We start from the raw sequence: 71,807 nt of genomic DNA, 5'->3' as shown, positions 1-71,807 counted from the left end.
TTTCTATTTAAGACCTCCTAATTAATATTTCAAAACAATTTCATACTAGAAACTTCTAGAATACAAGTTTTACAAATTATTCGATTTAGTCCCTAATTTCAATTTAAGCACTTTATGCATAAAATTTCTTCACGAAATTTTCACACAATCATGAAATCATATCATAGACCTCAAAATAATCAGAAAATAATTATTTCTATCTCAAATTTTGTGGTCACGAAACCACTATTCCAACTAGGCCCAAAATCAGGATATTACAATAACATTTCCCCTGTATAATATAATGCTAATAGTTAGCCTACACCATTGATTATGATGTAATTAAATGTTGTAATTGGTTAGTAATGCCTGTGACCCTAATCCGACAACAGAGATGGGTTATGGGTGTTACGCTAACATTCCCCAACATATAATGTCAGTGTAGATTTTACGACTTTGTAGTCTACTGTCATCTTCATGTTATACCATTTTATGGCAAATACACAATCCTCCTTGTTCGCAAATTGTTTCCCTACGAACAACTCTTCCAATTTGGAATCTACCATCAATCGGTGAACAGGTATTATGTCTAGGTACATAGAGAACTCGAATGCAATTGCCGCATTAAGGTCTACACGTGGGCTCCAAGGTCATTTCGTATAACCAAGCCACGATTTGGGTCCCTGATAGAAAGGGGTATACAGCTTTAACCTCCTTCATATCTTCATTATCGATATCTTTCAGGATTTCATCCAGATCGAGGTCACTAAAATCTTCACAATCGTGATGAGAATGATCATTATTGGGCTTTTTTTACCATCTTCATCGATGCCCATCAACTTTGGATGTATCTCTAGATAAGGGCTCGAAATAAGGTTGCTATCTGCAGTTTTACCATAGTGAGGATTTTCAACCCATGTCGATGTCCCTCCCTAACCTAATTTTTCTACCCATCTGATATTAAGATCAAAGTCAAACGCGTATTGTTGACTTATTGGAGTGAGTGATTTTTCAACAGGCTCCACATCAGTTAACTCTGCAAACTACTCAATTGGTTCGGTGTTGACATTCCCAATCTAGTAATAAATTGCGATCATAGTGCCCAAGTCATCATCGTCTACAACTTCTATCTCCTCATATTTGCACAGATTTGAGGAAACTAGAAATTTGTGGAATAGTCTAGACATTCACCTTCCACAATAAAGAGCTATTTTGGCACTAATATATTGTTTCATTTCTTCAACCTTTACATTCTTAATAAATATCATCCCAACTTTTTGACGAGCTCCAAATGCAGCACCAACTACTATTTGTAAAATTTCTCCCTCGAATTTAACATATACTAAGAATTGGTTATTCATCTTCGATACAGTCTCTCTTCTCCTACTAAACACAAATCTTTCCTTTTCTTTCACTATTTAACATATTAAGGAAACTTAAACAAAAACCAAAATTAATACAGATTTGACTGGACTGGTGGGGGTATGTATATTGTGTCTAGAACTGGTGCCTTCAGACAGCACAATGACACCAAAAAAAATTTTAACTTTTTTAACTACCTAACATCGATGCCACCAGACACTATGGCGAGACAAAAAAATAACTTTTTTAACTAATCGATACCAGTGCTGCCAGACAACAAGGTGGCATAAAAAATACTTTTTTACCTGCAGACACCAAAAAAGATTCTTGACAAATTTTTTTCAATCTAACAAAATAAATTTTTTTTTAATTTATATGGTGCTGTCTAATAAGAGATCGATGTCACATATAAAAAAAATCCCTCCCTAAATACTCGTAAAGAAATACGGGCATTTTAAAATATATATTTAATTTAAGAAATTTTTCTTAAAATTGGATTAACTACCTATTTAGTTTTTGAAAGGTTAAAATTACATTATTGCTAACAATTTTGCAATTGCACTCCTTGAACCAAAAATGTCCAAGAATAATTGTTTTATTATTATTTTACAATCTATAGTTATAATTTTCAAATTTATGATAGACATTTTAATAGTCGAACAATATGATTTTTTTGTGGGTGGTATGGAGAATGCGGGTGGTTAGCCATTATGTAACCATCCAAAAAGTATAAGGCAGAAGGTCATCTGTGGGTGTTCACGAATGTCTTTCCAATAGCTTTTCAAGTTGTCATGTGCCCAAGTCGAGGTAGAGGTATACAGTTACAAAATCAATAAAACACTTTGGCTTTGCTTAGTTTGGTGGAAAGAAAATTAAAAAGATAGATAATTAAAGGGATAGAAAAATAGAAAGATAAAAATTATTTTTTTTCCGTATACAGGTATGTTTGGTTGGGAAGATAATTTTTTTTTTAAAAAAAAAGTAATTTTCTTTCATTCCATTCCTTGGTAAAGTTGAAAATTGAAATGAAATGAAAAAATTAAAGCATTTGAAAAATGCATAATTTTAAATTAACATACATATTTTTTTTTCTCTCCTCTCATTATTTCAATTTGGTATAATTTATTTTTATGCATTAAGATGGATAAATATTGTATTTTAAAAATATTTTTTATTAAAATTTATATTACTTTTTAATAATTTTCATTCTTTAAAATAAAAATGACCCCTTATCATGGGTTATAAATTATAATCTCTTTCTCTTTTGGGCTTTAAGGGTTTGTTATCCAATTGAAAGTGGTTATTTGGAAATCAAATTCTAAACCCAAACATTAATTGATAGGCCCTAATGGGCTTGTCCATGGGTCGGGCCACTCAGCCTAGCTTGAAGGTCCACTCGAAAAGTAAAAAGGTTTAGGTAAAAATATAGGTTCGAAAAGTGGGCTTGGGTAAAAAAAAATAAGGCTGTTTAGAAAATGGGTCAGGCCTCGAATAACTTTTTTTTGCTCGAGGCCCAATCTGGCCCAAATATACAATGTAAACACCCAAATTTGACCGGGCCCAAGCCCAAACCAACAAAAACAGTCCATATTACTAATTTAAACCCAAAACCCCTAAAACAGACCAAATTATGGTGGCCCAGTAACGAAAATAAACCCAATGGCCCAACATTTTTCAGAAAACAGAAACCCTAGGGTTTCTCTTCCTGCTAGGTGCCGCAGCTACCACCCATGTGCCCCCCTGCTGCCACCAGTGCGCATGCCACTTGTACCTGCAAACAGAGAAGAAAAGACAGCACGCAACAGAGCAGACAAAGTAGAGAACAGTAACGAAAACAGAAGAGAACAGTAACAAATCACATGTAATCGGCTATAAAACCGAAAGAGAATCAATGTAATGTGGGGGTTTTTTGTTTTCGAATAAAAAAAAGGGATTGTATTACAGAGATTTTTCAGAAATAAAAAAAAAGGTTGATTTTTCCATTTCTCGTGTTCCTTTTGTTCTTTTTTTTTACCCTTTTATTATTATTATTTTTTAAAATCTATTTCAAACCAAAAAAAAAAAGAGAAGAAGAACTTACCTGGATCCTTGGAGCCCCGTCGTCGGAGACCTCTTTTCCGTCGTCAGAATCGACCCAAAGAGAGGGTAGGGCTCCTTTTCTTCTTGATGTTTTTCGGTCTAGGAAGCCCCCATCGTCGAACTCGTTTTAGAAAGGGTTAAAAACCCGACTTCGTGTGGCTCCAACCACCGCCCATGGTGGATGCCACGGTGCCTTCAAGGCCGACGACGACGGGCCAAAGTTGGGTTTAAAAAACCCTAACAGAGAAAGGGGGAAGGAGGTCCCCAGTTTTTTTTTAGAAAACAAAGCAGAATATTTTTTTCTTAAAAAAAATTACTCTTATAATGTAATTAAAACGTCACTGTTTAAGGCGTTGTTCCCATGTGCCAAAATGGCACCGTTCAGGTACCAGACCCGTGTGACTCGACCCGCGTAGGCCAAGACCCACGTGTTTTTGCCCTAATGGCTTATTTGTAGATCTAGTCCCTCCGATTTTGTGGTCTATCGCAATTCGGCCCTATTCCCTTTTTCTTTTCTTTTGATTTTTGCCCTGTAATTTTTTCAGTATTCAGATTCGGTCCCTATTGAAGTTATGCGTTTTAGGGGACAGGGATATTGCTCCATTTGGTCTCCCATCTTATTTGTGTTTCATAATTTGGGCCTGATATTTTATTTTATTCCGTTTTTTTTTAATTTTGTTTTGATTTCGATTAAATCGTGATTTGTTTAACTTCACTATTTATTCATTATTTTACATACTTAAATTTAATGATAGTGATATTTATTTATTTATTTGCTTATTTTTCGTTTACTTTTAAAATATTTAGATTCAATGTTATTTATATTTGATTTATCAATTTATTATTCTTCTACTTTAAATTATTTAAATTTAATATTATTTTAACTATTTGTTGATTATCTTTACTTTTAAATTCAATATTATATGTATATCTATTTATTCTTCAAATTTTATATTATTTCAAGTTATTCATTTGTACGGTTCCAATCTTTAATCAATTTTTATTAATAATTTTTTTATCTACTTACGTTCTCATCATTTCCTTGTATTTTGTTCCTTAGTATTTCAAATTGGATTGTTCCTTTTTATGTATTCTCTTTTTATATTTTTATAGACATACTTTTTATTATTCCGTTTTACCTATCTTTCATTCATTTATTTGTTATTATTATTATTTTTTATATATTATTATTTACATAGTTATGTTAAAATTGTTTTTTTATTATATATATTGTTTTCATGTTGTCTTAAATATATATTTTCTTTTAAATCAATATATATATATATATTTCCTTTCAAATCTATTATGTATATGATTTACTTCTTAAAAATTTTTACTCTATACTTTTGTTATTTAAAACTCCTTCATATATTATTATCCCTTTTATTTATTATTTATATTAAGTTTTATTTTTTATTTTTTTATTTTTATATATATTATCAACTTTAAATAGACATAATTTGTTTTTACAATATTTTGTACATTATTTGATCCAAACTCCTGCTTTCATAACATCTATTTTAATAATCATTCATGTATTATTAGTTTTTACTTTATATATGTATATTATTTCAAGTTCAAGCATGTGTTATTCATTTTTATTTTCTCGTATAATTTTTAAATTGTTTTGTATCATATTGGTTCCTAGTTCCATATTGTTTTGTATGTTACATGTTTTTTTGTTTTCATATTATTTCATATATTTTTGTTTCATAGTGTCTATTAGTCTTTTGTGTTGCTATCTTAATTTTATTTATCTATGTTTGACAACTTGTCATAGTTCTATTCTGATTAGCTATGTTTTTAGTTTCCATTATTTTGATTATTATTGTTTGGATGTGAGCTCATTGCCATTGTATGCATGTTAATTAGTTTTTTTTTATTTTTATACTATTTCCATTCATAAATAGAGTTCGTTATCAATGTATATTTTTCCATGTTTATTCGCCTTTCATTCGCAATTATCGCATTGTAGTTTTCAATTTATTGATCCAAAATTCATGATTCTATTTCATTCCGAGTCAAATTAATGTATTTTGGGTCGACTTTATAGAACAAAGGCGAAATTTGGTGTTTAGCAATTCGATAGATCATGCCCTAATATGTTGGGTTTCGATCTTTCGTTTGTTTAAATAGTCGAATTTCTCTTTAAAATTCCGTCCGCGCTTTCTAAACCTTAAAACAAAAGCGATGTTTGATGTTTAGAAATTCGAGGAATCGTGCCCTATTGTGCTGAGTTGCAATTTCTCGTTTGTTCAAAATAATCGAATATTTCTTTGGAATTTCACTCATGTTTTAAAAATTCTTTAAAACGAAGGCAACGTTCGAAGTTTAGAAATTCGGGGAATCGTGCCCTATCGTGCTGGTTTGCAATTTCCCGTTTGTTCAAATAATCGAATATTCCTTTAGAATTTCACTCATGTTTTTTTCTAAATTCTAAAATAAGGTAATATTTCGTGTTTGGAAATTTCGAGAAATTGTGCCCTACGTGCTGGGTTTCGATTTATCGTTTGACCGAACGACCAAATGTCCTTTTTATAATTTCAATGCATAAGTTTTTGGAAATTATGAGAAGATTTTGGAATCGAAGATTTGAAATGTCATGTCCTACGTGCTGGATGTGATATTTTATTTCTTCGAAACAAGAGAATCTTAATATCCACTTCAAGTTATCCAAATATTCATAAAAAGGGATCGCATTTTAAAGTTTATTTTAAAATCTTTTTAAATTTTGACATTAAGACATTAATTAATTAATTAGGTACCAATTTTGGGCTTTACGAGGGTGCTAATCCTTCCTCGTACGTAACCGACTCCCGAACTCGTTTTCTCAAATTTCGTAGACTAAAATCGTTGTTTTAGTAAATCAAAATGTTTTATTAAAATGACCAAATTACTAGGTGATCCGATCACACCTAAATAAAAAAGATTGGTGGCGACTCCCAATTTTCGTTTCCATTTTCAAAACCAAAGTCGATCCCCCTTTTTTTAAGAAAATGATTTCGACATACAAAATAAAAAAAAAATCAAATTTTTCTCTTGCTTTTTTTGTTGTTTTTTTTTTATTATTTTGTTGCTATTTGCTTATTGTTTTTTTTTCACTATTTTGTTACAATTTCACAATTATGTTGCAATTATTTTGTTATTATTATTTGGATATTGTATAACTCTTGTTTTTATTGCTGATTTTATTACTATTTTAGAGGCTTTTACTAGTTAAGTTGCACATATCTTAGTATTATTTAAGTATACACATATTTTTTAAAAATTTATTTTCAATTTGTTAGGAAACATTTATCTTAATGTTTTTAGTATTTTTGACGTATTATATTTTTTGTAAAAAAATTAATACGGGCGAGCTGGACCCGGATTTTAATATTTTTATCTAGACTGGACTTGGGCAAAATTCTAGGCCCATTTTTCGAGTTGAGCTCAGACTTAGCAAATGGGCCTAAAATTTTAGTTGGACTCGACTATAAACACCTCTAGGCCCTAATTAGAAATTAAGAAAAAAGGTTAATTCGTATAAATTTTAGTCATGTTTGTATTTTGAAACGATAAATGTATTTATTCATATTTTTAAAAAATAAATTAATTATAATTAGTTCGTGATTAGGAATAAACCAATGTTTTTAGTATATGAAATCAGACAACATTATTTTATGAATAAATATTTATTAAAGCAAAATTAGATAAATTATGAGCAGCTATTGGGGAGCTTTGATTTGTCGAATTTTAGATCATAGTTTATAATAAGAATACAAAAATGTAAGGTTGCAGATGAAATGTAAGATCATCTTGTTTGATTCATTTGTTTAAAATGTAAGATTAGGAATGTAAAGTTATCTAACAACAAGTTTTACTATATTATTCTTGTTATAAAATATTAACTTATTAATCAAATAATTAAGTCCTGGGAGGATGCTATTACTTTAATAAAATATTGTGGATGTTTATATTTAAATCATAAAATTAAAAGAAACATATAAAATAATTAAATAGAAAGCATTAATTTTTATTTAAAAAAATCATAATAAGAGTGTCTTTTAAATTTTATTTTCTAGTTAATTTATTTTTTAATTTAGTTTTATAAAATTGAAAGTTTACATCTAAGTCAATGACTAAATTGAATGTCATTTAAATTTTAGAGGGTTAAAAAAGAATTTCAAACTTTTAATTAAGGGTTAAATTGAATTTTTATTTTAAATTTTTGGGTCAAAATTGAGTTCTTAAAATTTATAGTGGATTAAACTAAATTATTTTATTTTGATTTAAATTAATTTTGATGAAAAAAGATTATATTGTTTTGGGTCTAATTGAGATTTCCTTTTTAACTAATGGTCGTTTTTAGCCTGTCATATTTCCAAGTTCAGTTGCAGTTCAGGCCTAAAGCCAAATCCAGTCAGGAAAGAGTCAAAGGTCATGGTCCAGTGGGCCAAAAATGCACGGCTTAAAGCCTAGTTCCTATTTAAGCCGAATTTCAAAAATAATTCAGTATAGTCCAAGTTCAATTTGTAGCCCAACACTGGAGACCCATTTTTGTTTACGATTTTTTAATCTCACTAATATAAATACCACACATTTCTAGGTGTAATCCAAGTATAAACAACCAATTATAATATCAAATCAACCGGATAAAACTCATATGAAATGCATATAAAGTGAGACTAAAGATTCACACAAGCACAATTGTATATAGTGAAACTCGAAATATCTAGATCTCAACCTATAATTTATATTTTGAAAAAGTACCATTTTTTTTTAAATGTTAAAGAATTTGGGTTCTAGCCACCAAACAAATTTAAACTAACAAAGGGTTTAAAAAATATATTTTTTTATACATGTTGGATGCTGGTAAGACACATTACATTTTTAAGTAGAGAATAATAGTTCAAACTTTAAAAATGAAAAAAAAAAGATTCTTTATTCCAGCTATCATTTACGGGTTTCAATCGTCGAAGATTGAAAAGCTTTGAGTTATTTAGAGTCCTAAAATATGGATTCAAAATTAGAAAGAGAGAAAAGGAAAACGATTTTGAATTTTTTTTTTTGAAAAAATGGAGGAATAATAGAATAAACGAAGAAAATGGTGAATTTGCAAAAGGGTCTATCTGTGTTTTAGACTTTCTTTTATAAGGGATTCCACTTTTTGAAATAATAATATTACTCCCTCATAGTTTTAATTTTATTCATATTTCGAAATTTTGATTTTTAAATTTGCAACTTAGGACCTCTGTGTTTTTACTTTATTTTTAAAGGGTTTTCGCTTTTTTTTCAATTGTCCACTCAATCCCTCTGTTTCTGTATTCATTAAAAATTTTGAAATTTTATTTTTTAAATAATTTAATTAACCCTTTAATTTTTATTTTGATTCGTTAAAGTTCTTTTTCCCTCTTAAGAGTGTTATTATTATTTATTTGACTTTTGTGTAGTGTATGTATAGTGGTAATTGATTAATTTACATGAAATGGGTTAGATAGATACAACATGCTTAAAGGTTTACTTTTGTGCATGAGTTGGTAATTAATGACTAAGTTAAATGAGTTTAACTTTTTTCTATGTTAATCCATGTTACTTTAATTAATTGGCATGTAAAGTGATTTCTTTTTCTTATATGATAGAAGGCAACATACGACCTTTAGATCAAATAACTCTTACATGTGATGTTCAAGTTTATCTTATAACAATAATTTTCTAACAAGAAAATTAGGAAACTAAAAAATAATAAGTTTAATATCATCAATCGAGCCTGAATTAGCAAACCAAATTGTTACCATATTACTCTCTCTCAGAACAAATTGGAATTTAACTTCTTATAACTGTATACTAACCTCGTTAATCCTTCATACAACGGCCATCGAAGGAGTATCTACCGAACTTTCTAGTATCATCTCAACAATATCCATGCAATCACTTTTAACAATAATTTTACTATAATTCCTTAATCGAGTCACTTTTAGTTCACTTAAAATAACCCATAACTCGGATGAAAATGACCTAATTGTAAATGGGCTTACCTTGTTAAAATTTAATGATTAACTTTAATATGTTAAGTTAATTTTAAGGTGCGAATTAATTTAAGTAATCTATTTGAGATTGTAAATTTTGATTTCTCAAGCTTTTAATATAATAATATTTAAAGTGAATTTTATTATCAAATCTTTTAGTATTTAAATATTTTTTCAAAAACTTATAAATTACTTAAAACATGTTTTAAATGAGTTCCGTACTCAACTAAATGTTTTTGAATTGTTTCTATAGTGTTTTTAAGTATTTTAAAGGTTTTAAAAGTAATTTAGGAATCAATTAATGATGCTAGGGATCTAACTATTGAGATATTGCAAGTCAATAGCCTCATAACACGTTTAGAAGTCAAGTATTGAGACTTGACCTACAAGTATCGATACTTGACTGGAAAGTATTGGGACTTAGTTTTGTAATAGCTATAAATGGATACTTTTATGAGAGGCATTAATACACTATTGGTGAGTATCGAGACCCGAATACTAGAAACACTTACTCAGCTTAAAATTAATACATACAATGGCTCTAATTCATCCAACAACCCCAAACAACTAGATTTCGTTCCATTGATATAAATACAAGTTAAAGACGTATCGAGACACAATAAAAACACATTTGAGCCTCAAAAGCAAGAGAATCAAAACTAGTTTTTCATAATCTCCATTCTCTTGTAATTAGTCTTGAAGTTCTTATTTGTAAAATTTGTTATCATTATTATTTTCATTTTTTAGTGAGCCAAAATCTTGTAAAAGCCAATCATTCTATAGGGTTCTAGTCGAGTAACAAAATGCTTTTCTCTCTTTCTCTTTTATTTTAGAAAATTTTGTAAAAGTTTTCAAAATCCTAGTTCACCCCCTCTTAGTAATTTCGGGTATAATAATATTAATATTAATTAAATTATTTATAAACAATGTAAATAAATTGAGAATTTAGTAAATGAAGTCATTAATTTAGTAAAATGTCATAAGTTAAGATTGTACTGTTTTAGAACAGATGTGCTAATCCTTCCCTTCACATAACCATGCTCTTAAACCTAGACTTGTCAAGATTTAGAGTTTATTCTTTTATGCTTTCCTTAGGTTTCGTCTAGGCTAATTGTAAAATGAGTAGATTCATAAGTGACTAATCACATATGGCTAAAAATTGATAAATTGTAAAGATCAAATTTTTAGAAGTTTGATGTTAGACCATATTTTTTAAATTAATTTTTTTAGAGAAATTAAACCGAAAGATTTTTACGAATAATATGATGGTAAATCATAATTTAAATTAGATATTAATCGAATTAAGCGTTTGAACACCCCTAATATACTTTTTATGAAAACAACCCATTTATTTGTAATTAACTTTTTAAGTTAAGATAAATTAGTAAAGTTGGTCTAAACGTTAATATAATTTTAAAAATTTGACCTACATAATCCGTGAAAATTAATATAAATGCTAGAATAGTTTCCATTTAACAGCCATGAATCAACACATTGAAATTAAAAATCAAATGTCAACCACATAAAAGCAAAAAAGAAAAAAAAGAAAAAAAAACCATCAAATGGCTATCATTGCTATGCTTGTCGTGGGTAATGCCATCAATGAAGGATAAAAAGAAAAAGTTCTCTTTTTTTTCCTTCATGCTTATGCAAGAAGCTTAATTATGAGTCATTTTTTTCTAAAGGTTTCAAAGAGCTGCCAAAGTAGCATTATGGGGCATCTCTCTTTTCACCATTCTTTAATTTTTGCTATAAAGTTGACAAAATATTTTGACCTTAGCCCGTAAATCATCTATATACCTTCCTTAACAAAAGTCCAAAACCCATGGGTTTTCTTTTGTTGTTTTTTATAACTGTTATCACCAATCGAATCCCATATTGAAACGGGGTTAAAATGGTTTTAGAAACTTATAATTATGTTTAAGAAAAAAATTTAAAATTTCAATAGAAAAGATTATCGGTTGCATTGTTATAAAAAAAATAAAAAAAATGTTATATCTATTGAATCTTAGTTTGATTGGAATTAATATTATTATTAGTGTAGAAAAAAACAAATTCAAATTTGCACTAAAATGTATTATTCCCTTATTAATGTTAAAATCAATTTCAAATTTGATTTTCAATCAACCCTTAACCTTATTCTTTATAAAAAAAATGATGGCCATAAAACTCTTACTTTTCCTTTGACGAAACTAATCCAAATTCAAGATTAGGTAAAATTGATACAACATGTTTCTTAGTGATATTGTTCCCCTTGGAATTTTGTGCCTTGGAATCTTGTTGTAATTAAACTAATTTACATAATTTAACTGTGTTTGGCAAATAAATAGTTACTATTATTGGTGGGATTTTTGTTGAAATTTAGTTGGTTCTTTTATTAGCTTTATTAAGCAAAAAAAAAATCCAAGCATTTCCTGCTTTAGCTAGGTCTACCTACCATGAGTAAGGTCATATGTTGTCTGGATCGCAACTGGTCACGACAACCTATGAACAAATTTCCACCCATCAATCTTTATGTCTGTTGGGTCAATTATTAGGTTTTTTTTAATTATTTTTGGTAGATTTTCATTATCCATCTTTACAGTGTTCTTTTTTGAATTCTCTTTTTGTTTGTTTTTCGAATTCTAGTGTTTTAGGCATCTCGTGGACCAACGTTATATTATATATATGAATTGAAGCAAAATGTTGCATAATAAAAAAGAAATTTGTTGCTTTGTTGTTCATGATCACTGTTTCAATTCCCTAAAGTGAAAAAAAAAATTTGATTCAGTTGCACATGCAGATAACAGTTATGGAAGAAGAAAAAAACAAGTGGGGATATAAAATTGGTGCATGAAATGAATGAATACAGTATGGTTTGATCATATGTAATAATATGTTTTGATGATAGAGTTGGTAGGTTGGCGATGATAGTGGGTGAAAATAGTTGAGGCCATTGGTTCTCTTGAGTTCCATGATGAAACCACAATGGTAGCACCACCCTCCTAATTACACCTCTTGTCTCCACCTACACCTGCTGCTTTATATTTAACTACATTTTCATCCTTTTTCAACTACGTTATTTATCTATACTCAATGCCTCGTTTTGGTTAGAATAATTAGTATAAATTTAAATTAAAAATTAAAAAATTAGTGATAATTCTTGTAAAGAAAAACATTTATAAAATAAGCAAAAAATTTTACAATAAGTCACGCGAATAGCTAAATATTATCGATTGAATTAATTTATTGTTATTTCATATACTAAAACATGTGTAAAAAATAATATTCCTACAAAATGTGGCATAAATGTTTTATTGAGTTAGTATCACAGGTTAACTGACACCAATTATAAAATTACTAAAATACCTTCTCGTTACAAACTAAATTATATTATTATGAGAGTGTTTTTATCTTTTATATATATAATAATAAATTAATTATAACATGATTTAAACTCAAATTTTATACATGATAAATAACTAACTTTGACAATCAAATTATCAAATAATCTTTATGTGAATTTTTAATAAATATATTTATTAAATAATTTTTTTTAGGTGTGACATAAACCTAACTTGAGTTAAATGTTTGAATATTTGAAATTTGATTTATTCGATAATTTGAATTTGAGCTTAGTATTGCTAGAATCGAATTCGAATTTTTTTTTCAAATCAAATTCAAATATATGTCGCATTTGCACTCTAAAATAATTTTATAAAAATTATTTTTTTCATAGTTTTTCAAATCTTTTGGTTGGGTTGATGGAGTCTTAGCTCGATTGGAATCAACATTGTTTCCAATACAAGAGGATGTAAGCTCGGGTGTGTTGAAGCACATTATCCTACTAATTAAGGGTTAGGTAGAGACTATAGATAGTTTTAAGTATTGTATCAAAAAGAGCTGATATGATAATAATCTATAATAAATTTAATGTTCAAAAAAAATCCTTCGGTTAGATATTAACTTGTAAAATTTTATATGGAAGATTTATTTATATATTAATGTAAAATTAATATGGTTTTATATTATTTTATATTTTTTTATTATTGATATTTTAACAATTAAACCATTATATTCCGTGTTGCATTCATATAGATTATGCATATTAAGTTTAGACGAATTCTTTAAACTATTTTTTATGTAAAAAAATTTAACTATTAAATATATATTGATATAGACAATATTTTAAATTGATATAATAGAGATATTAAATCAATTCAAAATTTTACATGCATAACAAATATAATTATATTAATAAATTTAATGATTATAACGTTAAAATATTAATAATACATAACCATACAAAGTAGTGTAAAACTAATATGAGTTAATAGATACCTCCCATTTAATATTATAGAAAATTAATTAATATGAGTTATAATGCTACATTAAATGCTTTATCTTTTCTTTTTCTTTTTTAGTATTTTAGTCTTAATTTTTAAACTCTATCTAATTCACTTATATTTAGTGTTTATATTCGTTTAAACTCATAATCTTTGTTAATCTTAAACAACATCAATGCAAACTTAGATAATATTAAAAGTATTCATGATCGAGTCAAAACCAAGATAACATATAGTATTAAAAGTAAGGTAATCAGAATTATATTGATGGATGTACTATTTTTTTTTTAAAATTGGTACATATCGATATTAGTATTGATCTATTTTAATGTACTGTTTTAAATTTATTAATATTTTAAAAAATATTTAATATATATAAATGATACTGAACAAATTTCGAATAAACTCTAAAATACCAAAGTGAATAAGAAAGAAGAAATTGAAAAAGATGCTAAAAGGTGAGTAGGGATTTTTTCCTTTAATAATTGGGTGAGTGGGTTTTTATTTATTTATTATATTCTAGTTTTTATATTTTAAATATGAAAGTATGTCTCAAGAAAAAATTAAAAAATTAAAAATTATTTTGTATTGATCAGTACATTCTAATTAAATCTTTAGCATAATAGAAAATAGTCAAAATTTTTATACTTTTAATATTATTCAAGCACTGCTTGGTGCACCATGTTTCGATCGATGTAATTGAATTGGCTGAAACGAGACAAACGGATCTGGACGGATTGAAACTTTCACCAGTACAAAAAAAGGTGTTTCTTGTTAATGCTAAAACAAAGCGCACCGGTCAGTACAACTGAAATTGATGTGGAACCAACTATCGTGATTAATAGCATACATAATTGTTAAATGTCGACCTAACCCAAAATATATGGCTTAAAATTTTTCAAGCTTGTCCGTGTTTTGTAAATTTTTCAAGCTTCTTTAGGACCACTTACTTTTTAATTTATTTAAAAAATATATATTACTTTATTTGATATTCAATAATTTTTTATATATATTGAAAATTTTATTACATGCATATGCATGTAGAAAAAAACGTATTTAGCACACAATAAAAAATAGAACATATAGTTCAAAACTAATTAATGATAAGAAAATTAAATTATAAGTAAAACAAAATTTAAACACACAAAAAAAATCAATTAAAAATACTAAATGAATACAATTATTTATCATGATGTTGTCATCAATTTTATGTTGGTTTCATACAGTTAATGGAGTAATAAAATGTGCGTAATAAAATTAAAATGTATTAAAAAAACAACATAAATATTCTATCAGAACATCAATTAAAATGTTGTCATCGAGCCTAGACTACACCTAGGGCGGTGAACATCCTTAACTATCAAAACATCGTATTGGGTTTGAGCTTAAATAAATATTCTAATATTTAAATAAATCTAACTAATATTTATTATTTTAGATAGAAATATTAAAGTTCTATTTTTAAAAAAGTTGCGTGCTGGTCAAATCAAATACATAAAAGTGAAATACAAAATTTTCCCCAACAAATTAATATATGTTGAAAGAAAAATAAATGAATTCGTTGAAAAAAAAAAAAGGTAGGTTTGGTGAGTTTCACATGAGAAAGTTGACCATACAAAAAGGAAAGGAAAGCTTGAGCAATATCTTCTTCAATTTTCCAGATATATTTTAAATAAAATCTTATTAATTGAATAGATTCACTTAACTTATTTACTTAGATCACGGCATCTGCTCTGCCAGCCACCCCGTGACGTCCGCCTTCCGCCGCTCTTTTTTTTCACCGGCTATACCCGGTCAACATTTTTCTCTTTCTTTCCCTCTTTTGCTTCCTTCTCGTCTTTATTATACCACACTCCTCCTCACCCACGTGCTTATCACTCTCCTAGTTATTTCATTTTTAGTAGAAAATAAATAAATAAAACTTGATGATTAATTAATTTATTATTTGATAATCACCTTTCGATTTTCAAATAAAGATTACTAATTTATTTTAAAATTATGCTAACCAATAAAAATATTATAGTAATTAGAAAATATAATATGACAACTTATAAAGAAAAAATTATATTTTTAAAAAATAATCGATTCAACTATTAAAATTTTAACGTCACAAACGTGACAACTTATATGACAAATACTTCATTTTTCACATGGGTAAATTTTTTAAAACTTTAATGAATTTTTTAAAATTTTTTATGAAGTAAATGTGAACCGCAATTTTAGCTACCACATCAATACTATTAAAATTTTAATAGTTTAGTCAAATTTTCTATAAAAAAAAACATTGAAATGTTGAAAGACGTAAAAGTGACAAAAAAATCATTATATTGTATGGAAGGTTCTATATTATTATTTTTAGATTTAGTCATTATGTTATATTTAATTATTTCGAGTCATTTATTTTTTGAAATGTATATCTCGATATATTATTTTTCCTTTTTTAAAATACAAAAAACTTATCTAATAAGTTATGTTAAATTATTTTAAAAATAGTCTTAAGATTAAAAATAAAAATTTCGATAAAAATTTTAAAAATACAAAATTATAATAAAAAAATCTAGAAAAGAACCCATAATAACCAACTGTATATAGAATTTGACCAAAAGAATAAAGCTTCGGCACCTTATTAATTTTTCATTTTATCTACATCTTCAACGTGAATACAGTTATACAAGTTTCTGAAATGAAAAATATGATGAAAAAGTTTCTGTAAAATTACAATAAATAATAACAATTTAATATCTATGTGGTCCAGATAAAGATAAAAATGTACTGTAATAGTTGATTGTGTCTTAATTTAATTCACATTAATATTATTATTAATGTAAGAAAATATAGATTCGAGTATATCGAAATACATTATACTGTTATTTAGATAGCATATTTATATAAATTTATAAAAAATAATTTAAATTTAAAATATATATGGGACTATAAGCAGTGGAGTTACGCGCTGGAAACAAAAAGTGGGGGTAGGATCTAGGTTGAAGGTCCAAGTTAGACCGTACCCACAAAAACTGTCCAACCTCATCATCATTATTATTTTTATTATTAATAATATTTTCGAGACAAGCGAAAAGATTAAGAAACAGACAAATGTAGGTATTGACAATCAGGGAAAAAAAACATTTTTAAAAATAAAAATAAAAATTCACATTTATTAATTTTTTTGGGGTTTCAAAAGTCAGCCCTGATGTCTTCACATTTCAAATCACTCTCCCAAGTGTACCTTTGTTGCTTCTTTGTTTTTGTTTGTCCAATAAAATACAGATTCTCTCTCTCTAAGCAAACAAATTAAAGAACTTTCCTTTTTCTTTTTTTTTCATGTTTTTTTGATTTGAAATGTCTTCTCTCTTAAGATTCTGTCCTATTCTTTTGCTTTGAAAATCAAAGGGGGGTTTTTGAAATTAGAGTTTGTAAGTATGACCCCTTTTGTAGAAAAAATGAAGTTGGATTGGTCAGTGTTGAATTATTAATTTCTTCTTTTTTGAGTGTTGGGTTCTTGGGAAACTATTGCTTCAACAACAAGTGAAGCTATACAAAAGAGTCATAGCATAGATATTAGATTCGTAGCAAGTTTTAGAGTACTTTTTCTTTATTGCTGTTTTTTTTTTTTGGAGTGTTGGGATCTGATTTTTTCCTCTTCTTTTCAGTTTAAAAGATTCAATCTTGGGTACTATTTAAGTTACTGATTTACTTGGAAGTTGATTCTCAGAAGTGGGTTTTCACATCTCTCTCATTTATCCCCTAAAAAAGTGTTGCCTTTGTTCAACAATTTAAGCTTCTGGTAAGTGTTTATTGCTTTGTTTACAAGTTATTTGTTTTCTGTAGTAAACAGTGTATTTCGAGATGTGAGTAAGTTGCTTCATTTAGGAGTTTTCCTTTTCCTTTTTTTATTTTCCCCTTTCTGTAAGAAGGTAGTGTTTTAATGGATACTATTTCATATGTGAACTTAAATTCAGGATTTCTTGATCTATGGTCTTGGGGTTTGATTTTTTTTTGCAGGTGGGGATTGTTAATTGTAGATTCCAATATATATTTTTCACTGTTAGCTTCATTTCCCAGTTGCCAAGTTGAAACTTTTCTTTTGGAATGTGAGCAAGTAAGTTACTCTATCTGGGTTATATGAAAAAAGCGATGAACATTGTAAATTATGCTTGAATGACTTTGTTAATTTAGGATTTTTTTCCCTTTTTTTTTTACAGAAATGGTGGTGATGGGGTTTATTCCAATGGCTTTCCTTAATTGGGTATTCTTGGCTCTTTCTATTTGTTCTTCACTGAGCCTTAAAACCGTAGGCCAACCCTGTGATCCAAATGATTTGTTGGCATTGGAAGAATTTGCTGGGAACCTCACTGAAGGGTCCATTATCACTTCATGGTCTAATGTATCTAATTGCTGCCAATGGGATGGTGTTTTTTGTGGGAGTAAGAGCAATAATCTCTCAGTTTCTAATAAAGTTACCAGCTTGATTCTACCTAAAAGGGGCCTCAAAGGGAAATTTTCAATCTCTTTGACCAAATTAGATCAGCTGAAAAAGCTTGATCTTTCTTGTAATTACCTGATGGGTGTTTTGCCTTTAGAGCTTTCAAATTTGAAGCAGCTTGTGTTTCTTGATTTGAGCTACAACTTGCTGTCAGGACCTGTTTCTAAACCAGTTTCCGGTTTGACATCGATTCAATGGCTGAATATTTCAAGCAATTTGTTCAAGGGGGAGCTTTCCGAGTTTGGAAGGTTTCCGGATGTTGCTGTGTTCAACTTGAGCAACAATTCGTTTACCGGTCAAGTCAGTTCTCAAATCTGTAGCTACTCGAAACGGATTCAGGTTCTTGATTTGTCAATGAATCGCTTGGTAGGGAGTCTTGAAGGCCTAAGCAATTGCAGTGTATCTCTACACCAGTTGCATTTGGACTATAATTCGCTATCAGGTGATCTACCTGACTCTTTGTACTCGATGTTGTCGTTGGAGCGGTTCTCAATCTTGGGGAACAATTTCTCTGGACAATTGAGCAAGAAATTGAGTAAGCTCTCAAGCCTTAAATACTTGGTTATTTCTGGAAACCACTTTTCTGGTAGAATTCCTGATGTTTTTGGGAATCTTGCACAATTGGAGCTGTTTTGTGCACACTCAAATTTCTTTTCGGGTCCATTGCCATCGTCCTTGTCACTCTGCTCAAAGCTTCGTGTTCTTGATCTCCGGAACAATTCATTAAGTGGTCCTCTTGATCTCAATTTCACTGGAATGCCTAATCTTTCTGTACTTGATCTTGCTACTAACCAGTTATCTGGTTTCCTTCCTGCTTCACTGTCCGATTGTAAAGAGATGCAAGTTTTGAGCCTGGCGAAGAATGAATTTGGTGGCCAAATCCCCGAGAGCTTTGCCAATCTCAGATCACTTGTGTTTCTCTCACTGTCAAATAATAGTTTTGTTGATTTATCCGGGGCTCTATCTGTGCTTCAGCAATGCAAAAACCTTACAAGTCTTATCCTCACCAAGAATTTGTATGGAGATGAAATTCCCAGAAATGTGAGTGGGTTCGAGAGCTTAACAGTCTTAGCACTCGGAAATTGTGCTCTGAAAGGCCAAATACCTGATTGGTTGTCTGGTTGCAAGAAGCTCGAAGTTTTAGATCTGTCGTGGAATCACTTAAATGGCAGTATCCCGACTTGGATCGGTCAGATGGAGAGTTTGTTTTACTTGGACTTCTCAAATAACTCTCTCACCGGAGAAATCCCAAAAAGCTTGACACAGCTAAAGGGCTTCATTTCTTCAAATTCCAGCTTAGCCACGTTCTCGTCTTCTGCCGGGATCCCCCTGTATGTAAAGAGAAATCAAAGTTCTAGTGGACTTCAATACAACCAGCTTTCAAGCTTGCCCCCTTCATTATACTTGAGCAATAATCGATTGAATGGGACAATTTTTCCTGAAATTGGGCTATTAAAGCAGCTCCATGTCTTGGATTTAAGCCGGAATAACATCACTGGTATCATCCCTGCTTCCATTTCCGACATGAAGAACTTGGAAATTTTGGATTTGTCGTACAATGACTTGCATGGGTCAATTCCGCTGTCATTTGCCGAGCTTACATTTTTGTCAAAATTTAGCGTGGCATATAATCACTTGCAGGGTGTGATTCCAACTGGCGGACAATTTTATAGCTTTTCCAGCTCAAGCTTTGAGGGGAACCCTGGACTTTGTGGGAAAATCGTATCTCCTTGTCATGTTATGGATGGTATGCTCAAACCAGCTATTCCGTCCGGCTCAAACAACAAATTCGGTCGAAGCAGCATTCTTGGAATAACGATCAGTATAGGAGTCGGGATAGTTTTGCTTCTTGCCATTGTTCTTCTTCGCATGTCAAGGAGGGATGTGGGCAGTACAGTTGACAATTTGGATGAGGAACTCAGCAGGTCACACCGGTTATCTGAAGCTCTCGGTTCATCGAAATTGGTTCTCTTCCAAAGTTCAAACTGCAAGGAGCTCACGGTTACGGACTTGTTAAAATCTACCAACAATTTTAACCAAGCAAACATAATTGGTTGTGGTGGCTTCGGACTGGTTTACAAAGCCTACCTTCCAGATGGTACAAACGCCGCGGTCAAGAGACTTTCCGGTGATTGCGGTCAGATGGAACGTGAATTCCGTGCTGAAGTTGAAGCTCTTTCGAGAGCTCAGCACAAGAACCTTGTTTCTCTTCAAGGTTATTGTAAGCACGGTAATGACAGATTATTGATTTACTCTTATATGGAGAATGGAAGCTTGGATTATTGGTTGCATGAGAGTGTTGATGGGTCGTCGGTTCTCAAATGGGACGTGAGACTCAAGATAGCTCAAGGAGCAGCTCGTGGGTTGGCATATTTGCACAAGGTTTGCGAACCACACATAGTTCATAGAGACGTAAAATCTAGCAACATACTTTTGGATGAAAAATTCGAAGCACATTTAGCAGATTTTGGTCTCTCGAGGCTACTTCGCCCGTACGATACCCATGTCACAACAGACTTGGTCGGAACATTGGGTTATATTCCTCCAGAGTACAGCCAGACACTAACCGCAACCTGCAGAGGTGATGTTTACAGTTTTGGGGTTGTTCTTCTCGAGCTTCTTACTGGTAGAAGACCCGTGGAAGTATGCAAAGGAAAAAATTGCCGGGATTTGGTGTCGTGGGTTTTCCAAATGAAATTCGAGAAACGAGAGTCCGAGATTATAGATTCATCACTATGGGACAAGGAGCTAGAAAAGCAGCTGTTGGACATGCTCGAAATCGCCTGCAGATGTTTAGACCAGGATCCAAGGCGAAGACCCTTAATCGATGAAGTTGTTTCATGGCTGAATAGTATCGGAAACGAGGTTGTTTGTCAATGAACATCCATCGATTTGAAAAATCTTAGCTGGGAGGGTATACCTGTAAAGCAGACACCGTCAAAGTTTCGATAAGTTCCGAAGGATTACTGACCGAATCACTTAGAACAAAGCATTGCCCATGGTGTACTAACGTTTGAGAGTTTGTATGCTTAGGCTCTTTAAGCCATTTTCTTCTGTCTGAAATAAGCAAATTATAGAATATCTAATTACCGGTGTTAGAAAAAAAAATTGCTGTCTAGTTTTGATTCTCCTGTCTGAAATTCAGGTTTAATAATAGAAAAATTTATAATTAAGGACAAATAGGGTGAAACATTTTCAAACACGTCTTTTAAGATGATGTTGATATTTCAAGACACCCTTAAAAACAGCTATGCAAACCTTTTATTTTTGGGGTTCAAAACAGGTAAGCTATAGAGACATGTTCAGTGGCATTAAGTCAAAAGAGTGGTTGCCAAGGTTAACTGTAACTCAACATTTATTACATTCCAACATTTTGATTCAACATTTATTTCAATTTATTTAATGACATGGTTTGTAAGACTACATGGTTTCCCTATAGCTGTTTTTTTTTAATATTAATTTTATTCTATGTTATTATTATATCTATTTTTTTATATAATGCCTAAAATTATTTATAACTCTTCTTCAACCTTTAAATAGAAAGATAATATGATTTAACTTACTCAAATCTAAATCCTCCTATACTAATCGAGTTAAGATTTAAGACTTTTAATAACATTCAAAGTGTTTTTTAGACTATTGTATGATAACTTTTGTTGTGTCCTAAACCAATCAATTAATAGCTGTAATTGTACTCATTTCAACACTTGCTTTGGCGGGGTTTTATAGTGGGAAATCTTTTTCCATTTTTAATTGAAAATTGACATTAGCTTTGGACCCCTCCTGTTTTTTTTTTTGTTTTGTTTTTTTAGTGTTAATGATTGTTTAAGAGACAATGGAGATGTCTTATTCACAAAAAAATGTAAATGTTCCAATGATCCCTATGACATTAAACAATAGGAAATTGAATGTCTATATGGTATAGATGGTGGTAGGTCAATTTGGTCCTATCTTTGGTCATTTCTTGGCAAAGTCTAGTTTTTGGAAAATATTTCCATTTATCTTGCTTTTAGTCTACAAATTAGGTCAACTTCCATATAAATTTCAAATGCCAACAGTCATGTTTTTAATATGGAAATTTATTTTATTTTAAGTAATTAAAAAGTTCAAAGCAAATGTGAATTAACTTTTTTTATTTTGGATTTTTTTTAAAAAGTTATGTTATTAGTTTTTGTATTATGTATAAGTTGTGACTTTAGTACCTTCCAAGAGTGTAGCTAAGGGTGGTAGGGACCCTAGCCCCCTTAAAATAGAAATTTTGTTATTTAGGCCTTTAAAATTTTAAATTAGTAAAAGTAAATTTATACTTTGGCCTCTCTTAAAAATGATAAAAAAAATTAATTTAATCTTTTAAAAATTATAAATATATAGGTTATTAAGATGGTGAAATTGTATTTTTACTATTGTAAAAATCACAATTTAATTTCGACCCTCTAAAAAAATTTTTACCTTCACCCCTGGTACCTGCAGTTAATGATTATCATTATAAGTTCTTATCATACATGTTTTTTGTAATAAAATTCTTAGAACTATCTATAGCCCCTCCTAACCATTAAATAAGAGGATAATGCACTTCAACGTACTCAAACTCACGTATTCTTGTATTAGCAACAATATTAATACCAATCAAGTTGAAATTCATTCGGATCACCTATTTGTAAGTACATAATTAATCAATTTAAAATATTAGTACAAAAGAGGTATAGAAATTAAGTTGAATTGATTGAATGTAGTTTCAATGCTTATCCATACAGATACATCCCAGTTCTTTGTAGGATTGGTGTAAAGAGAATAAGCGAAATATATATATATATATTAAGCTTTATTTTATGGTAAACGAGAGAGACCGGCGTTTTTTGTTTTTTTTTTTGTGAATTATGTAAATTTAAATGTTTCATAGTCAAATTTCAACGAGGAAACTAAGATTATGCTCGTGAAAGAAAAGAAAAAAGGGGAAACACTTTGTTTCTTTCACGTTTTTCCTTTCTCTTTGCCTTTTCCTTTTTCCTACACATAACTCTTTTTGAATCTTATTACATCCTTTCATATCCCGATTAAGGTTGTTCATGGGCTGAACAAAATTTTAGGCCCGATTGATAGGTTTGAGCGTGACCCGACCTGAAAAGTAAACTTGAATTTTTGTCCAAATTTAGTCTAGATAAAATGCTAAAACTTAAACTCAGTTCGGCCTGCCCGTATTAATTTTTAATTTTTTTATTTTTTTATATAAAAAATTTAAAATAACATAATATGTAATAGCCTGAATTTTTAGTGGTGTCGGAATGGTGATTCGAGATCACTAAATCTGACAAACGAGTAGAAAATATTATAAATTTAGTAAGTATAAGTTAAATGTGAAGTTAGGAAAATTTTTGAAATAGTGAATAGTGTACTAGGAATAAATATTAAAATAATTAAAAAAAAAAACGAGGTATCGAGACCTCGAAGATTTTAAACCGAGCCATAAATATTTTTAGAAATATTTATAGAGTGTCATTGAGTTGGTATTAAAGTTTCGTTAGAAAATTTTAACGTTTGGATAGTTAATTAACTAAAAAGGACTAAATTGGGAATAGTGTAAAATTTGTTAAATTGTGATTAAATAGCTTAAGTGACTAAAGTGGAGGGATTTAAAAGGCTATTAGACCCAAATTATATGGGCTGGACGGTTGGGTAAGAAAAATCAGCAGAATGTAAGGAGAAACAGGGGCAAAATTGGAAACTTAACAAATTAAACATTTAAAACAAAGACAAAAGTGAAAAATCTAGAGATCTCTTCACAATTTATCAGCAAAAACGCCATAGGAGGTCTGGAATAAGCTGGTTTTTCATATTTTTGAATCATGTAAGTTTAATTCTTGATTATTTCTTCTAATTTTTGTGATTTTGATACTTTTACAATTAGGTCCAACTAATTATTTCATTAGTTTTTGATTCCATGGCTGATTTTGAAAGTTACCATTGATTAGTGTTGGATTTTTATGATGAATAAACATGAAATTGAAGCTTTAATTTTGTTATATGATGATTTTATTAAGTAATTTTGATAGAAATTGATTTTAGGGACCTAATTGTGAAAAAGTTGGGAATTAAGGTTTGGTGTTGCGGTTTTGAGTATGAAAGGCTATGTAGTAGTCTAAAATAGTTGGAAAAAGGTGTTAATTGAGAAAAATTAGATCAATTGAGGGGTTAATTGAGTAGGGATCAAATTGTAAAAACTGTAAAGTTTGGGGTAAAAGTGTAACTTCGAAAATTAAAGGGCATAAATTGTGAAATGAATTAGAATTGAATTAAATGCTGATGAATGAATAAATTTGCATTTTAGATCGAGAACCTGAAACAAGTCGAGGAAAAGAAAAAGTAGCCGATTAGTCCCTGAACTTTTACAAATTCTGCAAATCGATCCAGGTAAGTTCATATGGCTGAAATTTAATGATTAAATGTTAATTTCATGAATTATACAATGTATGATGAAATGTATTTATTGTTGAAATGAGAATAAAATACAAATGTGAAAATCGAATAAATGATCAAATTAAGTGGAACACCGGATTTGAGTACTTCTGATCAAGAAACAAAGTGATAAGTGGCTACACTTATCTGATCAAGAAACAAAGTGATAAGTGGTTACACTTATCTGATCAAGAAACAAAGTGATAAGTGGTTACACTTATCTGATCAAGAGACAAAGTGATAAGTGGCTACACTTATCTGATCAAGTGATAAAGTGATAAGTGGTAGCTTCAGCTACACTTATCTGATCAAGTGGCAAAGTGATAAGTGGTAGCCTAGCTACACTTATCTGATCAAGGACAAGTGATAAGAGGTCATATGTCAAAGTGAAAGTGAAGTACTCAATTTTCCGTAACCGTTCCTTAATTTTGATCAAGGATGGTAAGTGACAAATGGGCCCAAAGGAATTATGGTAAAAGAATAAGTAGTAGTGAGTTTATACCAAGGAACTCACCAAAGATTGTGGTTGACAGGTAAATTTAGTAATGGTGTATATTGTATAAGTGTACAAGTGTTTGGTAAGATTTATGTTTTATGCCTATGAACTTACTAAGCTTTTCTATAAGCTTACATGTGTGTGTTTATTGTTTTTGTAGATTAACGTATTTATACATTCGGAGGATCGGATCTACATCAAGAATCACACTATCCAGATATACTCCGGTAGTTTATGTTAAGCAACTTTTTGGATTTATATGGCATGTATAGGGAATTGAAGTGAAAAGTAAATTTGAATGTTATGGTTGCGTTAGATATCGAAATATGTACATGTTTTTAGTTTGAAATGGTTGATTGGTTGAACTTCATTAGTATTTAAATGAAGTAGATGAAATACTGGAATTGGTTGTGATTTGAAATTTGCAGGGAAGGTTAGACAATTATAAAGGGGTTATATTGAATTTTTTTTAAAAAATTGCAATGGAGCAGTTATTGGACAGCAGCATTGATGTAACTTTTAAAAATCACCAAAAATAGTGGAAATAGAATTCCATGTCACAACAGACTTGGTCGGAACATTGGGTTATATTCCTCCAGAGTACAGCCAGACACTAACCGCAACCTGCAGAGGTGATGTTTACAGTTTTGGGGTTGTTCTTCTCGAGCTTCTTACTGGTAGAAGACCCGTGGAAGTATGCAAAGGAAAAAATTGCCGGGATTTGGTGTCGTGGGTTTTCCAAATGAAATTCGAGAAACGAGAGTCCGAGATTATAGATTCATCACTATGGGACAAGGAGCTAGAAAAGCAGCTGTTGGACATGCTCGAAATCGCCTGCAGATGTTTAGACCAGGATCCAAGGCGAAGACCCTTAATCGATGAAGTTGTTTCATGGCTGAATAGTATCGGAAACGAGGTTGTTTGTCAATGAACATCCATCGATTTGAAAAATCTTAGCTGGGAGGGTATACCTGTAAAGCAGACACCGTCAAAGTTTCGATAAGTTCCGAAGGATTACTGACCGAATCACTTAGAACAAAGCATTGCCCATGGTGTACTAACGTTTGAGAGTTTGTATGCTTAGGCTCTTTAAGCCATTTTCTTCTGTCTGAAATAAGCAAATTATAGAATATCTAATTACCGGTGTTAGAAAAAAAAATTGCTGTCTAGTTTTGATTCTCCTGTCTGAAATTCAGGTTTAATAATAGAAAAATTTATAATTAAGGACAAATAGGGTGAAACATTTTCAAACACGTCTTTTAAGATGATGTTGATATTTCAAGACACCCTTAAAAACAGCTATGCAAACCTTTTATTTTTGGGGTTCAAAACAGGTAAGCTATAGAGACATGTTCAGTGGCATTAAGTCAAAAGAGTGGTTGCCAAGGTTAACTGTAACTCAACATTTATTACATTCCAACATTTTGATTCAACATTTATTTCAATTTATTTAATGACATGGTTTGTAAGACTACATGGTTTCCCTATAGCTGTTTTTTTTTAATATTAATTTTATTCTATGTTATTATTATATCTATTTTTTTATATAATGCCTAAAATTATTTATAACTCTTCTTCAACCTTTAAATAGAAAGATAATATGATTTAACTTACTCAAATCTAAATCCTCCTATACTAATCGAGTTAAGATTTAAGACTTTTAATAACATTCAAAGTGTTTTTTAGACTATTGTATGATAACTTTTGTTGTGTCCTAAACCAATCAATTAATAGCTGTAATTGTACTCATTTCAACACTTGCTTTGGCGGGGTTTTATAGTGGGAAATCTTTTTCCATTTTTAATTGAAAATTGACATTAGCTTTGGACCCCTCCTGTTTTTTTTTTTGTTTTGTTTTTTTAGTGTTAATGATTGTTTAAGAGACAATGGAGATGTCTTATTCACAAAAAAATGTAAATGTTCCAATGATCCCTATGACATTAAACAATAGGAAATTGAATGTCTATATGGTATAGATGGTGGTAGGTCAATTTGGTCCTATCTTTGGTCATTTCTTGGCAAAGTCTAGTTTTTGGAAAATATTTCCATTTATCTTGCTTTTAGTCTACAAATTAGGTCAACTTCCATATAAATTTCAAATGCCAACAGTCATGTTTTTAATATGGAAATTTATTTTATTTTAAGTAATTAAAAAGTTCAAAGCAAATGTGAATTAACTTTTTTTATTTTGGATTTTTTTTAAAAAGTTATGTTATTAGTTTTTGTATTATGTATAAGTTGTGACTTTAGTACCTTCCAAGAGTGTAGCTAAGGGTGGTAGGGACCCTAGCCCCCTTAAAATAGAAATTTTGTTATTTAGGCCTTTAAAATTTTAAATTAGTAAAAGTAAATTTATACTTTGGCCTCTCTTAAAAATGATAAAAAAAATTAATTTAATCTTTTAAAAATTATAAATATATAGGTTATTAAGATGGTGAAATTGTATTTTTACTATTGTAAAAATCACAATTTAATTTCGACCCTCTAAAAAAATTTTTACCTTCACCCCTGGTACCTGCAGTTAATGATTATCATTATAAGTTCTTATCATACATGTTTTTTGTAATAAAATTCTTAGAACTATCTATAGCCCCTCCTAACCATTAAATAAGAGGATAATGCACTTCAACGTACTCAAACTCACGTATTCTTGTATTAGCAACAATATTAATACCAATCAAGTTGAAATTCATTCGGATCACCTATTTGTAAGTACATAATTAATCAATTTAAAATATTAGTACAAAAGAGGTATAGAAATTAAGTTGAATTGATTGAATGTAGTTTCAATGCTTATCCATACAGATACATCCCAGTTCTTTGTAGGATTGGTGTAAAGAGAATAAGCGAAATATATATATATATATTAAGCTTTATTTTATGGTAAACGAGAGAGACCGGCGTTTTTTGTTTTTTTTTTTGTGAATTATGTAAATTTAAATGTTTCATAGTCAAATTTCAACGAGGAAACTAAGATTATGCTCGTGAAAGAAAAGAAAAAAGGGGAAACACTTTGTTTCTTTCACGTTTTTCCTTTCTCTTTGCCTTTTCCTTTTTCCTACACATAACTCTTTTTGAATCTTATTACATCCTTTCATATCCCGATTAAGGTTGTTCATGGGCTGAACAAAATTTTAGGCCCGATTGATAGGTTTGAGCGTGACCCGACCTGAAAAGTAAACTTGAATTTTTGTCCAAATTTAGTCTAGATAAAATGCTAAAACTTAAACTCAGTTCGGCCTGCCCGTATTAATTTTTAATTTTTTTATTTTTTTATATAAAAAATTTAAAATAACATAATATGTAATAGCCTGAATTTTTAGTGGTGTCGGAATGGTGATTCGAGATCACTAAATCTGACAAACGAGTAGAAAATATTATAAATTTAGTAAGTATAAGTTAAATGTGAAGTTAGGAAAATTTTTGAAATAGTGAATAGTGTACTAGGAATAAATATTAAAATAATTAAAAAAAAAAACGAGGTATCGAGACCTCGAAGATTTTAAACCGAGCCATAAATATTTTTAGAAATATTTATAGAGTGTCATTGAGTTGGTATTAAAGTTTCGTTAGAAAATTTTAACGTTTGGATAGTTAATTAACTAAAAAGGACTAAATTGGGAATAGTGTAAAATTTGTTAAATTGTGATTAAATAGCTTAAGTGACTAAAGTGGAGGGATTTAAAAGGCTATTAGACCCAAATTATATGGGCTGGACGGTTGGGTAAGAAAAATCAGCAGAATGTAAGGAGAAACAGGGGCAAAATTGGAAACTTAACAAATTAAACATTTAAAACAAAGACAAAAGTGAAAAATCTAGAGATCTCTTCACAATTTATCAGCAAAAACGCCATAGGAGGTCTGGAATAAGCTGGTTTTTCATATTTTTGAATCATGTAAGTTTAATTCTTGATTATTTCTTCTAATTTTTGTGATTTTGATACTTTTACAATTAGGTCCAACTAATTATTTCATTAGTTTTTGATTCCATGGCTGATTTTGAAAGTTACCATTGATTAGTGTTGGATTTTTATGATGAATAAACATGAAATTGAAGCTTTAATTTTGTTATATGATGATTTTATTAAGTAATTTTGATAGAAATTGATTTTAGGGACCTAATTGTGAAAAAGTTGGGAATTAAGGTTTGGTGTTGCGGTTTTGAGTATGAAAGGCTATGTAGTAGTCTAAAATAGTTGGAAAAAGGTGTTAATTGAGAAAAATTAGATCAATTGAGGGGTTAATTGAGTAGGGATCAAATTGTAAAAACTGTAAAGTTTGGGGTAAAAGTGTAACTTCGAAAATTAAAGGGCATAAATTGTGAAATGAATTAGAATTGAATTAAATGCTGATGAATGAATAAATTTGCATTTTAGATCGAGAACCTGAAACAAGTCGAGGAAAAGAAAAAGTAGCCGATTAGTCCCTGAACTTTTACAAATTCTGCAAATCGATCCAGGTAAGTTCATATGGCTGAAATTTAATGATTAAATGTTAATTTCATGAATTATACAATGTATGATGAAATGTATTTATTGTTGAAATGAGAATAAAATACAAATGTGAAAATCGAATAAATGATCAAATTAAGTGGAACACCGGATTTGAGTACTTCTGATCAAGAAACAAAGTGATAAGTGGCTACACTTATCTGATCAAGAAACAAAGTGATAAGTGGTTACACTTATCTGATCAAGAAACAAAGTGATAAGTGGTTACACTTATCTGATCAAGAGACAAAGTGATAAGTGGCTACACTTATCTGATCAAGTGATAAAGTGATAAGTGGTAGCTTCAGCTACACTTATCTGATCAAGTGGCAAAGTGATAAGTGGTAGCCTAGCTACACTTATCTGATCAAGGACAAGTGATAAGAGGTCATATGTCAAAGTGAAAGTGAAGTACTCAATTTTCCGTAACCGTTCCTTAATTTTGATCAAGGATGGTAAGTGACAAATGGGCCCAAAGGAATTATGGTAAAAGAATAAGTAGTAGTGAGTTTATACCAAGGAACTCACCAAAGATTGTGGTTGACAGGTAAATTTAGTAATGGTGTATATTGTATAAGTGTACAAGTGTTTGGTAAGATTTATGTTTTATGCCTATGAACTTACTAAGCTTTTCTATAAGCTTACATGTGTGTGTTTATTGTTTTTGTAGATTAACGTATTTATACATTCGGAGGATCGGATCTACATCAAGAATCACACTATCCAGATATACTCCGGTAGTTTATGTTAAGCAACTTTTTGGATTTATATGGCATGTATAGGGAATTGAAGTGAAAAGTAAATTTGAATGTTATGGTTGCGTTAGATATCGAAATATGTACATGTTTTTAGTTTGAAATGGTTGATTGGTTGAACTTCATTAGTATTTAAATGAAGTAGATGAAATACTGGAATTGGTTGTGATTTGAAATTTGCAGGGAAGGTTAGACAATTATAAAGGGGTTATATTGAATTTTTTTTAAAAAAATTGCAATGGAGCAGTTATTGGACAGCAGCATTGATGTAACTTTTAAAAATCACCAAAAATAGTGGAAATAGAATTAGAAGTTGAGTGAGATATGAAATTAAAGCTGAAAGAGTCTACTTTCATATAAAAGAAGTGGAGTAAGCAAAAGAATTATATACTTTTAGATATTTGAATTTTAGTGAAACAGGGCAAGAATGTTTTTGAAGTCCCCCGTTCTGACTTTAGAAATTCATTAAAAATTGTACAGAAGGAATTTTGAGTTATAATTTATATGTATAGACTCCTTAATGAGTCTATTTTCAGTAGAAATAAGTTTAATCACCATATGAAGCCTTTAATAAGAGATAATTAAATTTTAGTGATGAGTGGTTAGGATAGTCGATTAGTGAAACAGGGGAGACTTCAACTAATAAACTGTACTAATTGGCTAAAGAAAAAATTCTGAAAAATTTATGATGAATAGATATATGAGTCTAGTTTTATGGAAAATTTACGGATCTAAATTTCGAGTTTTGTAGCTTGAATTATAATTATTTTAGTGACTGCTGTACAGGAGGACAGCTTTATTATGAATGATGAAATTAAATTTGAAAGTAAATTTTTACGCCCCGAACTTTTAAGTTAAGTCAAGTAACGCCTCATGCTCGACTCCGGCCATGGTCTCGGGTAAGGGGTGTTACATTTTAGTGGTATCAGAGCCCGGTTTAGCCGGTCCTCGGAATATGTGTGAAGTGTAAAGTGTTTAGAAATACATGCCATATAAATCTGTGATAGTGTGATGTGTATGATCCGATCTAATCTTTGTTATTTTTATAGATACTCTCCGATTATAAAGATGTCAAATTTACCTGAACGTACTGATCAAGAAGAAGTTAACAGTAGAGCACAGAATTCTGAACAAAGAGCAAGCAGTGATGTTCCGATTTCCCAAATGCGAGAGCATGAATTAAAGAATATGATTTATGGGATTATGAATCAGTGGTATACTGAAATGAGGCAAGAAAGAAATCAGGCTGAACCACCTCCTCCCCCTACTGCTCCATCGATGGTACCCCCGGTTGCTCCTCCACCTTCTACAACGACTGAATCTAGTAAGCGTTCTCCATTGGAAAGGCTTAGAAAACTTGGAGCCGAAGAATTTCGGGGAAGGACTGATGATGATCCCGTCAAAGCTGAATATTGGTTACAGAGTTTGATAAGAATTTTTAAAGAAATGGCTTGCTCACCAGATGACTATTTGAGATGTGCTGTGTCTCTGTTGAAAGAAGAAGCTTATAGTTGGTGGGAGACGATCGAGGCTGTGGTTCCGGCAGAGAAAATTTCTTGGGAATTTTTCCAAAATGAATTTAAGAAGAAATATGTGGGCAGACGATATTTGGATAAAAAGAAAAGGGAATTCCTCGACCTACGACAGGGAAATAAATCAGTAGTTGAATATGAAAGAGAATTTGTCTACCTCAGCAAATATGCCCGAGACATTGTATCTACTGAAGAAGAAATGTGTATCCGGTTTGAAGAAGGGTTAAATGATGAAATTAGAATGATGATTGGGGGTAATGAAATACGAGAGTTCGTTGTTCTGTCAGACCGTGCTCAAAAGCTTGAAGAAGTATACAATAGAAAAATGCAGCGGGATCGAAAAAGTAAAGAGCCATTCAAAAGAGGTGCTTCTAAGTCATTTTCAGATTTTCCAGTGAAGAAATCTAGAGAAGAAATTAATCGAACTACATCAGTGTCGGGGAGATCGGGCAGAGATAGACCAAGACAATCTGATTTCAGGGTATTCGATAGACCTGTAGCAAGTGTGAGCAGTGTTCAGAATGCTTCACGACCTAAGTGTCAATATTGTGGAAGATATCATTTCGGAGAATGCAGGACTAAGATGGGGGCTTGTTATAAATGTGGGGCTACTGATCATCTTATTCGAGATTGTCCCCGGCTGCAAAAAGATGAAGTGGAACAGAAAGAGATACAGAGAACCATTCCTCAAAGAAGTAGACGTTCGGGCCAGAGCAGTGCTACAGGGACTACCCGTTCGGGTACGAGGGAATCAGTTGGTCGATCAGAGAATAGAGCACCAGCACGTACCTACGCCATTCGAGCAAGGGAAGAAGCTACGGCTCCTGATGTAATTGCTGGTACTTTCTATCTTTATGATGTTATTGTTTATGCATTGATAGACCCTGGATCTACTCATTCATATATTTGCACTATGTTAGCATCTGAAAAGAATTTATTTGTTGAGTCCACTGAATTTGATATACAAGTTACAAATCCATTAGGTCATAGTGTGATGGTTAATTTGATATGTCGTAATTGTCCACTGAAAGTGAAAGGCTATGAATTCCCCGCTGATTTGATGTTGTTACCCTTTCGGGAATTTGACATTATTCTGGGGATGGACTGGTTAATGAGACATGATGCGGTGGTGAATTGTCGTGATAAGCAAATCAGTTTGAAATGTCAAACAGGAGATGTAATCTCAGTTTGGTCAGAAAACATGGGCGATACAGTCAGAATTATTTCAGCTCTCTCTGCTCAGAGATTATTACGCAAAGACAATGAAGCATTCTTGGCATATATCCTTGATACTCGGGGTTCTGATTTAAAGCTCGAACAAGTGCCAGTGGTGAATGAATTTCCTGATGTGTTCCCTGAAGAGTTACCCGGTCTACCACCTGATAGAGAAGTTGAATTTGTAATTGATGTGATCCCCGGAACAACTCCTATATCAATGACACCGTACAGAATGGCTCCAGCGGAATTAAAAGAGTTGAAGGCGCAGTTGCAGGAGTTATTAGATAAAGGGTTCATCAGACCGAGTATGTCGCCCTGGGGTGCACCTGTCTTGTTTGTGAAAAAGAAGGACGGTTCTTTAAGACTGTGTATAGATTACAGGCAGTTGAATAAGGTAACGGTAAAGAATAAATATCCTTTGCCTCGTATTGATGATCTGTTTGATCAGTTGAAAGGTGCTGCAGTATTTTCCAAGATAGACCTTCGATCTGGGTATTATCAGTTGAAAGTTAAAGAGTGTGATGTGCCGAAAACTGCCTTCCGAACTCGATATGGTCATTATGAATTTTTGGTGATGCCATTTGGTTTAACCAATGCTCCTGCTGCTTTTATGGATTTGATGAATAGAATTTTTCAGTCATATTTGGATAGATTTGTGGTTGTGTTCATTGACGATATATTGATTTATTCAAAGACAGAGTCCGAACATGCACAACATCTAAGGATTGTATTACAGACTTTGCGGGAGAAACAGTTATATGCGAAATTCAGCAAATGTGAATTTTGGCTTCAGGAAGTTGCGTTTTTGGGTCATATTGTATCAGCTGATGGAATAAGAGTGGATCCAAGTAAGATAGCGGCAGTGGTAAATTGGAAAGTTCCAAAGAATGTTACTAAAGTACGGAGCTTTCTAGGATTGGCAGGTTATTATCGCCGATTTGTCAAAGATTTCTCAATGATTACCTTACCGTTGACTCGATTACTACAAAAGAATGTTGAATTTATATGGTCAGACGAATGTCAGCAGAGTTTCGATCAGTTGAAAAAGATGTTGACAGAGGCTCCAGTGTTGACTCAACCAGAATCGGGCGTACCGTTTGTAGTATATAGTGATGCGTCTCTGAGTGGTTTGGGTTGTGTACTTATGCAGTCAGGAAAAGTGGTGGCATATGCTTCTCGACAACTGAAACCGCACGAGAAGAATTATCCTACACATGATTTGGAATTGGCAGCGATCGTGTTTGCTTTGAAGATATGAAGACACTACTTATATGGTGAGAAATGTTATGTGTATACTGATCATAAAAGCTTGAAGTATTTAATGACTCAGAAAGAGTTAAATTTGAGACAGAGACGATGGTTAGAGTTGCTGAAAGATTATGATCTTATCATTGACTATCACCCAGGGAAAGCAAATGTCGTAGCAGATGCACTTAGTCGGAAATCATCATTATTTGCATTACGGGCATTGAGTGCTCATTTATCTATTAATGAGGATGGTTTTGTACTAGCGGAATTAAAAGCTAAACCTGTGTTCTTTCAACGGATTCGGGAATTACAAGATGAAGACCCAAAATTCATGCTAAAACGACAGATGGTTCAAAATGAGTTAAGCTTAGAATACTTCATTGATGAAAATGGTATGTTATATTATCGTAATAGAATATGTGTTCCAAATAATTTAGACTTGAAAAATGATATTTTATCAGAGGCTCACAGTAGTATGTGTTCTATTCACCCGGGGAGTACAAAAATGTATTGTGATTTGAAGAAAATGTATTGGTGGCCTGGAATGAAACGAGAAATCTGTGAATATGTAGCAAGATGTTTGATTTGTCAACAGGTGAAAGCTGAGCATCAAGTGCCGACAGGGTTGTTACAGCCCATTATGATTCCAGAGTGGAAATGGGAACATGTCACGATGGATTTTGTATCTGGATTACCAGTAACTCCGAAGAAGAAAGATTCGATATGGGTGATTGTTGATCGGTTAACTAAGTCGGCACATTTTATTCCAGTCAGAACAGATTATCAGCTTGAAAAGTTAGCGGAGTTATATGTGTCTGAGATAGTGAGGTTACATGGGGTACCGATATCTATTATTTCGGATCGAGATCCGAGATTTACCTCGAGATTTTGGAGTAAATTACAGGAGGCTCTGGGCACCAAATTAAATTTCAGCACAGCTTTTCATCCCCAGACAGATGGGCAGTCAGAGCGAGTGATTCAGATTTTAGAAGATATGTTAAGGTGTTGTATACTTGAGTTCGGCGGCAGCTGGGAAAGGTATTTACCTTTAGCCGAATTTGCTTATAATAATAGTTATCAAACTAGTATTAAAATGGCACCGTTTGAAGCTCTGTATGGAAGAAAGTGTAGAACTCCATTATATTGGACTGAATTAAGTGAATCGAAACTGGTGGGAGTGGACTTGATTCGGGAAACTGAAGAAAAAGTTCGTATTATTCGAGATTGTTTAAAAGCTGCCTCCGATCGGCAAAAATCATATGCAGATTTGAAGAGAAGGGATATAGAGTTTAGTGTGGGTGATCGTGTATTTTTGAAAGTGTCACCGTGGAAGAAAGTTTTGCGGTTCGGCAGAAAGGGAAAACTCAGCCCACGATTTATCGGGCCGTATGAAATCATTGAAAGAATCGGTCCGGTAGCTTATAGATTGGCTTTGCCCCGGGAACTTGAAAATATTCATAATGTGTTTCATGTGTCTATGTTGAGACGGTATAGATCAGATCCATCACATGTAATTCCTCATACGGAAATAGAGCTCCAACCTGACATGACTTATTCAGAGGAACCGGTGAAAATTTTAGCTCGGGAGGTTAAAGAGTTGAGGAATAAACGTGTACCACTAGTTAAGGTGTTATGGAATCGACATGGATCTGAGGAGGCAACCTGGGAAACGGAGGAATTGATGAGATTTCAGTATCCGAATTTATTTCCAGGTACGAAATTTCGGGGACGAAATTTCCTAAAATGGGGGGGAGAGTTGTAATAGCCTGAATTTTTAGTGGTGTCGGAATGGTGATTCGAGATCACTAAATCTGACAAACGAGTAGAAAATATTATAAATTTAGTAAGTATAAGTTAAATGTGAAGTTAGGAAAATTTTTGAAATAGTGAATAGTGTACTAGGAATAAATATTAAAATAATTATAAAAAAAACGAGGTATCGAGACCTCGAAGATTTTAAACCGAGCCATAAATATTTTTAGAAATATTTATAGAGTGTCATTGAGTTGGTATTAAAGTTTCGTTAGAAAATTTTAACGTTTGGATAGTTAATTAACTAAAAAGGACTAAATTGGGAATAGTGTAAAATTTGTTAAATTGTGATTAAATAGCTTAAGTGACTAAAGTGGAGGGATTTAAAAGGCTATTAGACCCAAATTATATGGGCTGGACGGTTGGGTAAGAAAAATCAGCAGAATGTAAGGAGAAACAGGGGCAAAATTGGAAACTTAACAAATTAAACATTTAAAACAAAGACAAAAGTGAAAAATCTAGAGATCTCTTCACAATTTATCAGCAAAAACGCCATAGGAGGTCTGGAATAAGCTGGTTTTTCATATTTTTGAATCATGTAAGTTTAATTCTTGATTATTTCTTCTAATTTTTGTGATTTTGATACTTTTACAATTAGGTCCAACTAATTATTTCATTAGTTTTTGATTCCATGGCTGATTTTGAAAGTTACCATTGATTAGTGTTGGATTTTTATGATGAATAAACATGAAATTGAAGCTTTAATTTTGTTATATGATGATTTTATTAAGTAATTTTGATAGAAATTGATTTTAGGGACCTAATTGTGAAAAAGTTGGGAATTAAGGTTTGGTGTTGCGGTTTTGAGTATGAAAGGCTATGTAGTAGTCTAAAATAGTTGGAAAAAGGTGTTAATTGAGAAAAATTAGATCAATTGAGGGGTTAATTGAGTAGGGATCAAATTGTAAAAACTGTAAAGTTTGGGGTAAAAGTGTAACTTCGAAAATTAAAGGGCATAAATTGTGAAATGAATTAGAATTGAATTAAATGCTGATGAATGAATAAATTTGCATTTTAGATCGAGAACCTGAAACAAGTCGAGGAAAAGAAAAAGTAGCCGATTAGTCCCTGAACTTTTACAAATTCTGCAAATCGATCCAGGTAAGTTCATATGGCTGAAATTTAATGATTAAATGTTAATTTCATGAATTATACAATGTATGATGAAATGTATTTATTGTTGAAATGAGAATAAAATACAAATGTGAAAATCGAATAAATGATCAAATTAAGTGGAACACCGGATTTGAGTACTTCTGATCAAGAAACAAAGTGATAAGTGGCTACACTTATCTGATCAAGAAACAAAGTGATAAGTGGTTACACTTATCTGATCAAGAAACAAAGTGATAAGTGGTTACACTTATCTGATCAAGAGACAAAGTGATAAGTGGCTACACTTATCTGATCAAGTGATAAAGTGATAAGTGGTAGCTTCAGCTACACTTATCTGATCAAGTGGCAAAGTGATAAGTGGTAGCCTAGCTACACTTATCTGATCAAGGACAAGTGATAAGAGGTCATATGTCAAAGTGAAAGTGAAGTACTCAATTTTCCGTAACCGTTCCTTAATTTTGATCAAGGATGGTAAGTGACAAATGGGCCCAAAGGAATTATGGTAAAAGAATAAGTAGTAGTGAGTTTATACCAAGGAACTCACCAAAGATTGTGGTTGACAGGTAAATTTAGTAATGGTGTATATTGTATAAGTGTACAAGTGTTTGGTAAGATTTATGTTTTATGCCTATGAACTTACTAAGCTTTTCTATAAGCTTACATGTGTGTGTTTATTGTTTTTGTAGATTAACGTATTTATACATTCGGAGGATCGGATCTACATCAAGAATCACACTATCCAGATATACTCCGGTAGTTTATGTTAAGCAACTTTTTGGATTTATATGGCATGTATAGGGAATTGAAGTGAAAAGTAAATTTGAATGTTATGGTTGCGTTAGATATCGAAATATGTACATGTTTTTAGTTTGAAATGGTTGATTGGTTGAACTTCATTAGTATTTAAATGAAGTAGATGAAATACTGGAATTGGTTGTGATTTGAAATTTGCAGGGAAGGTTAGACAATTATAAAGGGGTTATATTGAATTTTTTTTAAAAAAATTGCAATGGAGCAGTTATTGGACAGCAGCATTGATGTAACTTTTAAAAATCACCAAAAATAGTGGAAATAGAATTAGAAGTTGAGTGAGATATGAAATTAAAGCTGAAAGAGTCTACTTTCATATAAAAGAAGTGGAGTAAGCAAAAGAATTATATACTTTTAGATATTTGAATTTTAGTGAAACAGGGCAAGAATGTTTTTGAAGTCCCCCGTTCTGACTTTAGAAATTCATTAAAAATTGTACAGAAGGAATTTTGAGTTATAATTTATATGTATAGACTCCTTAATGAGTCTATTTTCAGTAGAAATAAGTTTAATCACCATATGAAGCCTTTAATAAGAGATAATTAAATTTTAGTGATGAGTGGTTAGGATAGTCGATTAGTGAAACAGGGGAGACTTCAACTAATAAACTGTACTAATTGGCTAAAGAAAAAATTCTGAAAAATTTATGATGAATAGATATATGAGTCTAGTTTTATGGAAAATTTACGGATCTAAATTTCGAGTTTTGTAGCTTGAATTATAATTATTTTAGTGACTGCTGTACAGGAGGACAGCTTTATTATGAATGATGAAATTAAATTTGAAAGTAAATTTTTACGCCCCGAACTTTTAAGTTAAGTCAAGTAACGCCTCATGCTCGACTCCGGCCATGGTCTCGGGTAAGGGGTGTTACATAATACATCAAATACACGAAAAATATTAAAATAAATACTTCTCAATAAATTGAAAATAAATTTAAAAAAGTTTTTATACTTAAATAATACTAAGATAAGTGCAACTTAACAACCAAATAACTCTAAAATAGTAATAAAATTAACAATAAAACAAGTGTTATACAATATCCAAACATTAACAACAAAATAGTAGTATAACATAATAGTGAAATGGTAGCAAAACAAAGACAAAAAGTGGGAAAACAACAACAAAACAACAGCAAAACAATAGTTTTTTATTGCAAATTCGGGGCGGGGCGGGGCAAAAAAGACCTTATTTGAGGCTCGATTCATTTTCTAAATGGGCCTTATTTTTGCTTAAACCCATTTTTTGAACTTATATTTTTACCCAAACCCTCTTATTTTTAAAGCGGGCCTTCGAGCTAGATCAAGTGACCCAGCTCATGAACAACTCTAATTCCAATAATCATATTAGGTTTGATTAATTTCAAAATCCAATCAAGTGGAACCTTGAAATGAAGGATAAATCTTTCTCAATGCTATTTTCTTTATCTACAAATTTAAACTTTGTAATACCCTGTAACAACCTAATTTTCAGTGGTGTCGGAACAGTGATTCGAGATCACTAAATCCGACAAATGAGTAGGAAATATTATTAATTTAGTGAGTATAAGTTAAATGTGAAGTTAGGAAAAAATTTGAAATAGTGAAATGTACAAAAAATATATATATTAAAATAATTAGAATTGAAAACGAGGTATCGAGACCTTGGGAATTTTAAATCGAGCCATAAATATTTTTATAAATATTTATGGAGTGTTAATAAGTTAGTATTAAAGTTTCGTCAAGAAATTTTAAAGTACTGATAGCTAATTGAACAAAAAGGACTAAATTGTATCAAATGTAAAATTGTGAAAAATGATTAAATAGCTTAAATGATAAAAGAAAGAGGGTTTAAAAGGTAAATAGACCCAAGGTCTATTTGGGCTGGACGGCAAGAGCATGAAATCGTCATTAATTAAAAGTTTAGGGGTAAAATGATAATTTTGTTTAGAGCATTAGTTGAATGTATTATAACATGAAATAAATGAAAACGACGATCAAATTTCTTTATAAAGATCCGGATGACTTGAATACGAGACTTGAACGTGGAAAAGAAAAGATATCGGATTAATGAAATATCTGATAAATGAATCGGTAACTCCGGTAATGCTCCGTAACTCTATTCCAGTGAAGGATTCGGGTTAGGGGCGTTACATTTATTGGTATCAGAGCTAAGGTTTAGTCGGTTCTCGGACCGAACGTAGCATATGTGAAGTCTAGAAATACATGCCATTATATAACTTGTGATAAGATAATTTAATATCTTCCAGCTCTGATGAGATTTATTTTACTTAAAGATAGAGATACTTTCCCAGTCGAGCTAATTATGATAATGTTGAAAGCGATACTCAAATATATAAGCAAAAGTAGATTATGATGAGTCGAAACTCATAAAGGTATGAATAAATGTTATATTTAAATTTATGTGTATAGTAAGTAAAATTTAAGGTAAGTATCAATATTGAATTAAATTTGTATGGATATATGTGATTGATGTGGAAATAGAATTTTGGATATATGTTATATTTGAAAATTTTATTGATTGGGAATGTGATGAAATTGATATGAATATGTGATTAATTGAAATGTGTATTGATTGGAAACTGGAAAGTGAATTGAATACCCTATTGTAACAGCCTAATTTTCAGTGGAATCGGAATAGTGATTCGAGATCACTAAATCCGACAAATGAGTAGGAAATATTATTAATTTAGTGAGTATAAGTTAAATGTGAAGTTAGGAAAAAATTTGAAATAGTGAAATGTACAAAATATATATATATTAAAATAATTAGAATTAAAAACGAGGTTTCGAGACCTCGAGAATTTTAAATCGAGCCATAAATATTTTTATAAATATTTATGGAGTGTTAATAGTTAGTATTAAAGTTTCGTCAAGAAATTTTAAAATACTGATAGCTAATTGAACAAAAAAGACTAAATTGTATCAAATGCAAAATTGTGGGAAATGATTAAATAGCTTAAATGATAAAAGAAAGAGGGTTTAAAAGGCAAATAGACCCAAGGTCTATTTGGGCTGGACGGCAAGAGCATGAAATCGTCATTAATTAAAAGTTTAGGGGTAAAATGATAATTTTGTTTAGAGCATTAGTTGAATGTATTATAACATGAAATAAATGAAAACGACGATCAAATTTCTTTATAAAGATCCGGATGACTTGAATACGAGACTTGAACGTGGAAAAGAAAAGATATCGGATTAATAAAATATCTGATAAATGAATCGGTAACTCCGGTAATGCTCCGTAACTCTATTCCAGTGACAAATTCGGGTTAGGGGTGTTACATACCCCCTACCCGTATTCATTGCCGGAATAGGGTACGAGGTATTACCAGAGTTTACGAATTAAATTTTTTAATTTTTTTTTTAGGAAAACTCAATATAATCCCTTTACAGATATCTAACCTTCCTTGAAATTTTAAACCAAAAACAATCCACATCAACCAATCCAATTCAACATATTTTCAAGATAATTTCATGCATATTTATAAAATAACGTCATCACATACTCAAAACCAGGCTTGTTAACCATACCAATGGCTAACTCTACATTCATTTCACAGAATCATTTACTTTATTAGCTTATACATGCCATTGATTTCCACAATAAAGTTTCTTTATATACCGAAGTCCTGAGGTTGATAGTGTGATGTGTCTCCGACCAAATCCGGCCTCCGAGCTCTTAACACTACAAAACAGGGAAAAAAGAAATGGGGTAAGCACTTTGTGCTTAGTAAGCTCATGTAACAAGAATTATACTTACCTAATATTTTCAATACAATACAATAAACATTCATATATCCATTCACTACATTATTACCCTAATATGCACAAACTCAACATTCAAGTTAGTACAATAACTTCCATGTACCAATAATATATACTATGATTGATGAGCTCATCAATATCATAATTTCCATTTCTTTGTTATTTTTTCATATTTATCCCGTTGAATTTCTTGGAAATTTCGATGGATTTTCAGAGGTACACTTTTAGTGTACAATTCCGGGTCTGTCAATTCATATTCATGTGCGCACATTTCCATTTCAGAGAGCACACTCCTGCGAACCTCAACCTTGCAGCGGGATTACCAGTCCAGGCTAAATCCCCTGCAATATAAACTCATAGAGTATTGCCGGGATTACCAGTCCAGGCTAAATCCCCTGCAACGACAATTACTCTAATGACCTTGGATCTGAATTACCAGTCCAGGCTAAATTCAGACCCTAATTCGGATTACCCGTCCGGGCTAAATCCATTTTACACATATTCTTCGGGAGGGCTATATCAGGATAGGATCACCCGTCCGGGCTAGATCCTTTTTACTGTCAATTCCTTTTCAGAGATCCATCGAATTTTCCTTTCATTCAAATGGAATTTCTTCCCATTTTATCAAATATATCAATGTTTCATAAATTTCCATATAATGAACATTCAAATCATATTCATATCAAAAACATGCATTTTAAGCATTTAAGAATATAATTCAAGTTACACGAACTTACCTTGATACTTGTTTGTAAACAAAAAAATCTACTAATCCCGAACTTTTTCCTTTCCTCGATCTAGCTTCGTATTTGAATCTTCTGGATCTAAATAAATAAATTTAATTATCAATTTAATACATTTCATGTTCATATGCAACATTCTCTATAATTCAACTATTATTTATAGTTCATTCAAAGTTGTCTACTTGAGTCATAGTCACTAAATTATTTTTATCTTGAGCTACAGAACTTTAAATTAGGATCCGATAATTTTCCCTGAAACTAGACTCACATATCTTCTTACCATAAAATTTTCAAAATTTTTGGTTTAGCCAATCAGTACAGTTTATTCTTTAAAGTCACCCCTGTTCTGCTATCGACAGTTCTGACCCTTCTTCACTAAAAATTAATTATCTCTTCATACAGAATTCAAATGATGTTCTCGTTTTTTCTATTAAAAATAGACTCATTAAGGATTCTAGACATAAATTTAAGCCCCTAATTGTTTTTCTTCAATTTTTTTATGATTTTTCAAAGTTAGAACAGGGGAACCCGAATTCATTCTGACATTGTCTCACAAAATTCATTATATCTCAAAATTTACAAATGCTTACTCTATTTCTTCTATGAGAAACTAGACTCAATAAGCTTTAATTCAATATTTTGTTCATCTTCTAATTCGATTTCTACAATTTATGGTGATTTTTTCAAAGTTAGTCTACTGCTGCTGTCCAAACTGTTTTTGTGCAAGCTGTTTATTACCATTTTTCCCCTAAGTTTTTAATAAATGATAATTTCGTCCCTACTCAATTAGCCTCTCAATTGAGCTTATTTTTCTTAATTAATATTTTATTCTATCACCTTAAACTAGTTTACAACCTTTAGGAATCATAATTTCAGCAATAGACTTTAATTCCAAGCATTTTCACAATTAGGTCCTAAAAATCAATTTCTATTGAAATTACCTAATAAAATCATCTCATAAACAAATTAAAACTTTAATTTCATTCTATTTCATCATAAACTTACAGCACTAAACCATGGTGACTTTCAATTTCATCCATGAAATCAAAAACTAATGAATTTAATAGTAGGACCTAGTTGTAAAAGTCTTAGAAACATAAAAATTACAAGAAAAAGGCAAGGATTAACTCACTTGGTGCAAAAATTATGAAATACCAGCTTATAGAACCCTCCTATGGCGTTTTTAGCTGCTGGAATTGAAGAGCAATGAAGAGAAATCTAGATATTTCCTATTTAGTCCTAGCTTTATTTAGTTAATTTTGCAATATTTCAATTTTACCCTTAATTTATTAATTTTTCTGCTGATTTCATACCCTTGCCGTCCAGCCCAAATAACGTTTGGGTCTAATTTCCTTTTAAATCCTTTCTCATTAGACTCTTAAGCTATTTAATCATTCTAGCAACTTTTACACCTATTACAATTTAGTCCTTTTCATTTAATTGACTACCCAATCATTAAAATTTCCTAACGAAATTTTAATACGACATTACTAACATTTCATAAATATTTATAAAATTATTTTCGACTTGTTTTTACGAGATAGAGGTCCCGATACCTTGTTTTTATCCAATTTCTTCAATAATTTCTTTTTCTAACTAACCAGTAAATAGGTAAAATTTTTCTATCAATATTTTCATACGATTTTCCTATCATATCAATTTTCATGCAAAAATATTGAAATAAATTTCTCTTTAAATCGGATTTGTGGTTACGAAACCACTGTTTCCGATAACTTTAAATTTAGGCCATTACAACTCAATTTTTTTCTTAAAAAAACATTAAACTTCTTACTACTCGATCTACTTTATTAAACAAAATTATATAATTTAACTAAATTTGAAGTGAAGTTACATTGGACATCAATTTTAAAGCATTGCTTAATAGACGTTAAACTCTTTTTACCATTAAATCCAATGTATGTTAAGTGGGATTCAAATTTATTTTCTTCTAAATTAAAAGTGTATATAGAAAGTTGATTATGAATCTTATGAAGAAATGAATGTTGTTTCTTATGACTTCAAAATGTGATGACCTACAGAGTTCAGTAAATTTGACACATTTTTAAAAAAAAAACCCTAATTAGGAGTTTATTTTTATTTTATTTTATGAAAATTAAATATTAGTTTATCTATATGCTATTGTACAAAATAAAATAGTTAGACAAATTAGGGAACTGTGTTAAAGTTAAATTGTTAGATGTATTATATGTAAAGCAATTGAACAAATTATACCAATAAATTAGTGAAGACCAAGTGTTGAACAATTGAAGGAATTCTGATAAATTCTAAAAGTTGGAAGTAGAGGAATTAAAGTTATAATTAAACCTAAAAGAAGGCAAAGATTATGTTACGGCATGGGCCTCAATAAATCCATAACGAAACTATCAAACCCTAAAGCCTCAATCATGGACCTATAGTTGATGATCTACACTGTCCCCTTAAATAAATACAAGTCACCACCCTAATGGATCAGCATCACCGCTGCTACTAAAACCTTAAAAAAGACGAGTCCCCCTAAAAAATGAGTCATCCCCAGCTTCTCTTCAAAACGACCAAAACGTGTCCTACTCTTCCCACGTGTCACTCTTTTAACACGACAAATTTCCCATTCTTCTTTTTTGACACTTGAGTATAATTAGGAATCCAAAGAGGAGGGTGAAGTGTGTGAAAAATATTAACAATGGAAGCAACGTTTTTGGCCAAGCGAGCTTTGTTCAACATCCCAAAGTTCTTGTCTCAGGGTCCTCCTCCTATCCAATTTGCTAGAAGACTCACCAGGGCTTGCTTATCCTCTGCTTATGAACGTGCTGAAGTATGAATTATGTTTTTTTCTTTTAAACAATAATTTTCATTTTTTTGATGAATTTAAGGAAATGTTTTTTTTTTCTTAGGGAAGTAATGCGGTAGCTGAAGCGGAAGGGTCATCGGCAGATGATGCACCGAGAGACAGTATGTACGAGACAAAACACCCTTCGTTTGTCACCGGAGAAGGGCGGCCTCCAGGTAACGCGACGAGCTTCGCGGCGGATACGGCGAAAGATGGGATAAAGAAGGCAGTGGGGATGGCGGAGAATGTGGGGGATACGGCTAAAAAGACCCTGGATGGAGCTTGGAGAGCAGCTAGAGATGGTGCACAAGGTATTAAAGAACGTGTAGTGAACCAAACCGATGAGGACGACGAGGATGATGATGAGATTGAAGAAGATGTAGCAGTGGATGAAATAAGGAAAGTGGATCAGTTGGTTGATACACAAGAATATAGGAGTATTTAGGAGTCGAAGAAGATGCAAGCTTGAAATTATATGTGGGATGTTTTCGTAGATCATCTCTCACTTTTTAATTCGCTTTGAATGTTTTCGAACGATCATGCAATGCAAAATTAAGTAAAAAAAAAAAAGGTTTTTATTTTTCTTTGGTATTTTGGTATTTGGGTTAGGCCAATTTTGATTTCTGGTTAACTTAAATTAATAATAATTAAATTTGATTTGATAACCATTCAAATTTTCATCAATTCATTAGAATTTACAAAATAAAATGCGAGAATTAATTATTGGATTTATTTTGATTAAAAAGCTAGAATTAGTAATTATGCACAAAATTAATAAAATTGTGAATTCAATTATTTATAACAACAAAATTAATAAAAACGGTTGAAGTGCATGTCTTCATGTAAATAGACTAACTTTTTCAGTTTTTACAAAGTATGATAATTAGCTCTTCAATTATAGATTTTAATTTCATTATTAGAATATATCACTAGCCCCTTGTTGCCCATAAGTTATTGGAGTTGGATAAATATGAAACGATACAATGGTTAAGGTTTTCTTTTTATCATCAATGAGTGAGTTACAACATAATGAGTTACAACATAAGTTAAATCCGTATAGAATTCTTTTTCTTCTAACTATAAAAATAGATGTAGTTGAATCTCCTTTTGTATCATTCCTTTTTTAACATTAAGGAATTTCTCCTCTTCTATCAGTGATTTTTTTCTAAATGTCTCCACATAAAATCTGTGTATTCTTTTTTTTTATTTGCTTTGTGATCGTTCCACAGCTATTATCGACATTTATTATAACAATAGTGGTGGTGGTGGTGAGATTTGTCCATTGAACCCACTTTGAATAATCCTCCTTTTGTTGAATTATTGTTAATGTAATCATAAAAAGTTAATTTTTTTAGGAATTTTAGACCAAGCTTTTGATAAACTTTGATTTTCGACTAACCCAACACTAACCATTCGATATATTTCTTGCTGGAAGTATCCTTGATCCCATTAATAACAAGTAGGACCAAATAATTCGATAGGGTAATTGTTGAATCATACCACATAGTTTCGGCAGCAACAAAAGCTACATAAAGACAATATTTATACTATTGGAAAGGACGGTTTCACTATTTCTTATACGTAATCTTTTGTATAAATGTTGGGGCAGGTGCACACTAAGATAGAATAAAAAATAATTATTAAGGACATTAAACTAGAAATGATATATAATAAAAGTTGTAAGTGAATTATTTTATTTTTTAAAATTATTAAAATATGTGAAATTATAATTTTATTTAATAAAATAATATATATCATAATATTTTTATAAATATTTTAATTAATTATTTTATAGACTTTTTTTAATGCAATTTCATAAATATATTTTTTTCAAATTAATTAATTATTATAATAAATAATAACACCTTCAACGCGTTTTGTCTCTATATCACTGCACAAAGGAAGCAATTCCTTTGCATTGCTGGTGTGCGTTAGAGGGAAAAATGGTGTCAACGTGGTCACCGAAGGCAAACCCTAAATCTAAGCCACAAGATAGATTGGATCTCAAATCAGATCATGCATACTGAAACTGGAAATATATTTGGGTGGACGACGAATCAATCACTACATTTATTCACAAATTAAAACTTGTGATCGGAAACTTAACCATCCTTTTCAGGACAAAACAAAACAACATGAAGGACATTTATCTATTTACTTTTATTATCATTATATAGAAATGGTACTATAACCCATCCTTCTGACAAAATAAAGAAAAATCCTGCAATGTTTGTGGATTTGCATGCATGGGTTGACGAAGCAAACTTGGGAATCTTATACACATATCTATTTTAAAAATAATTTAATTCAGTGCGTTAATATTCACGTGATAAAAAAAATATCAAAGAGAGACTTTGAAAATACATTATTAAAAAAAATAATCACGAATCTGGAAAAAGCATGTTGAGGAAACAGCCAATGAATTGATTTTTATGCCTTTTATGTAATGGACTCCTTGGCTGGGTATTTTTCTAATTAACGTTAGGGTTTATTATTAAGTTGTAAATTTCTTTATGGTAAAATTTTAAGTATAATCATAATTAATCATTATAAAGTACGGTCAGACTAATAATTAGAATATCCAGACAAGATTTAAACCAGAGTAAACTCTAGATTATATAGGGTTTTAATATTCCAATTAAACAAAAACCTCATTATTAACAGTCAAATATTTGTTATTTCAATCTCAATTTTTTATTTTTTAAGTTTCAACCATACAAAATGCTGGGGGATTTTGTTATCTTACTTTTGTTTATATTTTTCAAAAGAAAAAAAAAGTTGTGGAGAAAGAATTACAAAAATTAAGCAAATTATGAAAAACAAAAATCTTGAAATTTCAAAGTAATTGCAAAGCATATGGTTGAGAAAGACCTATAGAGAATAGATGTAGGTGTCTCATCAAACAGCTGTATATCCTTTCTTTACATATTGCTTCTCACATCATAAGTTCCAAACTTTCCTTAAATCCTTATGCATATCTAACTATATTCCTCCATTTGTAGCTTCACTTAAAATTTTTTTTATATAATCGTTATAAATTATGATTATATCTATTTTTTTTTACATAATGTACAGAGAAACAAAGAAGGTAGAGGAAAATGTGAAATTAGGTGGAAGGAAATGGGAAATAGAAACTGAAATTTGATGAGAATAACGTAAATTTCAGTATTTCTTTTTTCTATTCTGAAATTGTGTTTGTGAGTCTAATAATAAGGGGGGAAAAGGGAAAGAATCTAAGAAGATGGAAATGGACCAAAACCTAACTCAAAACTGAGAATGATGGGGCATTTAATGATGTGTGTGTACATATATATACAGTGTTGAAAATTTTGGGGAAAAAATGATGTTGAAATGATAGGGATAGCATTTGAGTTTCATGGAATAAAAGCAATGAAGGAGTGTGTGGGGGAGGTGAAAGGTAGACGATGTAGCTTGGACCATGACCGGAACCAATGATTTAAAAATCGTTTCAAATGTTAAGTCGATTTGTCTTGTGATTACATAATTTCAACTTCTTGTTTATTAGATTGTATAAATATTGAACATGAATATTTTTAAAAAAAAATTACATATAATATAGTAAGTGGGCACATGCATATGTAAACATAAAATGTATGCTTGGTAAAAAAGAAAAATGAGAAAAAAAAAAGAAAAATTATTTTTCTAGTACATAAAAATCGAGAAGAGAAAATATTTTTCCATATTTCTTATTAAGCAAACTTAAAAATTACCAAAGAAAACTAAAGTGTGGAGTTGATAATAATATGCACCAATTCTGCAAGTTTTTGGTTGAACAATTTTATCCTGTACTATATACAGTACAATTGCCATGTGAAAACTTGTGTTATGTCAATGTCACCTATTCAATTTTTTTTTTCATTTTTAGGCATCCATTCCTCCCTCAGATAAAAAAACATACATTTAAGGGTGAGTTTTTTTTTTTTTTTTACATTCATCCAATGTAATGAAATTCAATGATATAAATATTGAAAATAAAAAAGGAACATTGCTTCTTTTTTAAACATCTGGTAAAAGATGACAGAAGTATATATAAAGTTAAGGGATATGGGATAAAGCTTAGGGTACTACTCTGATACACACACCTTGTCCAATTCCAACACCCACAATTGGTTTTTGCTTTACAGTCCATTACAGGATTCATTTCAATGACCCCTTTTGATATGTCTCTCTCAAAGTGTCTGTCATCAACATGGGTTTAAATTTTCTTACATGCTCTACATGTTGTTCTCTTTAACTATATAGATTAAAGCCTTAAACAATTAGAGTGTAACTTTCATCAGTTTTCATTTAAAAATTGACACAATAATGTACCAACACTGAATGACTGAAACCAGTTTGGTCTATAATTGAAAACCACCTTGGGAGAAGCAATAATTGAGTTTTTGTGAGAGATTCATTAATAGCAAAAAATTTATGCCTGAAAAAAAAATTCTACTATTAATTGCATATCTAAAGAATCCAAATTCCCAGCTGCTTCTTTTTTGAACTTCCAATCATTCACCAGAAAACAACTACACTGACACAAGCATACAAAGGAGAAAATGTTGCTTGTGGTCCTCAACCCCCCCCCCCCTTTCTTTTCCTTCTTTCCTCAATATTTTGCTCACAGTATTTCATCAGCACTCCATTATATATATCTCTTTCTTCTGCTGCGGCAACGGAAGCTATAGGTTTCAGAAGAACGAGTGGTTTTGAAAGCAAATATGAATAAGGATTTCATGGCTGAAGATGTTGACAATGACATGGAGGAAGAAGGAGGAGGAGAAGAAGAAGAAGAGGGTGCTGTTTATCATGGTGTTCAAGATGATGAGAAGAAGAAGAAAGCATCTGGAAGGAGAGGGTCTAGTGGTGGTGTTGGTGGGGTGTTGCCACCTTCTTGTCAAGTGGAAAAATGTGGGGTCGATTTATCGGTGGCCAAGAGATACCACCGGCGCCATAAGGTGTGTGAGATTCATGCTAAGGCGCCGATTGTGGTTGTTGCTGGGATCAGGCAACGATTCTGTCAGCAATGCAGCAGGTTTTTGTTCTATCATTTGATTATATTGCCTTAGTTCTAATTACTTGACCTACAAGTCAACCAGTTTGAACAGTTGTTCAGCATGGTATCAGCTTTGATGGTATGGTTTCACAGGTTCCATGAGCTATCAGAGTTTGATGAAGCAAAAAGGAGCTGCCGTAGTCGTTTGGCCGGACACAACGAACGGCGTAGGAAGAGCTCAGCCGAATCATCCGCAGAAGGTTCAAGTCGCAAGGGAACAAGTCCACAGTTAAAAGAGGGTCATTGCAGGCAGGTTGATGATCAAAGAGCCAGAGTTCCAATAACAATCCCTGGAAATTCCTCTTTTAAATGTTCCCATATCAGATAGGGAGCTTAAGCACCAACGCTCCCTCTCTTCTGTCATCCAATGGCTCAAGACTTGCACTATGTAGTAGTTACTTACAATACTATAATGGAGGATTTAATAACAATGGCTTGTACTGGACTCTATGCTTTCTGTACTGATAACCCTTCTATCTATGGAGTTCTCTATTGTATCAATGGTGAACACAACAATCTGTAGGATACATCTGAATCTTCATTTAGTTCATTTAAATAGCTTCAGTACATTTTTGGTTATGTATGAGAAAGCTTCTGATATGACAAAATATGCATAACAAAGTGTGCTTGCACATTATTTGAAAAGCCAATGCCACTATAAAATGTTACAACAATGCAGGAAATGTCATCCGTACTGTTCCTCATAACAGCTTCATCGGTTAGGAGCTTTGCTGCGGACCAAGCATCCTTAACGTTCCTGATAGCATCGACCGCTTCTTGGTTCGTCATGACCTGCAATCAGTTTGAAGGAAATAATGCAAACAGTTCTGCAATATGCAGTTTCAACAAAAGATAAGTAACATTTAGACAAGGCAATTGTCAACCTTCCATAAACCATCACTTGCCAATATTAGTAATTCTGTGTCATCGTCGATTATTTCGACGGTGACATCCGGCTCGGAACTAAGATGTTCCTTTAAGCTCTTGTCACCGAATGCCCTCGCCACCGCCAACTGCCCATCAACGCGTGCAACATCCCCTGCAATGATTAGCAAAACTTGCAGCTTGTTATATTGTGATCGAACTGTTAATGCGGTTTTTTATTAAATGATCGTTGGAACTCATTACCTGGAAAGTTCGACACAAAACCACCTCGATTTTCAATGCTTTCCTTTTCTGTAGTGGGCTCATGATCAACTGAGAGCTGTTTAGCCTCACCATTCTTGCAGATAACAGCCCGAGAATCATCCACGTTCACTATTACTAGCTTCTGGCCGTTGATTAATATTGCTGTGACTGCAGTTGAACCCCCTTGGCCTAAATCAACTGCTTTCTCCAATATGTCCTGATCTGTTATTCGATATCCTTTCCTTATTGCATTCTCCGGTTCGATCCAAAAGTCAGGCTGCTTGTAACACAAGGAACAAAATTTAAGACTATGTGTTAGGATCGTCCCGAATAAGCAACGAACAAGTAAAAATAGTAGAAGAAATTGAGAAGATGAACACACAAATTTAACGTGGAAAAACCCCTCAAAAGAGGATAAAAAACCACGGGCAAAGATAATTTTACTATAATGGCAAAAGAATGAAGAGTACAAAAGATGGAGATAAAAACTAAACCCCGAAAACCCGAAAAACAAAGAACCCTCAAACGTAAACACAAAATTCTCTGAATGTGTTATGAGTTCTAATCTAATGGGTGTCTCTTAATTCTAAGATTGTAAAGGAGCCTATTTATAGGCTAAATTAGTAAGTCAAATAAACTATACTAATAAATGCTAAATATATTATACTAATAAATACTAAATCTTCTAGAAATAAAATATATTTTTGTTTAACTTGACTTGCAAGCAATCTCTTAGAATTTGGGTCACACAATTCTAACAATCTCCACCTTGACACAAATTCTTTCAATGCCATCTTTGCCAAAACCCGCCACGGGCCTATCTTGAACTATGCAAGGAATTAACTGAGTCGAATCTATGCTTAGAAGCTGGAAGATTTCTAGCCTTCGACTTGTGCACTGCCAAATCAAAACTAACCCGGGTCTGATTTTCACGAATACAGTGCCCTAACTTTTCAAAACCTGCATCCAAAAGAGAACCTCTCTTCAACGAAACAGTCATACCTTTTTCCCTCCTATGACCAAGTTGCCTCCGCTTCAAATGAGTTGACTTTGACTCCGTAACGGATGAGGGACGTCCGATTTCACCGGTCACTGTAGAACCTTCCAGAATATAAAGACTGCCGGTTCTTTTACCTTTTAACAAAACGAGAGCTCCACGAGATACTTTAATATCGCTCGACTCGATGTTGATTCTGCATCCTTTCAAGTCTAAAATACTCAAGGAGATGAGATTCTTTCGTAAATCAGGTACATACCTGACATCTGAGAGTGTCCTAATCGTCCCATCGTGTATCCTAATTTTAACAGTACCAATACCGATTATTTTACTATATGAATCGTTTCCCATGTGCACAACTCCACCTTCAACTGAACTGTATGTGGAGAACCATTCTCTATTAGGACACATGTGGAAAGAACATCCTGAATCTAGGATCCACTCAGACGTAAGCTTGGAATTATCGCTCGTTGACACTAACAAGAAATCATCATCGCCTTCATCGACCAAATTAGCACCAGCTACATCTTCCTCGTTACTCTCAGCAGCTTTTTTATTTCGCAGTTTATAACAATCTGCTTTGACGTGACCTAACTTTTTACAATAGCGACACCTTTTGTCTCGTTTCTTTGATGCTACCAAAACTGAAGCTTGCCTATCTGCTTTGCTATTCAAACCAAACTCATTGTCGAGTTTGTCTCTACTCAACAAATGACCCTTCACATCTTCGAACAAGAGTTTGTCTCTGCCATAAATCAGGGTTTCCCTGAAAGACTTGTATGAAGAGGGTAAAGAGCATAATAACAGCATAGCTTGATCTTCATCGTCAATATGAACCTCAACGTTCTTTAAATCATTTAAAAGAGTGATGAATTGACTGATGTGATCTTTAAGAAGCTCACCTTCGTTCATGCGAAACGTAAATAGACGTTGTTTCAACACTAAACGGTTAGCCAGAGACTTAGTCGCATAAAGAGTTTCTAACCTTTTCCACAAGGCGAATGAGGTCTTCTCCATCAATACCTCCTGCAATACTGTATTCGCGAGGCACAACTGGATTGCAGACAAGGCCTTTTCATCAAGCTCTTCCCATTCTGTTTGATTTAGATTCTCAGGCTTTTTCCCTGTAACAACCTTTTTCAAGCCATTTTGAACTAGAATTGCCATCATCCGAACTTGCCACAGATTGAAATTTGTCTCACCATCGAACTTCTCAATTTCAAACCTTGTTGCTGCCATCTCTGAACGGGCTGATCTATGAAAGTTAAACTAGCTCTGATACCACTTGTTAGGATCGTCCCGAATAAGCAACGAACAAGTAAAAATAGTAGAAGAAATTGAGAAGATGAACACACAAATTTAACGTGGAAAAACCCCTCAAAAGAGGATAAAAAACCACGGGCAAAGATAATTTTACTATAATGGCAAAAGAATGAAGAGTACAAAAGATGGAGATAAAAACTAAACCCCAAAAACCCGAAAAACAAAGAACCCTCAAACGTAAACACAAAATTCTCTGAATGTGTTATGAGTTCTAATCTAATGGGTGTCTCTTAATTCTAAGATTGTAAAGGAGCCTATTTATAGGCTAAATTAGTAAGTCAAATAAACTATACTAATAAATGCTAAATATATTATACTAATAAATACTAAATCTTCTAGAAAGAAAATATATTTTTGTTTAACTTGACTTGTAAGCAATCTCTTAGAATTTGGGTCACACAATTCTAACACTATGATACACCAATTTACACATTGATGCTTTCAAAAGATTTGATATTAATTACCTCGTTTAAGATATTATCAAACAAATGTGACTTCAAATAATCAGGAATTACTTGGCTTAGATGACCATCAAATATAGCAAACAAACCAAGCTCGCTATCACCAACATGCTTAAACTCTGCAACAACATAGTCTTCCATGGGATGAAGGGATTTCCCTTCCACTAGATGATAACCATGTTTTATGTTCTTTGACGCCGTACTTTTCCCTTTCCCAGATTCAGCTGTGGAACCTAAGCCAACTTTTTCTTGTACTTTTTCCTGCAGTAAATCGGTATATGCAGCTGAGTAAATAGTAAAGATAAAGAACAGAGATGTTAGTGATACTAAGATATACAATGGCATAGCAAAGAAAATAGAGCTGCATACCTTCATCTTATGGAGGATTTCTCTCCCTGAAGCCATAGCTTTCTAAAAGGAAAAGAGCTTGTACGTATATATATATATAGTGCTAAAGGGAAGGGAGGAAAGTAGAACAAAACCTGGGATAAAGACAGGAAAGAAGCTGATGAGGAAGCAAAGGAGATAGTTGTGTAATTAAAAGATGGAGACAGGTGTTGGTTGAAGTAGATCAACTGTTGACACGCTGCGTTCCATGAATGTTCTACGAGACGTATGTATATATATGTTCATGCAATCTTCTTTTATGTAATTGAAATGGGCTTGTTTTTCTACCTAAATGGAAAAAGAATCCAATAGACTATTTGGCAAAGCCTTAATATGAGTTCAAAACATTAAACTCGGACCAAAATAAGCCCATGGCATGCTTCTGCCTAGTCAAAAAGTTTAGCTCAAGAGTCAGCTAAACCCACTCCTCTAAATCTATGGACCAACAACCATCTACATAGTCTTTAAAGATCTAAGAGTATCAACAAAGGGAACACAAAAGAATTCAGGAAATGGGGTTGCTTGGTTGTGGGGGCAATAAAGTAGAGACCAAGCTTAGGCTGAATGCTGTTGGTCCCAAAGGCATGATGACCTCAAATGGACCCCAAAAGTTCCCCTAAAGAAACCCAAATGGGAGACAAAGGAAATTCTTTAAGGAGCTCTTTGTTTTATCCTCATTTCTAGGAGTGATCCAAAGTGTTTGATGAAATTAAAAAAATTAAAAAATACTAAGTTTCTTTTGAAAAAAATCTAAGTAGTCCCTACTTAGCCTTTGGTTTCACAAACACAAAGAAAGTTTTGCTTTGTTGATCCCATCATAACCATGGTCTTGAGAGAGCCTAAACAATCAAATTAGTACTTATTAGATTAACTTAAAACAATTTTTTAGCAATTTGTGTGGGGGGAATTGAGTAGCCAATAACTCAATGTTCCTCCTCTCTATAGTCTAAAAAGCTCTATTTTTTGCTTTATATGGAAGAGTATTTTTGGGAGGCTGTGTCAACTCTTAAAAAACAAAAGCAAGTTGATGAATAAAGGCTAAAGAGAATGCCACCCAATTTGCTCATACTTTGATATCATATAAGCAAAATGGCTATAAATTTTAATATGTTTGACCCAATATCCACCTAAATATTGCCATCAGTTTCTTGCATTTGCTTGTAAGGTATATCGAAGCAATGAATTTGGTTACAATACATATACATATATATATTAAAATACATTGCTTTAACACAAATACAGTCTCAGCTCAACTGATAAGGATAGGATGAGATTTGGGTTTCAATCCTTGATATATTATTTTGGGAGACAAGTTTATACGATTCATTAGATCAAGGTCGTTGAGATCATTTTACGAGATCTTAAGCTTTGGTCAAAGATGACAGAAAAAAGGGATTAGTTTGAATCATTTAAGACCCACATTTAGGAAAATCCAACATTGAACAATATTATTACAACACTAAGCTCTCCCCATGTGATAGGGTTAAGCTTGAGTTGGCAAGAATGACTTCATGATTTACACCAACAAAAAAGAAACTCATAAGAATCACCCAACAAGGGGCCCCATAGCAGCCCCCATCTTGACATAACACATGATTCTCTCAGCTTGTTCCTAGCTATCATAGTACGATCAATACCATCAACTTAGTTTAAATATAAGTACACCCTCAAAGTTTCAACACTAAAAGAGAAATTAGTATAATTGAAGTTCTTCCATGGAAACAGATCGTAGGAAAAGGTCTAGTTCTGGTGAGATATTCTCCTTCCCTAGCACCCCGAACCAAGATCTCGATTCGGAGTTCGAATTCGGGTGTTTTACCCCGGATTCACCTTCTCAAGATCCATGTAGAACCTCACCAGCTGATCATCTTTTCTTCAATGGTCGACTCTTGCCACATGCCTTTCCTTTACAACCTGGAACAACGATTGCAGGCAGTTGTTCTCGTGGGACAAGCAGAACAAGCAGCATCAACAGCAAGGATTCATTGATGTCTTCGAGAAGTAACAGCACCAACAGCAGAAGCAGTTGCAGCAGTGCAAGGACAAGCTCGAGTGACAATTCGGAGAGGAGGTTGTTGTACCATAGCAAAATCCATGCATGTAATAAAGCAAGCAAAATGGTAACAGCTCAGCTGTATGGGGATTCTCAGAGATGGCAGTACATTACACAAGTGCCTGTTCTGAAACGTGAGATATCGAGGAGGAAAAATAGTGGGGTTGAAGGGAAAGAAGCCTTGAGAGCCAAGAAACAAGGTGAGCATCATCAAAAAAGTAGTAGCAGTAGGGGAAGATCGGGGCCTTGCCTGAAGTTTTTCAGGCTATTTTTGTTTGCCTGCAGAGTGTGTCATGCCATGGAACCTTCCAGGAAACAAGATGTGATGCATGGCAATTTGAGAAATACTGTATAATTTTTTATGAATGCATATTATCCTCTTTATATATATATATATATATCCAAACTTTGTCTTGTCGACTTGTGTTGGTTTTCTGCTATGAACACCATCTTGTTTGTAATTTTGACACTATTTCCTGCAAACTTGAAACAAAAAGAAATACTTTCAAGATATTGATCTTTCCGGTTTCTCCAAGATTTTGGTAATCGTTAAAATTTTGTTAAAATTCATTACAAGATCCTAGGAACAGGCCTGCAGCAACTGATGTTTTGTTTTTGTTGTTAAAAACAAGATTGGGGAACACCAAAAGTGACCTGTTTCTTGATGAAAGCATTCATTATACACAAATATATATATATGCCACCAATCTGTTCCAGCATAAGTAGACTCTTATAAGCCTAATTAGCAGAAAGAGAATTGAAGGATGTAGATAGGCCTTAATCTTTTAGTTCCAGTCCAACTATGCAGGGCAGATTGAGCCGGTTGGACTTGGATTTCAACTACATGAAAAAACATGTTTGTTTCTTTTTGTTGCTTGTAAAACAAATGTGTTTTATGTTTCATTCTCCTTTTGTAAGAAATAAAACACTTATTTGCATAGTGATACATGTAAAAAATTTATATTAATTTCCTTTCTTTTCTTCCTCTATTATAGTTTATTATTCTGATAAAGAAGGTGAATGGATATGGATTCAAGTTTCATGCAGGGTGCAAGTCAACAATCAGAACTTCCATTGTTTAGACAAAATCATGAAGATCTTCAATGTTTTGTTGGGAAGAATCTCAAGCTTGGAATTGAAGTAACCATTGACTAGGATAACATTGTTTGAAATTGACTTTGCCTTGGATCCATGAAAAATATCTATCTCCCTAGAGTGAACTTTAAACTTGAATGTAACTAAATTATTTGATTAATGGCTCTTTCTAAAATTTTATAAAAGCTTGTAAACTTACATTTATAATGGTTATTCCAGAAAATAAACTTATTTATCAATTTTGTAGGCATTCATTACATAACATACACATATTAAATTAATATTTAGCATTGAGAAATGGATTTGATTTAGGGTTTTAATATTTATTGCCAACTTAAAATTAGAGTTAATCATTAGGGTTAGAGTTTTGTGCTTTCATTTTCTGTTTGTTTAAAATAAGAATAAAAAAATTAATTTGATATTCACGAACGTATTAGATTATTCAAAAAAAAAAACATTTTCTTTACCGTTGAATTTAAAAAAGGTTAAAGATTTAGGGTTTAAGGTATAAATTATAAATTTGCCATCTCATTTATATTAATTGTAAAAGATAAATATAATTTATATATTTAAATTAAATTTTAAATTTTTTTTTGTTTATTATTTAAAAGTATTTAAAATTTACATTTTATATATCACAAACATTAATCATAGATTATTGTAAATTATTTTATTATGTTTATACTATAATCTAATAATAATAATAATAATAATAATTTGGCATAATTGTAATGATAATAACACATGAAAACAAGAATACTTCACATTTGAGTCAACTGTAATTTTTATTATAATCTAAACTTATTTATATTTCATATATCATAATATTAATAAATTTAAGTTTATATGTTACATGTATTTCATATAACATAACATTAATTATTTGATAAATTATATAAATATTACTTTTTCAAAAACACATTAAAAATTATTAACCAATCCACAATCTTGATTTAGTTTCATCTTCTTATATTCTTATATTGATTTAGTTTCATCAATCCATTAATATTTTAATTTTTTTTTAAATTTTTCGTGATTATCTCTAAATAATGTTAATCTTCAAGATTAAACTTATATTTTCCGCTTCGGGGTGCAGTATTTAAAAATAAGAATAAAAGCTTGGGGATAATAAACTACAAAAGATTAGAGAGTTTGATTTTTAATGGATCAAAGAGACGAATTCAAAAAGAACATAAAAGCAAAACACAGCAATTCAGCAACTAAACGAGCACAAATCCTTTTTTTTTTGCGTAAATACAAAATGTCACCCCCTACTCTCCCCTCCCCTCTACTACATCCCTAACCCAAACTTCATTTCAAGAAGGTATCCATTGCATCCGCATACATCCCCGCGTCCGCCTGTTGCTGCTGCTGCTGATCTAACAACGCCGAAGATGAAGATGTCGCCATTCTTGCTGGCAATGTAAAGCTCCTCTTGAACTTGTTTTCCATCTTTCTTATATTCTCTGGATGACTATCCAAGCTCAAGAACTCAGTAGGGTTAGCATCGGTGTCCGAGTTTTGATTAGAATCTTTTCCTTCGACCATGAGGGGATGGTGGTTCGGGTCCTGTTTGTTTCCCAAGCTCTCCGGGTTAACTAAAAGCTTGGCGTCTTCATTCCGTCCAGTGAGAGCGTTGAAGAAAGTCAAGCCGTTAGGCCATTTGATGTCGTTTTCGTGTTCGCTCATCACATCTTCCATTCTGGTTTCGGATGAATGAGGCATGAGAAACATGTTGGTCTCGTCTTTCGCCTGTGGGAATCCGAGTCTAGCTGGGTTCTGATAATTAGGTGAAGCAACCATCGGAGTTGCCAGTGGAAGCGGTCTCTGGTTCCAACCAAAGACCGCAGGGGAAGGAGGAGGCCAGGTTGGAATGGCAGACTGCTTCGAAGGAACCGTGGTCGACGAAGAACCGTTTCTGTTCGACGAAAACATCTGAGAGAGATAAAAACTGGATTGATAGCCAAGAGATTCAAAGGTATGCCTCATTCTGAGCACAAAATGGAGATCTTCAGGTATCTGAGGATACATATATACAGCATATACATATACATGAGATCAACGCATTATGCATTTCAGCCATAATCACTAACGGAAGACCTGATTTCGATCTCGAAAATCACCCGAAAAATAAACAAGTTTATTTACTAAAATTTGATGACTCACAATCTTGCAGGAACCCAACTGGAGAAGTCCATGGCCAGCTTGAATCACAGCTATTGTCTGTTGAATAGAAAATTAAGAAAAACCACCAAAGTCTCAATCACTATACAAATTAGACAAGAACATATGTCGCTAGGACTTCATTTTTCCATGGAAATCTTGGACCGAGTTCGAGTCAGATAGACAAAAACAAATCAGCAAAAGACTAACAACAGTGAAGAAAAAGGTGTTACTGTGCTGACCTGAATCCCTGAGTCAAATTGATCAGTCCATTCAGGAGGAAGCTGCAAAATAAATAACAACAAAAGGGGGAAGGTTACCAACTTACCATCAAATCATAAATATACAGAGCATTTAACCATATAGTATAATTGCCATACACCAACTTTCCCATTGACAGATACTTCAAGAAAAAAAACGATTTAAACCCCAAAAAATCAATGGGGGAAGATATAAAGGTGGGGTATATAACATACTGCGTCAAAAGAACTCTGCCAATAATTGGATACATTGGGTTCACATTCTGTTGGTTCTTTGAATACCCATTTATGGCACTTATCTGATGCAACTTTTCCCATTAACCTGTTCATAAAATCATATTTTCAACCAATCAAAAAGCACACACCAAGAGAAGGGGAATTTTTTTTTCCAGTTTGTTTTTCTTTTTATTTATTTATTTTCAAGTCTAAATCTGTTTAAAATTTAATAGCACCTACCCAGTACCCACCCTTCTCCGTAATTATATAATTGAATGGATAATTTGCTGAAAGCTTTTTTCACTGGATCTTCTCCATCAATCTCTTCCAAATAATCTGTAACTCTACCACGACAGAATCCATCTTCCCACATCAACATCCTTCACCAGGAAAAAAACAAAAACAAGGGGGTAAAAATCAAATTTTACCACAAAACCAGACATGAATTTGTTGAATTTAGAAGTGAAAGTACCTCAAAATCATAAATTAACAAAAACCCATTTCATAAAATCAATTACTGAGTTCAAATTTCACCCCATTTCACATTAATCAAATTTCCCCTGTTTTCTCCCCTGTTTCTACAAGGAAACATGTAATGCCTAACTTTTATACTGATAAAATGCAAAGAAGTTTGAAAGGAAAATGAAGAAATGAAAAAAAAATAAAAGCGAAAGTATTCTTAATATTCAGAAGTTTGTAGCACTTTAAACTATTAGTTCATTTTTTCCCTCTGTTTTCTCAGGAACCAAACAAACACAAAAAAAAAATCCAAAAAGAAAAGAAAAACCCCAGCCATACTTACAAGCTGCCACTATCGTCTCCAACTTTACAACCATTAGCACCCCTCAGTCTCCTGCGCCAAAACAAAGAAACCCAATTTAATAAAACAGCTGGAAAAAAAACTTGAAGAATAAAAGATGAAATCTTTAGCAAGTGAAATAAGCAGCTGAGAGCACATAAATACAAAGAAAGTTTTTGATAGACAAGAAAAGGAAGAAGAAGAAGAAGATACAGGCGAGGACGGATGGTCCAGAAAACAGAGTAAGTCCAGTCTGAGTTGAGACAGACGCTTCTAAGTGCCTCATGAAGGGCCATCATCCCAACAGCTTCTTTGCTCCTATCTGCTGAACCTGAGCCCACCATCTCTCTCCCTCCCCCTCTCTCTCTCTCTCTCTTCCCTCTATCTCTCTCTATATATACATACAAGTGTTTATATATTTATATGTAAGAAAAGATGGGTTCTTTTCTTTTTAATTTTGGCTCCCAAAGCAAGCAACTTTCTTTGATACACTGCTGTCTGCTGCTGCCTTTGACACTTCTCTTTGGTTATAAAACTTTGGGTAAGCTCAAGCTGGCCTTTACCCTTATTTTATTTTGAGTGTACCTTCTTTTTCATTCTATCTCTCTGTTTTTGTCCTTCTCTCCTTCTCTCTGTCTCCATCCTTTATCTTTACCACTAAACTAAATAAGCTTGGGAGTGCTTGTTATGGTGAGGTAGCCTACTTTTTTTACATTTTGTTTGTTGGGTTTTTTAAAGTCATTATCTTTATATTTTTATTTTTTTTAATCATGTAAATATAAATTTTAGCATATAGAAATATTGAGTTTTTAAATTAGATATAATAATAAATGAAGTCTTAATTCATATTTATTTTTATTTTTATTTTTATTTAAGTTTCACTATAAAATTTACAGCTATTAATTCGTTAAATTATAGATTATGTTCCATAATAATATTACAAGAATATAAAATTATGGGTAAAATGTGATATTATCTAACTTGATTCATTTAATTGGAATATAAAATTCAATTGTTTAATTAATACAATGTAAGATTTTGTAGAATTACATTTTACTCAATAGTCTTTATTATAAAATTTGCTTTTTAAAAGAAGTATAGTTTCTTTAATAATTTTTAGTCTCAATTTCCATAAAATTATAATTTCTTACTTTTTTTTATTACAACTTATATATTAATAAGTAAACATGTTGAGTTGAAATAAATTTATAAATCATAATTATAATAATTCATTAAAAATGATTGCAACATCAATCACAATTGTAGTTATAACCATAATTAATATATTGATAAATAAATTATTAAATAAAATATAATGATTATAATTGTAACATATAGTATCTATTTGTTCACTAATAATTTTTAATTAATCTTAAACTTTGATTTAAGAAAAAAGCCTAAATTGATTAAAATAATAAAAACGAATGACAAATTCATCCAAAATTTAAGATTTCGCTCATAATTTGAAATTACTTAAAAGAATGAGCTGTAATGAGAGTACGCCTTATATTACGGGATGCTTGAGATTATGGGACGATCGGAATGTTGAAATCCAAACACCATAATCTAACTATGTAATGTTACATTAGGCGAACCAAACACCTCTTAAGTGGGAGCTGTTTGGATAAGTTGAGATTTAGTCTTTTTACTCTAATTTAATCTAATTTGGCGATTAAATTAGTTACTATGCTTTTCGAATTTCGAAATCTCAATATTGATCCAGATAATAGTAATTAAATTTGTTAAAAATTCTATTATTAGTCTCGTATTATGCGTAAATTGTGAACTTAGTCTGTGTTCTCTAATTTAATCATTTTTATTTTTTATACTTTTTGAATTTTAAAATTTCAATCTTAATTAAAATGATAACTATTAAATCCATTAATTAAAACGACATGAACTTGTGTGAGTATTATGTGAAAATAGTGACTTAACATAGTATTTCACATGTAATAATATCTTTGTTGGGTAAAATTTTAAGAATAACAAAATTTAACTTAACAACAATTATTTAGTCAAAATTAAAAATTTAAAATTCGAAAAATTAATTTACTAAACACCGTCAAATTAAAGTATAAGGGTCAATTCCGTAACTTAGAAATTAATAGCAAATTGTAATATTAATTCTAATTATAATTATTCAAAGCATATTAAATGTGATTTTCTTTTTCTACCATTGTGATTTGAGGAAATCAAATATACATATATAGTTTATTTATTAATTATGTTACATTTACAATCATGATGGGTAAAATTGTAAATCCTTAAATTATATTTTATAAAGATCAACATAAAGGAGTGTTTGTAATTTTTGTTAAATACCTTTTTTTGGGGTCAATATGATTGAAAGTTGATGCAAGCTAAGAAAGTTTTGATTAGAAATTTTTTTGATATGATTTTTGGAGATAATGTTTTTATCATTGCATAATTAGGCTAATAAAAAGGTGAAGGCAATGATGGAATAAATGGTGAAAAAGTAATTCACATCATGATTTGAATTTTTTGGATGCTAATATAAGAAAAATAGTTAATTATGTCAAAAAAATTTTGAATTTTTAAATATTATTTAAAAAATTATTTTATTGCATTTAATAAAAGTTATTTATTATTATTTTAAGTCTTTCGATTAAATCTGAAATCAAGTAGAATTAGACTTTTAAACGAGAGTAAAATTATTTCAATATTATTTTTTTCCCATCTTATATGCATTAAATTTTTTTATTAATGGATCGAATAAATATTTAAACCTTAAAATTGATATTATTAAAAGGAATAACTAAGAACTTAAACTATAAAATGAAGATAAAAATATCTAAAAATAATTTATTCGATCACGATAAATTTTTAAAATACATTAATTATAACATCTATTTTTGTGATTAATTATATTTAAAATGTTAAAAAAAATTAATTTAATTTAAGTATGACCATGATTTAAAAATAAAGCTGAATCTTGACTGAATTTAACTTAAACTATAAAAGGAAAGATTACAAATTGAATTATAAACTTAAAGAAAATATATTTATTTATTATTATTTAAACCCAACTGGACTCCTTTATAAGCTAAGAGATCAAAGTGAAGGATATTATTAAATTAAATAAGATTTTATTCAGAGCTTTAACTAAATATATAAATAAAATAAAAGTGTGAATCAGAGAGTGGGTGGGTGATTAAGGGGTCACGTGTGCACGTGCCATGGGCAGTGAGTCGGTGCCTCGTTTCTCATAAACAAAACCGAAGCGCACGAATTGCGGAGGTGCTGCGTCCTCCCCCTTCCCACCACCACGCGATATCGTCATTCACGCGCCACTAGGAATGATAAATTCAACGTAAAAAATACATTTTCAGTCCCTCTCAAGAGAAATATTCAGCAAATTGGTCCCTCTCAAAAGAATTGAAAAAATTTAATCCCTTTCAATTTTAAAAATGACAAGTAAGGAGAATTTAATCACAATGTTAATGTTTTCCATCAATTGTATATAATTTTAATTTGTATAAGCCATCAAAGTTTACATATTCTATCAAATTGGTCCTAATTTTATAAATTTAGCCCACAACATTTATAAATGTTGAGGCTAAATTTATTAAATTTTTTAGAATTAAAATTAAATTGATAAAATATATCAACATTCAAAAGCTAAGTAAGTTGATACATTATTTATTGAAAAAAAAACTCATTGTTTTTAATTAACCCATGAAGGATAATGGAAATTGTAATTTCTCCATAAATGAAACTTAATAAATTATTAAAAGTTGGCTATGTTTAGAAACAGCATTTATGAACTCATATGAATAAAAGTTGGTTGATTTTAAGAGGTTGATAACTTTTATTAAAAGAGTAAATAATTCTTTGAAAAAAAAGTGAATAATCATTTTTGTAAAAAAAAGTGAATTTATATTTAAATATTTTTATAAAAATCAAAGTCTTAATATCTTTCTATTTTTATCAATAATCATTTTATTATCTTCAATTATCTTAAAATGAAAAATAGAATAATTTGTTGATTGAGTCTTAGTGATTGGTATGAGCATTGTTGCCATTTGTCAAGGTAGAAGGACGTGAATTTGAGTAAATTAAAGCGCATTATCTTCATATTTATAGGTTGGAGAAAGGTTATGAGTAGTTCTAAGCATCGTGTCAAAAAGAGCAGATATGATCAAAACCTATAATAAATTTATTTAAAAACAAAAGAATAATTTATACCAATCGAACCTTAATTTAATTGATACATTTATTATTACAATAATTAGGAAAACATAAGTTTACACACATTTGAGTGTAATCTTTTTCTCTAATTTAACGATAAACTATTTCATGAATCATAAGATATGATTTAATTTCTAAGCTTAAATTTGATCTAGCCTAATCTTAAATTTCATTTTATTGTTTATATATCAATAAAACATTAAAATAAATACCTTAATTCATATTTATAATTTGTTTATAATTAAGATTTTATTTTTATTTTAATTCAATTCAATACATGTTGAATTTATATGAAATGAAAAGGTTTTGCTCAAATCTAATTCGGATACAATAAACTATGCAACTCGTGAATAAGTCTACTCATATTAACACTTGGTTTAGTCTATCATTTAGCTATTTAAAGAACGATACTAAACCAATAAGTGTACAGTACAATAATAATATACGTTGCACTCTCTAAATAAAGAATACAAGTTCGACTTTGAAAATGATATTATTAAAAAATATAACTATAAATCTTCGAAAGAATTAATCTAGACTATAAATACAAGTGGATTGAAACGCATGCGATTTCCTTTTAAGTATTTTGGAGAAGTTGATAAAATTTAGTTGATTTTACAGATAAATTTGATGCCATCCATGCCCAACCTTAAAATTAGGAATTGATATGTGTCGAAAATAGTATTCAAATTGTTGAATATTTTGACCCCAAATTAGTTCTTATAGCATCACGAGTTTATATAGATATCTTATTTTTCATGTTGTTGTACTAACAGTCAACGATAGAAAACAAAGGGAGAAAATTATATTCTTGAAAAAATAAAATTACATGTGACAATTTCTAAAACTTCCCTAAATTCAAAGTATATAAGGTCAATATTCCCATTAATTTTCTTTTCTCACATTGCCGACCCGTTTTACTGAATTAGGCACATTTGAACACTCAAGTGTCTTAACTTGTACTTTCCATATATATATTTCTAAGAAATTCAATGTACCAATATATATCGTAAGAAAATCAAACTTAATTGCCGACATAGGCTCTTTTTCTTTTTTGGATTCTTAGTGTGAGATACTTACAGTTAAAATTCGACTCCTTGAATGATGATGTTATTCATTTTATTGATTTCGAATTAAATGGAATATGAAATAAAATGTTAATAATTATTCGTATAATATGTGAACAAATGTTAAGTTACGTGAGATTTTTTAGAGCAATAATAAATATTGTCAAAATTTTCAAAAACATTTTAATTGTTTAAGTTGCGTATTTTTTATGAATGGGTTTTATAAAAAAAAATTGATTCACGCTTAAGCTTTAATAAAATTACTATTTATAAAATATATAGTATTTAAATTTTAATGTGTAAATTGTTTTAAATGATGAAGTTTGTTGTATTCATTTAATCCATGAACCTTAGCTGTATGATGGTAGACCATAATCTTGAGCTTTCGGCTCTTATAATTATTAGACAAAACAATTGGGAGATAAATTTATGTCAACTTTCATGTGAAATTACCAAAAACTAATAATCATCAATTTCCCAAAGTGAAGAACAAAACATTATAATTACAATATTGTCTTTTTATCTAATTAATGGATAATAATGTAAATTTTGAACTAAGCCCTCCAAAAACAGTCATGATTAGAATTATATTATTATTAAATTTTCATTTGCTCTTTCCATGATACATCAATCAACAATGCCTAGACTTAAAAATTTTGAAAATATTGATGAAAGTAAAGAGATTCCTTTGGGGGAAAAATAATTAATTTATGTTTGTTGGACCACTTTTTTTATTTTCCTTTAATTTAGCCTTTGATTTGTTTATATTTTTTGGTACGTGATTTGTTTATTAAGTATAGTAATTTCTCTGAACAAATCATCCTTGTCCAACTTTCACCTATGATAAAGATTCATTATCACGTGAGATAATGCATAAAAAGAGGCCATGTTTAAATAAAATATCTGAATGGAAAAATAGATTTAAGTAAAATTATTTCTATTTAGATATTTAATTCGGTTGGATTTCCATATAATTATTTAAAATATTTTTATATTTTATGAGGTTGTACGATATAATAATTATGTAATTTTTATTTATTTATAAGATTATCCCCCATAGGCAGAAATTTCATGTAATAATTTGTTAATGGTAGAGGGAAGAATGATTTGGAGTAAATGCAATACTTTATTAGTGAATAAGATTACTTAGAAATCTAAAGAAATGTTAATAATAATTTAAGGATGATTACGTAATTTTGTATAAAAGAATTTATCAAGTAATCAACTTATTTATTTTATAACCTAATCGTAAATTAAGACAACATCTATAATTAGGAAAAAGGTACTTAGAAAATTTGTGTTTTTGAGAAATGGGACATCCGCTTTCTCTGTGGGTAAAAATAAAAATTTTAAAAATTAATAATGATTTCTTTTAAGTTGCATGATAGATAAATATATTTCCTTCATTGGATTTTTTTTTGTTTTAATTAGTTCTTTAAAAGAATATTTGTTAGTTTTAAGGATAAATATGTAGGGTTTTTTTTAAAAGAAAAATATTAGGTAAGAAGTGAATGTGATTGTTGAAAATAATTGATAACAAGTCAAGTTTTTTTTTAATAATCTAGAAAAATAAAATACGAAATTGGTATAAAAATAGATTAAATATGAAAAATGAGGTGTTTTTATAATAACTTTGGGTATCGCTCAAGACATTTTTTTTCAAACAAATAGGCTTGACAAGAAAAAAAAAAACTAAAAAAGTGAATTTTTTTATGTTTCTGCATGACAAATTGGCAGCACAATTAAAACTTTAAAAAAAATTTAATAGGAAAAAAAGTTGAAAGTTGTGGTTTCAACACTAGATAATTAATGCTTCATTTTTTCAATGGTTAATTGCAACTCGACAGCACATTCTTAAAATCCCACTCACCTCACTTTCTCTAAAACCATTTCTACTTCCAAGTTTTTAATGCTTATTACCAGTTTTTTATATTTAATCAAGGGTGTCACCAGATACATTAGTGGCACTAATTAAAAAAAAATAAAATTTTTTACTTTTTCAACTTTTTTTTCTTGTCAATTTTTTTTAAAGTTTGTCGGTGCTACTAATGTGTTAGGCAATATCCAAAGTTATTGTAGAAAACACTTGATTTTCGTATTTAATCTATTTCCATACTATTTTTGTATTTAATTATTTTTAAAAATACCTCAAATTTATTTAAAATTGTTTTTAAGAAAAAAGTAAAATACTTAAATAACCCTATTAATTTTTCACTTTTTGTTATTTAAAATATTAATTAATACTGATTTCACAATTCATATTGGGACAAATCTCTACCCATCCCCATAAAAATGAATTATGGCAGGACCAAGTTAAGTCATTGGGCATTGTTGAGCCACGTCATTGATATAAGTGGGCCGTCCTGTCTCGGCCCAGTTCAGTATAAAAGACATATTAAGAACAAATAAAAGCAGACAAAAAGATACGGGCTCATTTCATAGTATACAAACAAAAGAAAACGCAGCGTTTTAATTCATCCTCGATTTTTACCCGTAATACCAAGGAAGGAAAAATACCAAACAGAGAATTTCCATTAACAAACAAATTTTTATTTATATTATTTTTATTTTTCGATTTATGTCATAGCTTTGAAAATTCTTCTGTGTCTCTTGACGATTACAGAGAGTGACAAACATCGAAAGAACGAAAGAGAAAGATCTGCCAAAACCGAACAGGTAAAAATCAAAACGAAACAATAATTTTTTTAAAAGATCTTTTTTGTAAGACACGTAGGGGTGTTGTGATTTCACTATCGAGAGTGTTTGTGAAATTTGTAATGGGTAGTTGTTAAATTTGTTTGTAAGAATTCTTCTCGTTTTTGTTCGGCTGTCACTTCAACATATCCATTCTATCACCTAACAGGAAAGGAAATTTTATTGTTATGTGTTTTTCGGGGGGTTTTTATGTTTTGCTTTCATTGTAAGAGCTAATGGGCATTCTCTGATTTCAAAAATTTTTTTGGGGGGTAAACTAGGGGTTATTTTAATTGGGTTTTTAGATCTTAAAATGTGGGATTTACTTTGGGTTATGCTTTTTTTTTTGTTATTTATAGTTGTGTTTTTTATTTGAGGATATTAATAGGATTGCTTCTAAATTTCTTGTTCCAGGGATTGGGTTTTTGAGGCTGGTTTTGGGAATTAGGAAGTGGGCATCAAGTTCTCACTGAAGCATGCGTGGAATGTGAATGTTTGAGAGGGTTGAATTTAGGGTACATTTGCTCTTTGGTGTCCAAAGGGTTTGTATGCAGAAATGGCTGATATAGCAGGTCTACCAGAAGCAGCAGGGTCAAGGTTTAGTCAGTCGGAGTTGATTGGCAGAGGATCCTTTGGCGATGTCTACAAAGCGTAAGTCTATTGTTTTTCCATTTCATTCTTCATTACACCGCTTGAGCGCATTGAATTGTTTATTTACATTTTTGTCACAAGGAAAGAACTTAAAGTGAATGTGACAGTGTGACTTGTGATTGTATGTATTATGCTGCACGTTGTAGGATTTTGTTAGTTACTGGTGTTTGATAGGAGTAGATTAGTGGATTAGTCATAATTGATACTGACGCTATTGTCGAATTGAAATGTTTTAGAGTCCAAGTTAAAATACTTCATGCCCTTGAGAGCTGAATTTCTTTTTAATATTTAAATATAGAAAAAGAAATTCTTCCTGTGGGTGAAGGAAAAAGGAGCTTCAAAGGTTGCCGGGTATTGATCGACTAAGCTATATTAACTTTAAATTTTGCACTTCAATTTGGAGTTTTTGGAGACACCTGAGAACTGTGTGAGCATTATAATAACTTTTTTTATCTTTTTTTTTCATTAATAGCGATTTGATTCTGCAAAGTTTGACCTGTTAGATAATCCTGAGATAGTTACATCTATGGTAGGTCTTACTGAATTTTAGTTATGTTTTGATTTAAATCAGTGCAAAATGTCTACATTTACTTCTCCCTCCAAAACCGGGGGGGGGGGGGGGAGGAGGGAGGGACAGAGAATAAAATAAGAATAAGTTTTTGTCATGTGATGGAATCATGGAAGTTAATAATTAAGGATTAAATGGTTGTGGTCCCTCTGATACTGTTTCTTAAAAAGGCAGAAAAGAATAAATTTAACTGATAATCTATAACTGAAATGAAACCCACCCTTTACTAACCTATATATATGATCTCAAGATTAAAAAATACATTTTAACTTATCATAGATGCTATGTTTTGATTTAGAATTCCTGTTTATCATGTAAAGAAATTGACTGAAATTGTAATAGCAAAAATTGGAATTTTTTTTATTGTTGTCTATGTTTTACTTGTAAATTGTGATTGCAATGGTTTACCTTCCTTTGGTGTAAAATCTACTTGGCCAATTGGAATGTTCAATGATTTATTTAGCCCTTGTACGCAGCAATATTACTTCTTACTAATGCACAATAAAGAGAAGTTTGAAGACTTGGAATTTTATTGGAATTTATTATATAAGTTTTATTTAATTTCTAGGTTTTCTTAGGGTTGCATGTGTTTTCTGTTTATCTCACGTTTTATGGTGTAGCTTATAAGTACTTCTATTATTTCTGATTTTTGGTAGCTTTGGATCAAGAAATTATTGAAATTTGGAGTTTTGAACTTGAAATTTCCTAACCCTTGGTTCTCTCTGGTTTCTCCTTTTTCTCTTCAAATTTCATTTGTTCTGTTACCCTTTTCTACCAAATTTCTCTTTGACCTTTTTATTTTCGCTCTATTTTGCTTAGCCTGGATGCAGCACTTTTAAGTGGTACATAAATACTTACATTTTGAGTTATTAAGGTGTGCATGCATAGTTTGACAATCTTTTTGTGAAATTCAAGCAAAAATATAGCCTAATTTTCCTTGGTCTATTTTGTATATTATTGTCTTTTTATAGTTAGTGACTTCTTTTTATTCCTTTAGTAGTTGTTTGACTTCTTGTATCCTTTTAGATGCGGAATAGGTGTGCATACGAGTGAAAAAGGCAAACTTGTTCTTTTTGAGTTTACTAGATTAGACTGATATTTTCGAAAATGGGTACTGCTGGGCGGGTAATCTCTTTAATTGGACCCCCACTTTTTAACTTACCCTCTTATT

At 31.2% G+C, this 71,807-nt stretch overlaps 7 protein-coding genes across 16 annotated transcripts in view; 5 read left to right on the top strand and 2 right to left on the bottom strand.

The window, feature by feature from the left end:
* The first annotated feature begins 16,947 nt into the window (after positions 1-16,947).
* LOC107917887 (phytosulfokine receptor 2) lies at positions 16,948-21,659 on the top strand. 4 transcript variants are annotated; one of them, XM_041075367.1, is made up of 4 exons: positions 16,959-17,169; positions 17,407-17,540; positions 17,759-17,855; positions 17,959-21,659. In XM_041075367.1, the coding sequence occupies exon 4, from the start codon at positions 17,961-17,963 to the stop codon at positions 21,117-21,119; it is 3,159 nt and encodes a 1,052-aa protein (XP_040931301.1). In that variant the 5' UTR covers positions 16,959-17,169; positions 17,407-17,540; positions 17,759-17,855; positions 17,959-17,960; the 3' UTR covers positions 21,120-21,659. The 4 variants fall into 4 exon arrangements, with proteins under 4 accessions (XP_016702760.1, XP_040931301.1, XP_040931296.1 ...); XM_041075362.1 differs by having other exon boundaries at positions 16,959-17,210; XM_016847271.2 differs by having other exon boundaries at positions 16,948-17,540.
* Positions 21,660-45,304: 23,645 nt separating this feature from the next.
* LOC121204793 (uncharacterized) lies at positions 45,305-46,088 on the top strand. The gene is made up of 2 exons (XM_041075338.1): positions 45,305-45,491; positions 45,571-46,088. The coding sequence occupies exons 1-2, from the start codon at positions 45,360-45,362 to the stop codon at positions 45,949-45,951; spliced, it is 513 nt and encodes a 170-aa protein (XP_040931272.1). The 5' UTR covers positions 45,305-45,359; the 3' UTR covers positions 45,952-46,088.
* A 3,820-nt stretch (positions 46,089-49,908) lies between these two features.
* LOC107917040 (squamosa promoter-binding protein 1) lies at positions 49,909-51,066 on the top strand. The gene is made up of 2 exons (XM_016846432.2): positions 49,909-50,544; positions 50,659-51,066. Exons 1-2 carry the CDS (start codon positions 50,231-50,233, stop codon positions 50,891-50,893), a joined length of 549 nt encoding a protein of 182 aa, XP_016701921.1. The 5' UTR covers positions 49,909-50,230; the 3' UTR covers positions 50,894-51,066.
* Positions 51,067-51,083: 17 nt separating this feature from the next.
* Positions 51,084-54,972, bottom strand: LOC107917039 (probable protein phosphatase 2C 39). Of its 2 annotated transcripts, none has more exons than XM_016846431.2 (5): positions 54,844-54,972; positions 54,529-54,735; positions 51,694-51,970; positions 51,450-51,604; positions 51,084-51,357 (listed from the first exon to the last, which is right to left on the bottom strand). In XM_016846431.2, the coding sequence occupies exons 1-5, from the start codon at positions 54,877-54,879 to the stop codon at positions 51,142-51,144; spliced, it is 891 nt and encodes a 296-aa protein (XP_016701920.1). In that variant the 5' UTR covers positions 54,880-54,972; the 3' UTR covers positions 51,084-51,141. The 2 variants fall into 2 exon arrangements, with proteins under 2 accessions (XP_016701920.1, XP_016701919.1); XM_016846430.2 differs by having other exon boundaries at positions 54,478-54,735; positions 54,844-54,971.
* Positions 54,973-56,480: 1,508 nt separating this feature from the next.
* LOC107917606 (uncharacterized) lies at positions 56,481-57,375 on the top strand. The gene has a single exon (XM_016846927.2). The coding sequence runs from the start codon at positions 56,577-56,579 to the stop codon at positions 57,267-57,269; it is 693 nt and encodes a 230-aa protein (XP_016702416.1). The 5' UTR covers positions 56,481-56,576; the 3' UTR covers positions 57,270-57,375.
* Positions 57,376-59,143: 1,768 nt separating this feature from the next.
* On the bottom strand, positions 59,144-62,169 carry LOC107918179 (protein RICE SALT SENSITIVE 3). Of its 2 annotated transcripts, XM_041075299.1 has the most exons (7): positions 61,661-62,169; positions 61,451-61,501; positions 60,900-61,028; positions 60,649-60,754; positions 60,415-60,456; positions 60,176-60,232; positions 59,144-60,028 (listed from the first exon to the last, which is right to left on the bottom strand). In XM_041075299.1, the coding sequence occupies exons 1-7, from the start codon at positions 61,789-61,791 to the stop codon at positions 59,321-59,323; spliced, it is 1,224 nt and encodes a 407-aa protein (XP_040931233.1). In that variant the 5' UTR covers positions 61,792-62,169; the 3' UTR covers positions 59,144-59,320. The 2 variants fall into 2 exon arrangements, with proteins under 2 accessions (XP_040931233.1, XP_016703196.1); XM_016847707.2 differs by lacking the exons at positions 61,451-61,501; positions 61,661-62,169 and having other exon boundaries at positions 60,889-61,028.
* Positions 62,170-69,136: 6,967 nt separating this feature from the next.
* The window catches only part of LOC107917758 (germinal center kinase 1), a 9,141-nt gene continuing 6,470 nt past the window's right edge, over positions 69,137-71,807 (top strand). Inside the window, exons 1-2 of one of the 5 annotated variants that reach the window (XM_016847054.2) lie at positions 69,137-69,399; positions 69,832-70,068. In XM_016847054.2, coding sequence (XP_016702543.2) covers positions 69,974-70,068 — 95 coding nt within the window. In that variant the 5' untranslated portion in view covers positions 69,137-69,399; positions 69,832-69,973. Of the gene's footprint in view, positions 69,400-69,831; positions 70,069-71,807 lie in introns of those variants that run through there. The other 4 variants (XM_016847056.2, XM_016847057.2, XM_041075291.1 and 1 more) reach the window with 4 other exon arrangements.

The sequence above is a fragment of the Gossypium hirsutum genome, chromosome A01, assembly GCF_007990345.1.
Source record: "Gossypium hirsutum isolate 1008001.06 chromosome A01, Gossypium_hirsutum_v2.1, whole genome shotgun sequence".
Taxonomy (NCBI): domain Eukaryota; kingdom Viridiplantae; phylum Streptophyta; class Magnoliopsida; order Malvales; family Malvaceae; genus Gossypium; species Gossypium hirsutum.
Note: the sequence above shows the minus strand (reverse complement) of the source record. Positions and strands in the feature narration are given on the sequence as shown.

Bases quoted from the DNA above. Each gene is read 5' to 3' on its own strand.
- LOC107917887 (XM_016847271.2), top strand. From the start codon at position 17,961: ATGGTGGTGATGGGGTTTATTCCAATGGCTTTCCTTAATTGGGTATTC.
- LOC121204793 (XM_041075338.1), top strand. From the start codon at position 45,360: ATGGAAGCAACGTTTTTGGCCAAGCGAGCTTTGTTCAACATCCCAAAG. The intron at 45,492-45,570 runs GTATGAATTATG...TTTTTTTCTTAG, and splicing joins CTGCTTATGAACGTGCTGAA to GGAAGTAATGCGGTAGCTGA.
- LOC107917040 (XM_016846432.2), top strand. From the start codon at position 50,231: ATGAATAAGGATTTCATGGCTGAAGATGTTGACAATGACATGGAGGAA. The intron at 50,545-50,658 runs GTTTTTGTTCTA...ATGGTTTCACAG, and splicing joins TTCTGTCAGCAATGCAGCAG to GTTCCATGAGCTATCAGAGT.
- LOC107917039 (XM_016846430.2), bottom strand. From the start codon at position 54,879: ATGGCTTCAGGGAGAGAAATCCTCCATAAGATGAAG. The intron at 51,971-54,477 runs GTAATTAATATC...TGTTACAAGCAG, and splicing joins TTGATAATATCTTAAACGAG to CCTGACTTTTGGATCGAACC. The intron at 51,605-51,693 runs GTAATGAGTTCC...TAATCATTGCAG, and splicing joins TTTTGTGTCGAACTTTCCAG to GGGATGTTGCACGCGTTGAT.
- LOC107917606 (XM_016846927.2), top strand. From the start codon at position 56,577: ATGGAAACAGATCGTAGGAAAAGGTCTAGTTCTGGTGAGATATTCTCC.
- LOC107918179 (XM_041075299.1), bottom strand. From the start codon at position 61,791: ATGGTGGGCTCAGGTTCAGCAGATAGGAGCAAAGAAGCTGTTGGGATG. The intron at 61,502-61,660 runs GTATCTTCTTCT...GTTTTGGCGCAG, and splicing joins TGGACCATCCGTCCTCGCCT to GAGACTGAGGGGTGCTAATG. The intron at 60,457-60,648 runs GTATGTTATATA...TTTATTTTGCAG, and splicing joins GGCAGAGTTCTTTTGACGCA to CTTCCTCCTGAATGGACTGA.